Here is a 69,466-nt window from a genome sequence, read left to right on the forward strand (position 1 = left end):
CCTCAGGCTCTGTTCTTGCACTCTTCCATCCTGTCTGTCCTCTGGCCTTGGTGCTCGCTCACTGGCTCAATTTCTCTTTCTTCCTCTTCTCAGCTTTGCCTGGGAATGTTTGCCTGGAGCCTGTCTGTCTGTCCTACATTGCTTGCCACTGGAAGGCAGCATGCGGGTGGCAGAATTTCAAGCTAAGGGCAAAGAGCTGTCCTCAGCTTCAAAGGCTACCATTGCAGCCTGCATGGCGATGCATTGTGGAACAGCTCGAAGGTGCTGCTGTCACCAGCAGCTTCCTCTTCTGCTGCCACTAGGCTTCCCCAAAATTCTTTGCCGTGCCGCCTCCCAGCCAAAGGTGGCGTGCTTCCTACCCAAGGCCAGTGGAACTTTTGGGAGCTCAGATGCCTTTGCTTGAAAATCTAGAATAAACTTCCAAGAGTGTTGAAGCAGCAAGCTCTTCATGGTGACAGCAGCGTGATGTTTTGCCCTGGCTCACAATTCCCTGAGAAAGCCGCCAATCCCCTTGAGCTCTTTCCTTGCGGGTGGGATGAAATCAGATCCTGCAGGTTAACTTTCCCTCCCTCCTTTTTCTCTCTCAGTGCCTGCAAGGACTGCATTTCCTTCATTCCCGCCAAGTCATCCACAGAGACATCAAAAGTTGCAACGTCCTGGTGGGCACGGACGGATCTGTCAAGTTGGGTGGGTATCCCTGCTGGGCTGCAGCATGTCCAGCATATGCCGTGCGCTTGCATTTTGGTGACGGCCACTGGGGCAGAAGCGCGGCTTGGCCAGCGTGTGAATCGTCAGGGTGTTTTTGAAGCGGCCGATGCCTTATTTGCCTGGCTCCAGGCACGTGAAAGGAGAGCTCAGCTGCTTTTTCAGTTAGATTCAGCATGGCCTGGTCAGGGCAATGGTTTTGGCTGCTTTGCCAGTGGTAGCTGGCTTTGACAGGCTTTGTTTTTGTCCTCAGGTGACTTTGGCCTCTGTGCTCAGCTCAGCCCTGAGCACAGCAAGCGCAGCTCCAGCGTCAGCACTCCCAGCTGGATGGCACCGGAGGTGGTGAGAGGAGAAGCCTACGGCCCCAAAGTGGACATCTGGTCCCTGGGGATCATGGGGCTGGAAATGGTGGAAGGGGAAGCTCCTTACCAGCGGGAAGCCCGTCTCCGGGTAAGGTGCAGCTTAGCAAGAGGGCTCTGTGTGGAGAGAGCTGTGTGTGGCTAGCAAAGGAGCAGGTGGAGTGTCCTCTTGCATCCATGTGCTGTAGGTTTTTGAACTGCTAGAAAGGAACGGGCCCCCAAAACTGCAGAACCCCAGGCACCACTCGGCTCTCCTGCGCGACTTCCTCCTCTGCTGCCTGCAGGCAGATGAGGACAGGCGCTGGTCTGCCCAGGAGCTCCTACAGGTAAGAAAAAGCAAAGGGGCAAAAAGCCCTGGCAGCTGAGGACACCTGCATGAAGGGATGAGGAGGAGGAGGAGTGTGGGCCACATGGCACAGAAAGCTGCCAGGACAGGAAGGCGCAGGGGGACATGCTGCCCTCAGTGCTCTTTGTGTGTCTTGCTGGTAGCCAGGGAATCCTGCTTGAGCCCGCGAGGATGTGACCCTGGAAAGTAAGAGTTCCTTGCTTTGTTCTTTTTCCTCTGGGCAGCATCCCTTCGTGACCTCAGGCGATCCTGCCTCCAGCCTGGCTGCTCTGATCATCTCAGCCAAGCAAGTGCAGGAAGACTGGAGAGGAGACACCTGCGCCTGAGGAGGCCCTGATGCCCCGCCAGCCTCAGAGGAGGGAAAAGGGGATGTGTCATCTTTAGGCAGAGCTTCAGCCATCCCCCGAGGTTGAAGAGGAGCTGTGCCGTAGCTAGGAAACATGATAGTGTAGATATTTGCTCAGTTTAGCTGTTAGGTTAGCTGTTAGGTTAGCTGTTAGGTTAGGTTGGGTTAGGTTAGCATTAGGTTGGATTAGACTATGTTAGGTTAGGTTAAGAAAGGTTAGGTTAGGTTAGGTTAGATATGTTGTTAGGTTCAATTTAAAGCTCTGTTGTTTTTCTTTCTTCAAAAGATGAAAATTGAAAAAAATTAGGAACTATAGGGATCAACTTTTAAGGACTATAGAACGTAGACAGCTTGGATAGTAGAGGATTGTTTAGCTTAGGATAGAGTGTTGTTAATTTAGGGAAGCTTTGAAGTAGAAATGAAAGAATTGTCATAATAAGAATTAAGCAGTGAGAGGAAAAGCTGGGCTGCAGCAGAACTGGAACCTGCAGGCGCTCCAAGCTGTCAGCCTGAGCAGGCCACCTGCAGGACAGAATGATGAAGATGAAGAAGCAGCGAGGGGATACTTTGTTTCAGCCCGAGTGTCAATAAAAGTCGAAAATATCCACAGTGTTGTAAGACTCCCTTCCTTGCCAGGCTGTAGCTAAGTGGACAGTCCCTTTCAGAGGCCCAAAGAACATAGTGAGGTAAGCAGCTTTGCTTACCTGAAGTGTGGCATGCCTGTGGGAAGCTGAGAGACCTACAGGTAATGAACACCAGGTAATGAGCTGCCATTCAGGACAGCACTAGGAGGCAGATGTGCAGTCCTTTCTGGGCCTCTTGTCTTGATCAGATGTCAGGCTGATCAGCAGCAATCACCATTTTGTTGCCACCCTCCTCTCACTATGTCACCTGTGGGATGGAATGGCATTCTCACAGCGGCAGCATCTGGCATTTCCTCCCTGCTTCTCTTTTCCCCGCTTTTCACCCCAGACCCCCAGGGACCCTCTGGGCCAGCCTCATCCCCTACAGGGGTGTGCAACCACCAGGGCCTCCTGCAGAGCCCCATTCCCACTCTGCTGCCTCCTTGGCCTTTTCCCACCTCTGGGCCAGCCTGCTGTTGCCAGGTGTTGGAAACATGCACACAGCATAGCACACCTGTCATTGAGCAATTTGATGCAGGAGCCCCTGCTGAGCACGGCTCCCCACCCCAGCCCTTTTCCCACCCAGCTGTGGCTCCATTTCGCCTCCATCTGCTGGCATACCCACTGTGAGGGACTGCTCAGGGACTGGATGCTCCTTGAATATTGCCCACAGGCCTGATTTCCACGCCTCCCCATTCCTCCTACCCCTAAGGCTGCCTCAGCCGTCTGAACACAATTTTTCTTACTCTAATGGCTTCCTGTGCTTTACTTGATACTGTAAGCAGAAGTACACCGTTTTGATTGTCTTTCTTCTAGAATTAATAAAAATAAGTTTGAAGTACTCCTAGATTTTGCCATTTCAAACTTGAGGCAAGTGCACAAAGTAGAGAAGCTTTCTGTGCAGCTTTTCAGTTAATTTGAGGTCCCCTTACTCTTCACTCACTTTCAGCATATCTGTTGATTTTCCTTTGCTCTCATCTTTTAAGCTTCATCCCTTGTCTATCGATCTGCAAAAATAGCCTGTAAACCCAACGCAAATTTACTATCCTTTGTATTTTTCCTCTTCTGGAAAAGCTGAGGCTCGTGTGATCTTCTCCTGTGATCTAGACTTTGATTCCCATCTTGGCTCTGCCGAAGTGCAGAACAAATGTAATTTATTGCCTGCTAGTATGATCTGCTAGCAAAGGTCACATTTAGAGCTAAGCATGATGCTTCTCTCCCTCCGTTGAATACACCTCTTTGTGTCAAGGCCTGGGGACTTCCAGGAGCACCTGGAAGCTCCTGCCAAGGACAAAAGTCTCACTCTTGCTGGTTTTGACACTGATTTGTTGGTAGGATTTTGATCTATGTCGACAGTGATCTACAGGAACTGGATCCTTGACACCAAGTGCCTTTAAGCAACATCTCTAAGCAGAGTGGGCAATGAAGTCCAGATACTAATGAGTTGTGGTTTGTTTTAACTCTGTCTAACATATGGTACACTATCCCAAAACATGTTATTTTTGAGTGCTTCAGGCATTGAAAACTTAGGTTTATTCTTGTCAACACTTTTCTTTCCTCTCTTCAGAAATCTGCATGTCCAGCTACTAATTTCTTTCTCAGCTTGTTGAAAAGTTACCAGTCAGACAAGACTTGTTTCTTGACCCAGAGATGGGGCAAGCGTCACCGTTAGGCCGGACGTGGCATACACACGTGATCAGGGTCCAAGAAGAAAAAGGTTTGTTTGTTTTATTCTGCATGTTCTCCAGCTTATACACTCTTAACAAAGCGTGATCTCAAGTCACTAACTACATCACAATAACTTCTTCTATCCATTGGTGCAAAGCAATTAACGTCAATACAACTGGCAAAAGTTTTACAGAAATTTATAAGGCACGTATGCACATCTACTTCGGCACCTAGTCTAGCATACGCAACTTTTCCTGAATCTCTTCTAATGGGTTTCCATGCTGACGGCCTTGTCTTCTTCCTTGCTATGGATACACTCAAAAACCATCAACTGCTATTTCTTCCATGAGCTCAGCTTTGCTTGCAGGCCAGCTGTCAAGCCCCTCCATAGGTCAGCATGCACCCGCGTGCTCAAGGAGCAACTGCAGCCTACAATAGTCCTGGAAATTTATTATCTTTGCTTCGTTTGCCATCTAAATGTCACTGAAGAAGTTAGGCTTTTCCAAACCAGCTAGGATGCCACCTAGAAGAAGCAGACTTGCTTTCAGTCAAAGCTTTTGGGACCAAGAGTCATGTTTGCTTGCATTGCTTGGATGCTGCTTGGATTGGCGCATTTTCTGAGTTCCCCTGGCATGCCTTGAGCACTGCCTTTGTGAGTGAGGAGAATTTCCCAGGCTTTTCTTTTGCATCAGCTGTACACAAGGTTGTCTTGCTGGGCACAAGAAAGCCACAGAGCTGCTGCCATTGTGAGGTCAAGCCAGAGGTGCCACGTCACAGTGCTGTCAGCACAGCGTTGTCCCGGTGCGCGCCAGGCCTGGTCGTCCAGAGCAGCTCTTCCGCTGGCTCCCTGCAGGAGGATCCTTGTGCTCAAGGAGCTCTCAGCAGACGGCCTGCACCCCGAGAGGAGTCTTGGCTTTCCCTTGGCTGGCACTCAGCGTGCAAACGCGCACAGCACTGCCAAAATGATTGGGCAAGTCTGTGCCGCCGTTTGCACCATCTTTTCTGTTGTCTATTCTGGCTACTACCTGACCCAGCTGACTCGTAAGTAAAGGTTTCTCCTGGGGCTGGCATTGCCCGACTTTTGCTTGGCTCTGCTCTTTATGCCGCAGCAGTGGCCCAGTTTCTTTGGGAACAAAATGGCCGTGAAGGTGCCACCGCTTTGGTCAATGTCCTGCCAGCAGCATCAGCTACAAAGGGGGCATCTGTACTGGGTAGCGCGTGCAGACTATTTGCCATGCAACCTGCAGCGGTTGCCTTCCCTCCCCGGGAGAGTGCGCGGCAGCGGAGTCTGTCATTTCCTCAGCTTGCTGCTTCAAGCAAGACAAGCTGCAAATTGCAGACTCTGAGGGCAGATCCTCACAAGTATTTCTACCAACTCAGTGGTTCTCTCCAGGAGTGAAGGAAAGCACCTTTTGCTCCATATTCTACCCCTTAGAGGCCTTGGCTGCATGACTTGAGCCTTTGATGCTGTGCCAAGACTGCGATTGCCTTGGCCATGCAGCACAAACTCCAGTGCAGGGAGGGTTTGCTGCTGAGCCCAGCAGCTGTTCCTGGGCTGCTTCAGCAGGGAGCTGCCACAGGGAAGGGACCCTTTGTGGAAGCTTTGCTGGGCTATCATCTTCAGCCAAGGGATGGGAATTAGGGCATGCAATTTAAAAGAATGTATATGGAAAATGCAGGAAAGGGAAGAGGGAAATGTAGCTTGAGCTGTTAGGCACAAGAGAAGCTCAAAGTTTTGAAGAGCAGCGGGCATTTCCAGCACCGTCTTCCTATTTCTCTCTTGGCAAAAGAGGCCCAAATGTAGCCAGAGGCTCCTCTAGCGTCCTTCTTGTTCTCTTGCTTGCTGTGGGAAAGAGCTGTTGCTCCTGGAGGCATGTTGGGAAAGGGAAATGCTCTGTGTTGGGACTGCCTTGTGCTGTGGGAGTGGCCAGCACAGGCACTTTTCTAAGGGCCTCTGGTTCCTTTTGCCTTGCTGGCTGCAGGTCACCTGACACGCGGATGGAGACAAGCCTGTCCTTTGGTGAGTGGCAAAGGAAGCTGAGACGTTGCTGGCGTGTGAGAATTGTGCAGCAATTCTGCCAGCTTGGCCTGTTGCAGCCGAGTGTGGAGTGCCGGCGTGGGAGGCTGAAGGAAAGGCCAGCTGCCCGGTGGCATCAGCAGTAGCAAAGGGAGCACTGGCTGTTTGCTGATTTTCCAGTGAAAAGCCTTTCAAGAGATGAAAGGCAAAAGGGACAGCTCCAAGGCATCTTGCTGCTTCTAGGCAGCAGGGAAGCTCAAATGCACAGCAAGATGGAGTAGCAGCTCGTTCAGCCAGCTTCCTTGGGTTTGCGTGACTCAGAGGCCCACTTGTATCAAAGTCTATGATTTGCCCTTCTTCTGGGTGCTTTCCCAGCTCAATAGAAAGCAGCTCCTAAGGCACTGGCTTTTGCCCATCTCTCTCACTTCTGTCTGCCTGCAGGGCACAACAGCAGGGTCAGCAGCTCCTCTGGCTGCCTCTGTCATTGAGGAAGAGGATGAAGAGGAGCAAAGGAAGATGAAGCCTTCAGCCGCTGTCCCTTCACAGCCTGAACTTGCAGAGCTAGTAAGTGACAGCTGAGCTTGGCACTGCCTTTGGCGCACGGCCAGGCTACCCGTTTTGGAGCAGCCCTTGTTGCTCGTGGCTGAAGATGCTGGCAGCCGTGTGCCTGCTGTGACGTAGTGCGGCTTCAGGCAAGCTGGGGAGCCCTGGCCAATGGGTTCTGAAGTTTGACATTGAAGCTGGGATGCTGAGAGGGCGCCAGAGTGTCTCTTGGGATCAGACAGGAGGCAGCATTGAGTGACTCTCAGTGCAGGAGTCAGCCCCTTGTGCCCGTTGTCAGTGCAGGCTGCCTGTGGTCAGCGGACAGCGCGGCCCAAATACGCAGTTGACAGCCTTGCAGGGTACCTGGCAGACACTGGCCCCTGGAAGGGACCTGCTGTCTCCGTGGACTAATTAGCTTCAGGCTGTGCTTCACTTCCAGCCGGTCAGAGCAGAGTTTGGAGAGGAGAATCCTCGGCAGCCCTGCATTGTAAAAGGGCGGGTGGGTCTGGGCAGGGCTGGAAGGCGGCTCCCAAGGGCCGCTCTCTAAAGGCTGCCATAGAGAAGGGAAATCCGTGAAACAGATCAGAGAAGGGACACGCTGCGGGCTTCTGAGCAGACTGTTGCCTGCCAACTCCGGGCTGATTTCATTCCGGCCCAGGAAAAGACAGGAGGAGGAAAGCAGCAAGGCTCTGGGGCCCTGCTCTGATCTCTTTGTGGATTTGGCAGCCCCATCGATACCTTGTTGCCAGTGTCTTGCAGAAAAGCTGAACACGTGGAGCATGGAGGTGGTCGGGAGGGGCTGGATCCAAGTAGCCTTTGGGCTTCTCCCGAAGGTGCCTTTGAGAAGGGGACATGGGAACTGCTCCAGCTGGAGAGGCCTGGCCGTGGCTGGCAGCACCTTCCCAAGGCCTTGCTTTTGCTGTGCGCTTAGGGGGGGGGCATGAGTGCCAGCCACCCTTCTGACGGGCAATCCTTTCTTGTCCCAGCGCAAGACAGGCTCTGCCATTCAACCTGGTGCCGCCGGACCAGCATGGCCTGCAGCAGCCAGCTCAAGCCCCGCTGCTGGCACTTCCTGCAGCAGCGCAGCCCAGCAGCCCGAGATGAGGGAGGAGCAGGGCCTGAAGACACTGAGTACGTCCGTCTGGTGCATTTCTTGTCTGCCAGAGCAGGGTCTTGTGCGAGTGTCTGGGTGTAGGCTGCGCCAGATGCTGGCCCTCAGTCTCAGAGGCACTTAGGCCTCTCTGCAGAAGGTGTTGTACTGCTCTGAGGAAGCGCGGCAGCGCTCAGGGAGTCCCTGCTGCCTGTGAGGGCGGCTGGGCCTGGCTTGGCCCTGCCTGGGCTGCCTTCTGGGCCAAAGGCAAAAGCAGAGATTGTTTCTGCTTGAGCAGAAGGCTGGCACGTAGCAAGTGACTATTGCCCAGGGAGCTGTCTGGCCCCAGGTGTTTTCTGGCTCTGGTTCTTACTCCTCCTCCGGCGCAGACACTTTGTGCCCCTGGCAGTGGACCTGCCAGTGATGGTGGGTGTGACTGCGGAGGCAGCAAAGGCCCTTGCTTACCTCTTAGGGCCCCCTTCTTAAGGGCTCATCATTTTGGCTTATCGCGTGAGATGCTGCTCTTGAAAGAAATCAAGGCCTTCTTGGAAAGGCCACCTGATGAAAGGTGGAGAAGATGGCCCTCCCACTTGCTGGTCTCAGCAGCTGGAAGCCGCGGGACCGCAAAGGGCCCAGAGCTGCGGGCAGTGGGGCTGCCTTTGGGACGCTCTGGGCAGCGGCGTCTCTGTGTGCGAGTGAGCGCCCTGCACTGCTTTTGTCTTTCAGGGAGCATCGTGAGTCCGGGCCGGCCAACGGGCAAATACACGGCATTTGAGGAACTCGGGCGAGGGTAAGCGTGACGTCAGCTCATTTTACAAAAGTGTGGGCCAGGTCTTTGGCTGGTGCAATATCAAGCGTGAAGTCAGGCAAGCTCCAATCATGGTCAGGCTCCGGCTTGACCTCGTGTCGCCTGCCTGGACTGCTCGGTCAGAGCAATGCAAAGGCCTCATCAAAGACAAGTTGATGCTGGCAGTGTCTTGCTTGCAGCAGTGAGGAGCAGGAGCTGGGAGAAGCCCTGGCCCTGCAGCTTTGTGGCCTGAAAGAGCACCTTGCCATCCAAGAAAGGTCAGATTGTCAAGGACAGTCTTCTGACTCAAATTGTTCTCCCTTTTTTGACACACACATGCATGCACACCCGCACAAGGAGAGAGTTCCCCTTAGGTTCTGAAATGACCTGGCAGGGTGCGCGCCTTGGAGATTTCCAGCGGCCCTTGGTCTTCATGCTGCACCTTAGTGTTCCCTTGGACAGCCTGCCCCGCATGGCAGAGGGCTCACGGGCTAACATGCTGTTGGCCGAAGAGATGCTGCAGCCAGGCATTTTTTCTAAGGAAGGCGTCCAGGCAGCCTGGGGAGATCTGCTGCCTGGGCTTGCTTTCACTGCCAGAGGGATAAAGGTCTCTTTCTGCTGCTTTTGTCTTTCTAGAGGGTTTGGAGCTGTTTATAAAGCCCTTGACACCAGCAGCGGACAACAGGTAAAGTGCCAAGAGCCCCACGCCATTTTGCAGCTCTGGAGCGCTTTGCCCGCTGCTGTGAGCTGTGCTTGGAGGTTTGGGTGGCAGCTCCATGTCTGCAGCAGGGGCTGTTCCTCTGAAATACAGTCTAGGCTCAGGGGGCAGAATGCATTTGGGATGGCTTTTGGTGCTTCTGCTAAGCTCTGCTGTCTAGTGACAAGGCACTTTGGCCCAGCGTGCTGCCTCATTGCACCAGCGCTCGCTCCATGCTCCTTGTGATCTCGAGCGGGGTGCGTCTTCTCAAGGTACCGGTGGCCAATGTCATTGCAGGTGGCAATCAAGATCATGTCACTCGAGGAGGAGATGTCCGAGGAGCTGGCTGCCAATGAAATCCTGGCCAGGAGAGACAACAGAGTCCCAATATCGTTACCTACTTAGACAGGTTGGCATATTCTGGTGTCAATGTAGCTTTAGCTGGTGCAAGCGCAAAGAGACGATGCCCTTTGGTCGCTGGCAGAGAACAGAGCTGGGGATGATTTCTCTGCGTGTCTCCAGAGCGTGGGAGGAGGTGGAGCTGGTGTTCAACAGTCTCTTGTGGCACCCGTAGCTTGGAGAGCAGCTGCAAAAACCTGTCTCAGGCCCTGGGGTGACTGAGGCTATGCCCATTCTGTTGCTCCATGCCGTGGTTTTCTTCTTTCAGCTACCTGGTGGATGCGGAGCTCTGGCTGGCCATGGAGTTCATGGACGGCGGCACCTTGTTTGATGTGCTGAGGGCAGTGTACCTGGAGGAAGGACAGATAGGTGCTGTCTGTCGGGAGGTGAGGGATCCCGCTTGTGCTTGCCCAAGACTGCCCGGATGCTGCTTGTCAGCTGGAGCTTAAGGAGAGCCGAGATTTCTTGCTCTCACCTTTCTTTTGCTGCTGCTGCTGCTGCTGCTGCTGCTGCTGTCACGCCACACAGGAGAAGAAAGAGCATGGGAAGTGTACTGCCTGCCGGTGCCCTCGCACTCCTCAGGCTCTGTTCTTGCACTCTTCCATCCTGTCTGTCCTCTGGCCTTGGTGCTCGCTCACTGGCTCAATTTCTCTTTCTTCCTCTTCTCAGCTTTGCCTGGGAATGTTTGCCTGGAGCCTGTCTGTCTGTCCTACATTGCTTGCCACTGGAAGGCAGCATGCGGGTGGCAGAATTTCAAGCTAAGGGCAAAGAGCTGTCCTCAGCTTCAAAGGCTACCATTGCAGCCTGCATGGCGATGCATTGTGGAACAGCTCGAAGGTGCTGCTGTCACCAGCAGCTTCCTCTTCTGCTGCCACTAGGCTTCCCCAAAATTCTTTGCCGTGCCGCCTCCCAGCCAAAGGTGGCGTGCTTCCTACCCAAGGCCGGTGGAACTTTTGGGAGCTCAGATGCCTTTGCTTGGAAATCTAGAAAAAACTTCCAAGAGTGTTGAAGCAGCAAGCTCTTCATGGTGACAGCAGCGTGATGTTTTGCCCTCGCTCACAATTCCCTGAGAAAGCCGCCAATCCCCTTGAGCTCTTTCCTTGCAGGTGGGATGAAATCAGATCCTGCAGGTTAACTTTCCCTCCCTCCTTTTTCTCTCTTAGTGCCTGCAAGGACTGCATTTCCTTCATTCCCGCCAAGTCATCCACAGAGACATCAAAAGTTGCAACGTCCTGGTGGGCACGGACGGATCTGTCAAGTTGGGTGGGTATCCCTGCTGGGCTGCAGCATGTCCAGCATATGCCGTGCGCTTGCATTTTGGTGACGGCCACTGGGGCAGAAGCGCGGCTTGGCCAGCGTGTGAATCTTCAGGGTGTTTTTGAAGCGGCCGATGCCTTATTTGCCTGGCTCCAGGCACGTGAAAGGAGAGCTCAGCTGCTTTTTCAGTTAGATTCAGCATGGCCTGGTCAGGGCAATGGTTTTGGCTGCTTTGCCAGTGGTAGCTGGCTTTGACAGGCTTTGTTTTTGTCCTCAGGTGACTTTGGCCTCTGTGCTCAGCTCAGCCCTGAGCACAGCAAGCGCAGCTCCAGCGTCGGCACTCCCAGCTGGATGGCACCGGAGGTGGTGAGAGGAGAAGCCTACGGCCCCAAAGTGGACATCTGGTCCCTGGGGATCATGGGGCTGGAAATGGTGGAAGGGGAAGCTCCTTACCAGCGGGAAGCCCGTCTCCGGGTAAGGTGCAGCTTAGCAAGAGGGCTCTGTGTGGAGAGAGCTGTGTGTGGCTAGCAAAGGAGCAGGTGGAGTGTCCTCTTGCATCCATGTGCTGTAGGTTTTTGAACTGCTAGAAAGGAACGGGCCCCCAAAACTGCAGAACCCCAGGCACCACTCGGCTCTCCTGCGCGACTTCCTCTGCTGCTGCCTGCAGGCAGATGAGGACAGGCGCTGGTCTGCCCAGGAGCTCCTACAGGTAAGAAAAAGCAAAGGGGCAAAAAGCCCTGGCAGCTGAGGACACCTGCATGAAGGGATGAGGAGGAGGAGGAGTGTGGGCCACATGGCACAGAAAGCTGCCAGGACAGGAAGGCGCAGGGGGACATGCTGCCCTCAGTGCTCTTTGTGTGTCTTGCTGGTAGCCAGGGAATCCTGCTTGAGCCCGCGAGGATGTGACCCTGGAAAGTAAGAGTTCCTTGCTTTGTTCTTTTTCCTCTGGGCAGCATCCCTTCGTGACCTCAGGCGATCCTGCCTCCAGCCTGGCTGCTCTGATCATCTCAGCCAAGCAAGTGCAGGAAGACTGGAGAGGAGACACCTGCGCCTGAGGAGGCCCTGATGCCCCGCCAGCCTCAGAGGAGGGAAAAGGGGATGTGTCATCTTTAGGCAGAGCTTCAGCCATCCCCCGAGGTTGAAGAGGAGCTGTGCCGTAGCTAGGAAACATGATAGTGTAGATATTTGCTCAGTTTAGCTGTTAGGTTAGCTGTTAGGTTAGCTGTTAGGTTAGCTGTTAGGTGAGGTTGGGTTAGGTTAGCGTTAGGTTGGATTAGACTATGTTAGGTTAGGTTAAGAAAGGTTAGGTTAGGTTAGATATGTTGTTAGGTTCAATTTAAAGCTCTGTTGTTTTTCTTTCTGCAAAAGATGAAAATTGAAAAAAATTAGGAAATATAGGGATCAACTTTTAAGGACTATAGAACGTAGACAGCTTGGATAGTAGAGGATTGTTTAGCTTAGGATAGAGTGTTGTTAATTTAGGGAAGCTTTGAAGTAGAAATGAAAGAATTGTCATAATAAGAATTAAGCAGTGAGAGGAAAAGCTGGGCTGCAGCAGAACTGGAACCTGCAGGCGCTCCAAGCTGTCAGCCTGAGCAGGCCACCTGCAGGACAGAATGATGAAGATGAAGAAGCAGCGAGGGGATACTTTGTTTCAGCCCGAGTGTCAATAAAAGTCGAAAATATCCACAGTGTTGTAAGACTCCCTTCCTTGCCAGGCTGTAGCTAAGTGGACAGTCCCTTTCAGAGGCCCAAAGAACATAGTGAGGTAAGCAGCTTTGCTTACCTGAAGTGTGGCATGCCTGTGGGAAGCTGAGAGACCTACAGGTAATGAACACCAGGTAATGAGCTGCCATTCAGGACAGCACTAGGAGGCAGATGTGCAGTCCTTTCTGGGCCTCTTGTCTTGATCAGATGTCAGGCTGATCAGCAGCAATCACCATTTTGTTGCCACCCTCCTCTCACTATGTCACCTGTGGGATGGAATGGCATTCTCACAGCGGCAGCATCTGGCATTTCCTCCCTGCTTCTCTTTTCCCCGCTTTTCACCCCAGACCCCCAGGGACCCTCTGGGCCAGCCTCATCCCCTACAGGGGTGTGCAACCACCAGGGCCTCCTGCAGAGCCCCATTCCCACTCTGCTGCCTCCTTGGCCTTTTCCCACCTCTGGGCCAGCCTGCTGTTGCCAGGTGTTGGAAACATGCACACAGCATAGCACACCTGTCATTGAGCAATTTGATGCAGGAGCCCCTGCTGAGCACGGCTCCCCACCCCGGCTCTTTTCCCACCCAGCTGTGGCTCCATTTCGCCTCCATCTGCTGGCATACCCACTGTGAGGGACTGCTCAGGGACTGGATGCTCCTTGAATGTTGCCCACAGGCCTGATTTCCACGCCTCCCCATTCCTCCTACCCCTAAGGCTGCCTCAGCCGTCTGAACACAAGTTTTCTTACTCTAATGGCTTCCTGTGCTTTACTTGATACTGTAAGCAGAAGTACACCGTTTTGATTGTCTTTCTTCTAGAATTAATAAAAATAAGTTTGAAGTACTCCTAGATTTTGCCATTTCAAACTTGAGGCAAGTGCACAAAGTAGAGAAGCTTTCTGTGCAGCTTTTCAGTTAATTTGAGGTCCCCTTACTCTTCACTCACTTTCAGCATATCTGTTGATTTTCCTTTGCTCTCATCTTTTAAGCTTCATCCCTTGTCTATCGATCTGCAAAAATAGCCTGTAAACCCAACGCAAATTTACTATCCTTTGTATTTTTCCTCTTCTGGAAAAGCTGAGGCTCGTGTGATCTTCTCCTGTGATCTAGACTTTGATTCCCATCTTGGCTCTGCCGAAGTGCAGAACAAATGTAATTTATTGCCTGCTAGTATGATCTGCTAGCAAAGGTCACATTTAGAGCTAAGCATGATGCTTCTCTCCCTCCGTTGAATACACCTCTTTGTGTCAAGGCCTGGGGACTTTCAGGAGCACCTGGAAGCTCCTGCCAAGGACAAAAGTCTCACTCTTGCTGGTTTTGACACTGATTTGTTGGTAGGATTTTGATCTATGTCGACAGTGATCTACAGGAACTGGATCCTTGACACCAAGTGCCTTCAAGCAACATCTCTAAGCAGAGTGGGCAATGAAGTCCAGATACTAATGAGTTGTGGTTTGTTTTAACTCTGTCTAACATATGGTACACTATCCCAAAACATGTTATTTTTGAGTGCTTCAGGCATTGAAAACTTAGGTTTATTCTTGTCAACACTTTTCTTTCCTCTCTTCAGAAATCTGCATGTCCAGCTACTAATTTCTTTCTCAGCTTGTTGAAAAGTTACCAGTCAGACAAGACTTGTTTCTTGACCCAGAGATGGGGCAAGCGTCACCGTTAGGCCGGACGTGGCATACACACGTGATCAAGGGTCCAAGAAGAAAAAGGTTTGTTTGTTTTATTCTGCATGTTCTCCAGCTTATACACTCTTAACAAAGCGTGATCTCAAGTCACTAACTACATCACAATAACTTCTTCTATCCATTGGTGCAAAGCAATTAACGTCAATACAACTGGCAAAAGTTTTACAGAAATTTATAAGGCACGTATGCACATCTACTTCGGCACCTAGTCTAGCATACGCAACTTTTCCTGAATCTCTTCTAATGGGTTTCCATGCTGACGGCCTTGTCTTCTTCCTTGCTATGGATACACTCAAAAACCATCAACTGCTATTTCTTCCATGAGCTCAGCTTTGCTTGCAGGCCAGCTGTCAAGCCCCTCCATAGGTCAGCATGCACCCGCGTGCTCAAGGAGCAACTGCAGCCTACAATAGTCCTGGAAATTTATTATCTTTGCTTCGTTTGCCATCTAAATGTCACTGAAGAAGTTAGGCTTTTCCAAACCAGCTAGGATGCCACCTAGAAGAAGCAGACTTGCTTTCAGTCAAAGCTTTTGGGACCAAGAGTCATGTTTGCTTGCATTGCTTGGATGCTGCTTGGATTGGCACATTTTCTGAGTTCCCCTGGCATGCCTTGAGCACTGCCTTTGTGAGTGAGGAGAATTTCCCAGGCTTTTCTTTTGCATCAGCTGTACACAAGGTTGTCTTGCTGGGCACAAGAAAGCCACAGAGCAGCTGCCATTGTGAGGTCAAGCCAGAGGTGCCACGTCACAGTGCTGTCAGCACAGCGTTGTCCCGGTGCGCGCCAGGCCTGGTCGTCCAGAGCAGCTCTTCCGCTGGCTCCCTGCAGGAGGATCCTTGTGCTCAAGGAGCTCTCAGCAGACGGCCTGCACCCCGAGAGGAGTCTTGGCTTTCCCTTGGCTGGCACTCAGCGTGCAAACGCGCACAGCACTGCCAAAATGATTGGGCAAGTCTGTGCCGCCGTTTGCACCATCTTTTCTGTTGTCTATTCTGGCTACTACCTGACCCAGCTGACTCGTAAGTAAAGGTTTCTCCTGGGGCTGGCATTGCCCGACTTTTGCTTGGCTCTGCTCTTTATGCCGCAGCAGTGGCCCAGTTTCTTTGGGAACAAAATGGCCGTGAAGGTGCCACCGCTTTGGTCAATGTCCTGCCAGCAGCATCAGCTACAAAGGGGGCATCTGTACTGGGTAGCGCGTGCAGACTATTTGCCATGCAACCTGCAGCGGTTGCCTTCCCTCCCCGGGAGAGTGCGCGGCAGCGGAGTCTGTCATTTCCTCAGCTTGCTGCTTCAAGCAAGACAAGCTGCAAATTGCAGACTCTGAGGGCAGATCCTCACAAGTATTTCTACCAACTCAGTGGTTCTCTCCAGGAGTGAAGGAAAGCACCTTTTGCTCCATATTCTACCCCTTAGAGGCCTTGGCTGCATGACTTGAGCCTTTGATGCTGTGCCAAGACTGCGATTGCCTTGGCCATGCAGCACAAACTCCAGTGCAGGGAGGGTTTGCTGCTGAGCCCAGCAGCTGTTCCTGGGCTGCTTCAGCAGGGAGCTGCCACAGGGAAGGGACCCTTTGTGGAAGCTTTGCTGGGCTATCATCTTCAGCCAAGGGATGGGAATTAGGGCATGCAATTTAAAAGAATGTATATGGAAAATGCAGGAAAGGGAAGAGGGAAATGTAGCTTGAGCTGTTAGGCACAAGAGAAGCTCAAAGTTTTGAAGAGCAGCAGGCATTTCCAGCACCGTCTTCCTATTTCTCTCTTGGCAAAAGAGGCCCAAATGTAGCCAGAGGCTCCTCTAGCGTCCTTCTTGTTCTCTTGCTTGCTGTGGGAAAGAGCTGTTGCTCCTGGAGGCATGTTGGGAAAGGGAAATGCTCTGTGTTGGGACTGCCTTGTGCTGTGGGAGTGGCCAGCACAGGCACTTTTCTAAGGGCCTCTGGTTCCTTTTGCCTTGCTGGCTGCAGGTCACCTGACACGCGGATGGAGACAAGCCTGTCCTTTGGTGAGTGGCAAAGGAAGCTGAGACGTTGCTGGCGTGTGAGAATTGTGCAGCAATTCTGCCAGCTTGGCCTGTTGCAGCCGAGTGTGGAGTGCCGGCGTGGGAGGCTGAAGGAAAGGCCAGCTGCCCGGTGGCATCAGCAGTAGCAAAGGGAGCACTGGCTGTTTGCTGATTTTCCAGTGAAAAGCCTTTCAAGAGATGAAAGGCAAAAGGGACAGCTCCAAGGCATCTTGCTGCTTCTAGGCAGCAGGGAAGCTCAAATGCACAGCAAGATGGAGTAGCAGCTCGTTCAGCCAGCTTCCTCGGCTTTGCGTGACTCAGAGGCCCACTTGTATCAAAGTCTATGATTTGCCCTTCTTCTGGGTGCTTTCCCAGCTCAATAGAAAGCAGCTCCTAAGGCACTGGCTTTTGCCCATCTCTCTCACTTCTGTCTGCCTGCAGGGCACAACAGCAGGGTCAGCAGCTCCTCTGGCTGCCTCTGTCATTGAGGAAGAGGATGAAGAGGAGCAAAGGAAGATGAAGCCTTCAGCCGCTGTCCCTTCACAGCCTGAACTTGCAGAGCCAGTAAGTGACAGCTGAGCTTGGCACTGCCTTTGGCGCACGGCCAGGCTACCCGTTTTGGAGCAGCCCTTGTTGCTCGTGGCTGAAGATGCTGGCAGCCGTGTGCCTGCTGTGACGTAGTGCGGCTTCAGGCAAGCTGGGGAGCCCTGGCCAATGGGTTCTGAAGTTTGACATTGAAGCTGGGATGCTGAGAGGGCGCCAGAGTGTCTCTTGGGATCAGACAGGAGGCAGCATTGAGTGACTCTCAGTGCAGGAGTCAGCCCCTTGTGCCCGTTGTCAGTGCAGGCTGCCTGTGGTCAGCGGACAGCGCGGCCCAAATACGCAGTTGACAGCCTTGCAGGGTACCTGGCAGACACTGGCCCCTGGAAGGGACCTGCTGTCTCCGTGGACTAATTAGCTTCAGGCTGTGCTTCACTTCCAGCCGGTCAGAGCAGAGTTTGGAGAGGAGAATCCTCGGCAGCCCTGCATTGTAAAAGGGCGGGTGGGTCTGGGCAGGGCTGGAAGGCGGCTCCCAAGGGCCGCTCTCTAAAGGCTGCCATAGAGAAGGGAAATCCGTGAAACAGATCAGAGAAGGGACACGCTGCGGGCTTCTGAGCAGACTGTTGCCTGCCAACTCCGGGCTGATTTCATTCCGGCCCAGGAAAAGACAGGAGGAGGAAAGCAGCGAGGCTCTGGGGCCCTGCTCTGATCTCTTTGTGGATTTGGCAGCCCCATCGATACCTTGTTGCAGAAAAGCTGAACACGTGGAGCATGGAGGTGGTCGGGAGGGGCTGGATCCAAGTAGCCTTTGGGCTTCTCCCGAAGGTGCCTTTGAGAAGGGGACATGGGAACTGCTCCAGCTGGAGAGGCCTGGCCGTGGCTGGCAGCACCTTCCCAAGGCCTTGCTTTTGCTGTGCGCTTAGGGGGGGGCATGAGTGCCAGCCACCCTTCTGACGGGCAATCCTTTCTTGTCCCAGCGCAAGACAGGCTCTGCCATTCAACCTGGTGCCGCCGGACCAGCATGGCCTGCAGCAGCCAGCTCAAGCCCCGCTGCTGGCACTTCCTGCAGCAGCGCAGCCCAGCAGCCCGAGATGAGGGAGGAGCAGGGCCTGAAGACACTGAGTACGTCCGTCTGGTGCATTTCTTGTCTGCCAGAGCAGGGTCTTGTGCGAGTGTCTGGGTGTAGGCTGCGCCAGATGCTGGCCCTCAGTCTCAGAGGCACTTAGGCCTCTCTGCAGAAGGTGTTGTACTGCTCTGAGGAAGCGCGGCAGCGCTCAGGGAGTCCCTGCTGCCTGTGAGGGCGGCTGGGCCTGGCTTGGCCCTGCCTGGGCTGCCTTCTGGGCCAAAGACAAAAGCAGAGATTGTTTCTGCTTGAGCAGAAGGCTGGCACGTAGCAAGTGACTATTGCCCAGGGAGCTGTCTGGCCCCAGGTGTTTTCTGGCTCTGGTTCTTACTCCTCCTCCGGCGCAGACACTTTGTGCCCCTGGCAGTGGACCTGCCAGTGATGGTGGGTGTGACTGCGGAGGCAGCAAAGGCCCTTGCTTACCTCTTAGGGCCCCCTTCTTAAGGGCTCATCATTTTGGCTTATCGCGTGAGATGCTGCTCTTGAAAGAAATCAAGGCCTTCTTGGAAAGGCCACCTGATGAAAGGTGGAGAAGATGGCCCTCCCACTTGCTGGTCTCAGCAGCTGGAAGCCGCGGGACCGCACAGGGCCCAGAGCTGCGGGCAGTGGGGCTGCCTTTGGGACGCTCTGGGCAGCGGCGTCTCTGTGTGCGAGTGAGCGCCCTGCACTACTTTTGTCTTTCAGGGAGCATCGTGAGTCCGGGCCGGCCAACGGGCAAATACACGGCATTTGAGGAACTCGGGCGAGGGTAAGCGTGACGTCAGCTCATTTTACAAAAGTGTGGGCCAGGTCTTTGGCTGGTGCAATATCAAGCGTGAAGTCAGGCAAGCTCCAATCATGGTCAGGCTCCGGCTTGACCTCGTGTCGCCTGCCTGGACTGCTCGGTCAGAGCAATGCAAAGGCCTCATCAAAGACAAGTTGATGCTGGCAGTGTCTTGCTTGCAGCAGTGAGGAGCAGGAGCTGGGAGAAGCCCTGGCCCTGCAGCTTTGTGGCCTGAAAGAGCACCTTGCCATCCAAGAAAGGTCAGATTGTCAAGGACAGTCTTCTGACTCAAATTGTTCTCCCTTTTTTGACACACACATGCATGCACACCCGCACAAGGAGAGAGTTCCCCTTAGGTTCTGAAATGACCTGGCAGGGTGTGCGCCTTGGAGATTTCCAGCGGCCCTTGGTCTTCATGCTGCACCTTAGTGTTCCCTTGGACAGCCTGCCCCGCATGGCAGAGGGCTCACGGGCTAACATGCTGTTGGCCGAAGAGATGCTGCAGCCAGGCATTTTTTCTAAGGAAGGCGTCCAGGCAGCCTGGGGAGATCTGCTGCCTGGGCTTGCTTTCACTGCCAGAGGGATAAAGGTCTCTTTCTGCTGCTTTTGTCTTTCTAGAGGGTTTGGAGCTGTTTATAAAGCCCTTGACACCAGCAGCGGACAACAGGTAAAGTGCCAAGAGCCCCACGCCATTTTGCAGCTCTGGAGCGCTTTGCCCGCTGCTGTGAGCTGTGCTTGGAGGTTTGGGTGGCAGCTCCATGTCTGCAGCAGGGGCTGTTCCTCTGAAATACAGTCTAGGCTCAGGGGGCAGAATGCATTTGGGATGGCTTTTGGTGCTTCTGCTAAGCTCTGCTGTCTAGTGACAAGGCACTTTGGCCCAGCGTGCTGCCTCATTGCACCAGCACTCGCTCCGTGCTCCTTGTGATCTCGAGCGGGGTGCGTCTTCTCAAGGTACCGGTGGCCAATGTCATTGCAGGTGGCAATCAAGATCATGTCACTCGAGGAGGAGATGTCCGAGGAGCTGGCTGCCAATGAAATCCTGGCCATGAGGGACAACAGGAGTCCCAATATCGTTACCTACTTAGACAGGTTGGCATATTCTGGTGTCAATGTAGCTTTAGCTGGTGCAAGCGCAAAGAGACGATGCCCTTTGGTCGCTGGCAGAGAACAGAGCTGGGGATGATTTCTCTGCGTGTCTCCAGAGCGTGGGAGGAGGTGGAGCTGGTGTTCAACAGTCTCTTGTGGCACCCGTAGCTTGGAGAGCAGCTGCAAAAACCTGTCTCAGGCCCTGGGGTGACTGAGGCTATGCCCATTCTGTTGCTCCATGCCGTGGTTTTCTTCTTTCAGCTACCTGGTGGATGCGGAGCTCTGGCTGGCCATGGAGTTCATGGACGGCGGCACCTTGTTTGATGTGCTGAGGGCAGTGTACCTGGAGGAAGGACAGATAGGCGCTGTCTGTCGGGAGGTGAGGGATCCCGCTTGTGCTTGCCCAAGACTGCCCGGATGCTGCTTGTCAGCTGGAGCTTAAGGAGAGCCGAGATTTCTTGCTCTCACCTTTCCTTTGCTGCTGCTGCTGCTGCTGCTGCTGCTGCTGTCACGCCACACAGGAGAAGAAAGAGCATGGGAAGTGTACTGCCTGCCGGTGCCCTCGCACTCCTCAGGCTCTGTTCTTGCACTCTTCCATCCTGTCTGTCCTCTGGCCTTGGTGCTCGCTCACTGGCTCAATTTCTCTTTCTTCCTCTTCTCAGCTTTGCCTGGGAATGTTTGCCTGGAGCCTGTCTGTCTGTCCTACATTGCTTGCCACTGGAAGGCAGCATGCGGGTGGCAGAATTTCAAGCTAAGGGCAAAGAGCTGTCCTCAGCTTCAAAGGCTACCATTGCAGCCTGCATGGCGATGCATTGTGGAACAGCTCGAAGGTGCTGCTGTCACCAGCAGCTTCCTCTTCTGCTGCCACTAGGCTTCCCCAAAATTCTTTGCCGTGCCGCCTCCCAGCCAAAGGTGGCGTGCTTCCTACCCAAGGCCAGTGGAACTTTTGGGAGCTCAGATGCCTTTGCTTGAAAATCTAGAATAAACTTCCAAGAGTGTTGAAGCAGCAAGCTCTTCATGGTGACAGCAGCGTGATGTTTTGCCCTCGCTCACAATTCCCTGAGAAAGCCGCCAATCCCCTTGAGCTCTTTCCTTGCAGGTGGGATGAAATCAGATCCTGCAGGTTAACTTTCCCTCCCTCCTTTTTCTCTCTCAGTGCCTGCAAGGACTGCATTTCCTTCATTCCCGCCAAGTCATCCACAGAGACATCAAAAGTTGCAACGTCCTGGTGGGCACGGACGGATCTGTCAAGTTGGGTGGGTATCCCTGCTGGGCTGCAGCATGTCCAGCATATGCCGTGCGCTTGCATTTTGGTGACGGCCACTGGGGCAGAAGCGCGGCTTGGCCAGCGTGTGAATCTTCAGGGTGTTTTTGAAGCGGCCGATGCCTTATTTGCCTGGCTCCAGGCACGTGAAAGGAGAGCTCAGCTGCTTTTTCAGTTAGATTCAGCATGGCCTGGTCAGGGCAATGGTTTTGGCTGCTTTGCCAGTGGTAGCTGGCTTTGACAGGCTTTGTTTTTGTCCTCAGGTGACTTTGGCCTCTGTGCTCAGCTCAGCCCTGAGCACAGCAAGCGCAGCTCCAGCGTCGGCACTCCCAGCTGGATGGCACCAGAGGTGGTGAGAGGAGAAGCCTACGGCCCCAAAGTGGACATCTGGTCCCTGGGGATCATGGGGCTGGAAATGGTGGAAGGGGAAGCTCCTTACCAGCGGGAAGCCCGTCTCCGGGTAAGGTGCAGCTTAGCAAGAGGGCTCTGTGTGGAGAGAGCTGTGTGTGGCTAGCAAAGGAGCAGGTGGAGTGTCCTCTTGCATCCATGTGCTGTAGGTTTTTGAACTGCTAGAAAGGAACGGGCCCCCAAAACTGCAGAACCCCAGGCACCACTCGGCTCTCCTGCGCGACTTCCTCCGCTGCTGCCTGCAGGCAGATGAGGACAGGCGCTGGTCTGCCCAGGAGCTCCTACAGGTAAGAAAAAGCAAAGGGGCAAAAAGCCCTGGCAGCTGAGGACACCTGCATGAAGGGATGAGGAGGAGGAGGAGTGTGGGCCACATGGCACAGAAAGCTGCCAGGACAGGAAGGCGCAGGGGGACATGCTGCCCTCAGTGCTCTTTGTGTGTCTTGCTGGTAGCCAGGGAATCCTGCTTGAGCCCGCGAGGATGTGACCCTGGAAAGTAAGAGTTCCTTGCTTTGTTCTTTTTCCTCTGGGCAGCATCCCTTCGTGACCTCAGGCGATCCTGCCTCCAGCCTGGCTGCTCTGATCATCTCAGCCAAGCAAGTGCAGGAAGACTGGAGAGGAGACACCTGCGCCTGAGGAGGCCCTGATGCCCCGCCAGCCTCAGAGGAGGGAAAAGGGGATGTGTCATCTTTAGGCAGAGCTTCAGCCATCCCCCGAGGTTGAAGAGGAGCTGTGCCGTAGCTAGGAAACATGATAGTGTAGATATTTGCTCAGTTTAGCTGTTAGGTTAGCTGTTAGGTTAGCTGTTAGGTTAGGTTGGGTTAGGATAGGATTAGGTTGGATTAGATTAGGTTAGGTTAGGTTAGGTTAGGTTAGGTTAGGTTAGATATGTTGTTAGGTTCAATTTAAAGCTCTGTTGTTTTTCTTTCTGCAAAAGATGAAAATTGAAAAAAATTAGGAACTATAGGGATCAACTTTTAAGGACTATAGAACGTAGACAGCTTGGATAGTAGAGGATTGTTTAGCTTAGGATAGAGTGTTGTTAATTTAGGGAAGCTTTGAAGTAGAAATGAAAGAATTGTCATAATAAGAATTAAGCAGTGAGAGGAAAAGCTGGGCTGCAGCAGAACTGGAGCCTGCAGGCGCTCCTAGCTGTCAGCCTGAGCAGGCCACCTGCAGGACAGAATGATGAAGATGAAGAAGCAGCGAGGGGATACTTTGTTTCAGCCCGAGTGTCAATAAAAGTCGAAAATATCCACAGTGTTGTAAGACTCCCTTCCTTGCCAGGCTGTAGCTAAGTGGACAGTCCCTTTCAGAGGCCCAAAGAACATAGTGAGGTAAGCAGCTTTGCTTACCTGAAGTGTGGCATGCCTGTGGGAAGCTGAGAGACCTACAGGTAATGAACACCAGGTAATGAGCTGCCATTCAGGACAGCACTAGGAGGCAGATGTGCAGTCCTTTCTGGGCCTCTTGTCTTGATCAGATGTCAGGCTGATCAGCAGCAATCACCATTTTGTTGCCACCCTCCTCTCACTATGTCACCTGTGGGATGGAATGGCATTCTCACAGCGGCAGCATCTGGCATTTCCTCCCTGCTTCTCTTTTCCCCGCTTTTCACCCCAGACCCCCAGGGACCCTCTGGGCCAGCCTCATCCCCTACAGGGGTGTGCAACCACCAGGGCCTCCTGCAGAGCCCCATTCCCACTCTGCTGCCTCCTTGGCCTTTTCCCACCTCTGGGCCAGCCTGCTGTTGCCAGGTGTTGGAAACATGCACACAGCATAGCACACCTGTCATTGAGCAATTTGATGCAGGAGCCCCTGCTGAGCACGGCTCCCCACCCCAGCCCTTTTCCCACCCAGCTGTGGCTCCATTTCGCCTCCATCTGCTGGCATACCCACTGTGAGGGACTGCTCAGGGACTGGATGCTCCTTGAATGTTGCCCACAGGCCTGATTTCCACGCCTCCCCATTCCTCCTACCCCTAAGGCTGCCTCAGCCGTCTGAACACAAGTTTTCTTACTCTAATGGCTTCCTGTGCTTTACTTGATACTGTAAGCAGAAGTACACCGTTTTGATTGTCTTTCTTCTAGAATTAATAAAAATAAGTTTGAAGTACTCCTAGATTTTGCCATTTCAAACTTGAGGCAAGTGCACAAAGTAGAGAAGCTTTCTGTGCAGCTTTTCAGTTAATTTGAGGTCCCCTTACTCTTCACTCACTTTCAGCATATCTGTTGATTTTCCTTTGCTCTCATCTTTTAAGCTTCATCCCTTGTCTATCAATCTGCAAAAATAGCCTGTAAACCCAACGCAAATTTACTATCCTTTGTATTTTTCCTCTTCTGGAAAAGCTGAGGCTCGTGTGATCTTCTCCTGTGATCTAGACTTTGATTCCCATCTTGGCTCTGCCGAAGTGCAGAACAAATGTAATTTATTGCCTGCTAGTATGATCTGCTAGCAAAGGTCACATTTAGAGCTAAGCATGATGCTTCTCTCCCTCCGTTGAATACACCTCTTTGTGTCAAGGCCTGGGGACTTCCAGGAGCACCTGGAAGCTCCTGCCAAGGACAAAAGTCTCACTCTTGCTGGTTTTGACACTGATTTGTTGGTAGGATTTTGATCTATGTCGACAGTGATCTACAGGAACTGGATCCTTGACACCAAGTGCCTTCAAGCAACATCTCTAAGCAGAGTGGGCAATGAAGTCCAGATACTAATGAGTTGTGGTTTGTTTTAACTCTGTCTAACATATGGTACACTATCCCAAAACATGTTATTTTTGAGTGCTTCAGGCATTGAAAACTTAGGTTTATTCTTGTCAACACTTTTCTTTCCTCTCTTCAGAAATCTGCATGTCCAGCTACTAATTTCTTTCTCAGCTTGTTGAAAAGTTACCAGTCAGACAAGACTTGTTTCTTGACCCAGAGATGGGGCAAGCGTCACCGTTAGGCCGGACGTGGCATACACACGTGATCAGGGCCCAAGAAGAAAAAGGTTTGTTTGTTTTATTCTGCATGTTCTCCAGCTTATACACTCTTAACAAAGCGTGATCTCAAGTCACTAACTACATCACAATAACTTCTTCTATCCATTGGTGCAAAGCAATTAACGTCAATACAACTGGCAAAAGTTTTACAGAAATTTATAAGGCACGTATGCACATCTACTTCGGCACCTAGTCTAACATACGCAACTTTTCCTGAATCTCTTCTAATGGGTTTCCATGCTGACGGCCTTGTCTTCTTCTTTGCTATGGATACACTCAAAAACCATCAACTGCTATTTCTTCCATGAGCTCAGCTTTGCTTGCAGGCCAGCTGTCAAGCCCCTCCATAGGTCAGCATGCACCCGCGTGCTCAAGGAGCAACTGCAGCCTACAATAGTCCTGGAAATTTATTATCTTTGCTTCGTTTGCCATCTAAATGTCACTGAAGAAGTTAGGCTTTTCCAAACCAGCTAGGATGCCACCTAGAAGAAGCAGACTTGCTTTCAGTCAAAGCTTTTGGGACCAAGAGTCATGTTTGCTTGCATTGCTTGGATGCCGCTTGGATTGGCGCATTTTCTGAGTTCCCCTGGCATGCCTTGAGCACTGCCTTTGTGAGTGAGGAGAATTTCCCAGGCTTTTCTTTTGCATCAGCTGTACACAAGGTTGTCTTGCTGGGCACAAGAAAGCCACAGAGCTGCTGCCATTGTGAGGTCAAGCCAGAGGTGCCACGTCACAGTGCTGTCAGCACAGCGTTGTCCCGGTGCGCGCCAGGCCTGGTCGTCCAGAGCAGCTCTTCCGCTGGCTCCCTGCAGGAGGATCCTTGTGCTCAAGGAGCTCTCAGCAGACGGCCTGCACCCCGAGAGGAGTCTTGGCTTTCCCTTGGCTGGCACTCAGCGTGCAAACGCGCACAGCACTGCCAAAATGATTGGGCAAGTCTGTGCCGCCGTTTGCACCATCTTTTCTGTTGTCTATTCTGGCTACTACCTGACCCAGCTGACTCGTAAGTAAAGGTTTCTCCTGGGGCTGGCATTGCCCGACTTTTGCTTGGCTCTGCTCTTTATGCCGCAGCAGTGGCCCAGTTTCTTTGGGAACAAAATGGCCGTGAAGGTGCCACCGCTTTGGTCAATGTCCTGCCAGCAGCATCAGCTACAAAGGGGGCATCTGTACTGGGTAGCGCGTGCAGACTATTTGCCATGCAACCTGCAGCGGTTGCCTTCCCTCCCCGGGAGAGTGCGCGGCAGCGGAGTCTGTCATTTCCTCAGCTTGCTGCTTCAAGCAAGACAAGCTGCAAATTGCAGACTCTGAGGGCAGATCCTCAGAAGTATTTCTACCAACTCAGTGGTTCTCTCCAGGAGTGAAGGAAAGCACCTTTTGCTCCATATTCTACCCCTTAGAGGCCTTGGCTGCATGACTTGAGCCTTTGATGCTGTGCCAAGACTGCGATTGCCTTGGCCATGCAGCACAAACTCCAGTGCAGGGAGGGTTTGCTGCTGAGCCCAGCAGCTGTTCCTGGGCTGCTTCAGCAGGGAGCTGCCACAGGGAAGGGACCCTTTGTGGAAGCTTTGCTGGGCTATCATCTTCAGCCAAGGGATGGGAATTAGGGCATGCAATTTAAAAGAATGTATATGGAAAATGCAGGAAAGGGAAGAGGGAAATGTAGCTTGAGCTGTTAGGCACAAGAGAAGCTCAAAGTTTTGAAGAGCAGCGGGCATTTCCAGCACCGTCTTCCTATTTCTCTCTTGGCAAAAGAGGCCCAAATGTAGCCAGAGGCTCCTCTAGCGTCCTTCTTGTTCTCTTGCTTGCTGTGGGAAAGAGCTGTTGCTCCTGGAGGCATGTTGGGAAAGGGAAATGCTCTGTGTTGGGACTGCCTTGTGCTGTGGGAGTGGCCAGCACAGGCACTTTTCTAAGGGCCTCTGCTTCCTTTTGCCTTGCTGGCTGCAGGTCACCTGACACGCGGATGGAGACAAGCCTGTCCTTTGGTGAGTGGCAAAGGAAGCTGAGACGTTGCTGGCGTGTGAGAATTGTGCAGCAATTCTGCCAGCTTGGCCTGTTGCAGCCGAGTGTGGAGTGCCGGCGTGGGAGGCTGAAGGAAAGGCCAGCTGCCCGGTGGCATCAGCAGTAGCAAAGGGAGCACTGGCTGTTTGCTGATTTTCCAGTGAAAAGCCTTTCAAGAGATGAAAGGCAAAAGGGACAGCTCCAAGGCATCTTGCTGCTTCTAGGCAGCAGGGAAGCTCAAATGCACAGCAAGATGGAGTAGCAGCTCGTTCAGCCAGCTTCCTTGGGTTTGCGTGACTCAGAGGCCCACTTGTATCAAAGTCTATGATTTGCCCTTCTTCTGGGTGCTTTCCCAGCTCAATAGAAAGCAGCTCCTAAGGCACTGGCTTTTGCCCATCTCTCTCACTTCTGTCTGCCTGCAGGGCACAACAGCAGGGTCAGCAGCTCCTCTGGCTGCCTCTGTCATTGAGGAAGAGGATGAAGAGGAGCAAAGGAAGATGAAGCCTTCAGCCGCTGTCCCTTCACAGCCTGAACTTGCAGAGCTAGTAAGTGACAGCTGAGCTTGGCACTGCCTTTGGCGCACGGCCAGGCTACCCGTTTTGGAGCAGCCCTTGTTGCTCGTGGCTGAAGATGCTGGCAGCCGTGTGCCTGCTGTGACGTAGTGCGGCTTCAGGCAAGCTGGGGAGCCCTGGCCAATGGGTTCTGAAGTTTGACATTGAAGCTGGGATGCTGAGAGGGCGCCAGAGTGTCTCTTGGGATCAGACAGGAGGCAGCATTGAGTGACTCTCAGTGCAGGAGTCAGCCCCTTGTGCCCGTTGTCAGTGCAGGCTGCCTGTGGTCAGCAGACAGCGCGGCCCAAATACGCAGTTGACAGCCTTGCAGGGTACCTGGCAGACACTGGCCCCTGGAAGGGACCTGCTGTCTCCGTGGACTAATTAGCTTCAGGCTGTGCTTCACTTCCAGCCGGTCAGAGCAGAGTTTGGAGAGGAGAATCCTCGGCAGCCCTGCATTGTAAAAGGGCGGGTGGGTCTGGGCAGGGCTGGAAGGCGGCTCCCAAGGGCCGCTCTCTAAAGGCTGCCATAGAGAAGGGAAATCCGTGAAACAGATCAGAGAAGGGACACGCTGCGGGCTTCTGAGCAGACTGTTGCCTGCCAACTCCGGGCTGATTTCATTCCGGCCCAGGAAAAGACAGGAGGAGGAAAGCAGCGAGGCTCTGGGGCCCTGCTCTGATCTCTTTGTGGATTTGGCAGCCCCATCGATACCTTGTTGCCAGTGTCTTGCAGAAAAGCTGAACACGTGGAGCATGGAGGTGGTCGGGAGGGGCTGGATCCAAGTAGCCTTTGGGCTTCTCCCGAAGGTGCCTTTGAGAAGGGGACATGGGAACTGCTCCAGCTGGAGAGGCCTGGCCGTGGCTGGCAGCACCTTCCCAAGGCCTTGCTTTTGCTGTGCGCTTAGGGGGGGGCATGAGTGCCAGCCACCCTTCTGACGGGCAATCCTTTCTTGTCCCAGCGCAAGACAGGCTCTGCCATTCAACCTGGTGCCGCCGGACCAGCATGGCCTGCAGCAGCCAGCTCAAGCCCCGCTGCTGGCACTTCCTGCAGCAGCGCAGCCCAGCAGCCCGAGATGAGGGAGGAGCAGGGCCTGAAGACACTGAGTACGTCCGTCTGGTGCATTTCTTGTCTGCCAGAGCAGGGTCTTGTGCGAGTGTCTGGGTGTAGGCTGCGCCAGATGCTGGCCCTCAGTCTCAGAGGCACTTAGGCCTCTCTGCAGAAGGTGTTGTACTGCTCTGAGGAAGCGCGGCAGCGCTCAGGGAGTCCCTGCTGCCTGTGAGGGCGGCTGGGCCTGGCTTGGCCCTGCCTGGGCTGCCTTCTGGGCCAAAGACAAAAGCAGAGATTGTTTCTGCTTGAGCAGAAGGCTGGCACGTAGCAAGTGACTATTGCCCAGGGAGCTGTCTGGCCCCAGGTGTTTTCTGGCTCTGGTTCTTACTCCTCCTCCGGCGCAGACACTTTGTGCCCCTGGCAGTGGACCTGCCAGTGATGGTGGGTGTGACTGCGGAGGCAGCAAAGGCCCTTGCTTACGTCTTAGGGCCCCCTTCTTAAAGGCTCATCATTTTGGCTTATCGCGTGAGATGCTGCTCTTGAAAGAAATCAAGGCCTTCTTGGAAAGGCCACCTGATGAAAGGTGGAGAAGATGGCCCTCCCACTTGCTGGTCTCAGCAGCTGGAAGCCGCGGGACCGCAAAGGGCCCAGAGCTGCGGGCAGTGGGGCTGCCTTTGGGACGCTCTGGGCAGCGGCGTCTCTGCGTGCGAGTGAGCGCCCTGCACTGCTTTTGTCTTTCAGGGAGCATCGTGAGTCCGGGCCGGCCAACGGACAAATACACGGCATTTGAGGAACTCGGGCGAGGGTAAGCGTGACGTCAGCTCATTTTACAAAAGTGTGGGCCAGGTCTTTGGCTGGTGCAATATCAAGCGTGAAGTCAGGCAAGCTCCAATCATGGTCAGGCTCCGGCTTGACCTCGTGTCGCCTGCCTGGACTGCTCGGTCAGAGCAATGCAAAGGTCTCATCAAAGACAAGTTGATGCTGGCAGTGTCTTGCTTGCAGCAGTGAGGAGCAGGAGCTGGGAGAAGCCCTGGCCCTGCAGCTTTGTGGCCTGAAAGAGCACCTTGCCATCCAAGAAAGGTCAGATTGTCAAGGACAGTCTTCTGACTCAAATTGTTCTCCCTTTTTTGACACACACATGCATGCACACCCGCACAAGGGGAGAGTTCCCCTTAGGTTCTGAAATGACCTGGCAGGGTGTGCGCCTTGGAGATTTCCAGCGGCCCTTGGTCTTCATGCTGCACCTTAGTGTTCCCTTGGACAGCCTGCCCCGCATGGCAGAGGGCTCACGGGCTAACATGCTGTTGGCCGAAGAGATGCTGCAGCCAGGCATTTTTTCTAAGGAAGGCGTCCAGGCAGCCTGGGGAGATCTGCTGCCTGGGCTTGCTTTCACTGCCAGAGGGATAAAGGTCTCTTTCTGCTGCTTTTGTCTTTCTAGAGGGTTTGGAGCTGTTTATAAAGCCCTTGACACCAGCAGCGGACAACAGGTAAAGTGCCAAGAGCCCCACGCCATTTTGCAGCTCTGGAGCGCTTTGCCCGCTGCTGTGAGCTGTGCTTGGAGGTTTGGGTGGCAGCTCCATGTCTGCAGCAGGGGCTGTTCCTCTGAAATACAGTCTAGGCTCAGGGGGCAGAATGCATTTGGGATGGCTTTTGGTGCTTCTGCTAAGCTCTGCTGTCTAGTGACAAGGCACTTTGGCCCAGCGTGCTGCCTCATTGCACCAGCACTCGCTCCGTGCTCCTTGTGATCTCGAGCGGGGTGCGTCTTCTCAAGGTACCGGTGGCCAATGTCATTGCAGGTGGCAATCAAGATCATGTCACTCGAGGAGGAGATGTCCGAGGAGCTGGCTGCCAATGAAATCCTGGCCATGAGGGACAACAGGAGTCCCAATATCGTTACCTACTTAGACAGGTTGGCATATTCTGGTGTCAATGTAGCTTTAGCTGGTGCAAGCGCAAAGAGACGATGCCCTTTGGTCGCTGGCAGAGAACAGAGCTGGGGATGATTTCTCTGCGTGTCTCCAGAGCGTGGGAGGAGGTGGAGCTGGTGTTCAACAGTCTCTTGTGGCACCCGTAGCTTGGAGAGCAGCTGCAAAAACCTGTCTCAGGCCCTGGGGTGACTGAGGCTATGCCCATTCTGTTGCTCCATGCCGTGGTTTTCTTCTTTCAGCTACCTGGTGGATGCGGAGCTCTGGCTGGCCATGGAGTTCATGGACGGCGGCACCTTGTTTGATGTGCTGAGGGCAGTGTACCTGGAGGAAGGACAGATAGGCGCTGTCTGTCGGGAGGTGAGGGATCCCGCTTGTGCTTGCCCAAGACTGCCCGGATGCTGCTTGTCAGCTGGAGCTTAAGGAGAGCCGAGATTTCTTGCTCTCACCTTTCTTTTGCTGCTGCTGCTGCTGCTGCTGCTGCTGCTGTCACGCCACACAGGAGAAGAAAGAGCATGGGAAGTGTACTGCCTGCCGGTGCCCTCGCACTCCTCAGGCTCTGTTCTTGCACTCTTCCATCCTGTCTGTCCTCTGGCCTTGGTGCTCGCTCACTGGCTCAATTTCTCTTTCTTCCTCTTCTCAGCTTTGCCTGGGAATGTTTGCCTGGAGCCTGTCTGTCTGTCCTACATTGCTTGCCACTGGAAGGCAGCATGCGGGTGGCAGAATTTCAAGCTAAGGGCAAAGAGCTGTCCTCAGCTTCAAAGGCTACCATTGCAGCCTGCATGGCGATGCATTGTGGAACAGCTCGAAGGTGCTGCTGTCACCAGCAGCTTCCTCTTCTGCTGCCACTAGGCTTCCCCAAAATTCTTTGCCGTGCCGCCTCCCAGCCAAAGGTGGCGTGCTTCCTACCCAAGGCCAGTGGAACTTTTGGGAGCTCAGATGCCTTTGCTTGAAAATCTAGAATAAACTTCCAAGAGTGTTGAAGCAGCAAGCTCTTCATGGTGACAGCAGCGTGATGTTTTGCCCTCGCTCACAATTCCCTGAGAAAGCCGCCAATCCCCTTGAGCTCTTTCCTTGCAGGTGGGATGAAATCAGATCCTGCAGGTTAACTTTCCCTCCCTCCTTTTTCTCTCTCAGTGCCTGCAAGGACTGCATTTCCTTCATTCCCGCCAAGTCATCCACAGAGACATCAAAAGTTGCAACGTCCTGGTGGGCACGGACGGATCTGTCAAGTTGGGTGGGTATCCCTGCTGGGCTGCAGCATGTCCAGCATATGCCGTGCGCTTGCATTTTGGTGACGGCCACTGGGGCAGAAGCGCGGCTTGGCCAGCGTGTGAATCTTCAGGGTGTTTTTGAAGCGGCCGATGCCTTATTTGCCTGGCTCCAGGCACGTGAAAGGAGAGCTCAGCTGCTTTTTCAGTTAGATTCAGCATGGCCTGGTCAGGGCAATGGTTTTGGCTGCTTTGCCAGTGGTAGCTGGCTTTGACAGGCTTTGTTTTTGTCCTCAGGTGACTTTGGCCTCTGTGCTCAGCTCAGCCCTGAGCACAGCAAGCGCAGCTCCAGCGTCGGCACTCCCAGCTGGATGGCACCAGAGGTGGTGAGAGGAGAAGCCTACGGCCCCAAAGTGGACATCTGGTCCCTGGGGATCATGGGGCTGGAAATGGTGGAAGGGGAAGCTCCTTACCAGCGGGAAGCCCGTCTCCGGGTAAGGTGCAGCTTAGCAAGAGGGCTCTGTGTGGAGAGAGCTGTGTGTGGCTAGCAAAGGAGCAGGTGGAGTGTCCTCTTGCATCCATGTGCTGTAGGTTTTTGAACTGCTAGAAAGGAACGGGCCCCCAAAACTGCAGAACCCCAGGCACCACTCGGCTCTCCTGCGCGACTTCCTCCGCTGCTGCCTGCAGGCAGATGAGGACAGGCGCTGGTCTGCCCAGGAGCTCCTACAGGTAAGAAAAAGCAAAGGGGCAAAAAGCCCTGGCAGCTGAGGACACCTGCATGAAGGGATGAGGAGGAGGAGGAGTGTGGGCCACATGGCACAGAAAGCTGCCAGGACAGGAAGGCGCAGGGGGACATGCTGCCCTCAGTGCTCTTTGTGTGTCTTGCTGGTAGCCAGGGAATCCTGCTTGAGCCCGCGAGGATGTGACCCTGGAAAGTAAGAGTTCCTTGCTTTGTTCTTTTTCCTCTGGGCAGCATCCCTTCGTGACCTCAGGCGATCCTGCCTCCAGCCTGGCTGCTCTGATCATCTCAGCCAAGCAAGTGCAGGAAGACTGGAGAGGAGACACCTGCGCCTGAGGAGGCCCTGATGCCCCGCCAGCCTCAGAGGAGGGAAAAGGGGATGTGTCATCTTTAGGCAGAGCTTCAGCCATCCCCCGAGGTTGAAGAGGAGCTGTGCCGTAGCTAGGAAACATGATAGTGTAGATATTTGCTCAGTTTAGCTGTTAGGTTAGCTGTTAGGTTAGCTGTTAGGTTAGGTTGGGTTAGGATAGGATTAGGTTGGATTAGATTAGGTTAGGTTAGGTTAGGTTAGGTTAGGTTAGGTTAGATATGTTGTTAGGTTCAATTTAAAGCTCTGTTGTTTTTCTTTCTGCAAAAGATGAAAATTGAAAAAAATTAGGAACTATAGGGATCAACTTTTAAGGACTATAGAACGTAGACAGCTTGGATAGTAGAGGATTGTTTAGCTTAGGATAGAGTGTTGTTAATTTAGGGAAGCTTTGAAGTAGAAATGAAAGAATTGTCATAATAAGAATTAAGCAGTGAGAGGAAAAGCTGGGCTGCAGCAGAACTGGAGCCTGCAGGCGCTCCTAGCTGTCAGCCTGAGCAGGCCACCTGCAGGACAGAATGATGAAGATGAAGAAGCAGCGAGGGGATACTTTGTTTCAGCCCGAGTGTCAATAAAAGTCGAAAATATCCACAGTGTTGTAAGACTCCCTTCCTTGCCAGGCTGTAGCTAAGTGGACAGTCCCTTTCAGAGGCCCAAAGAACATAGTGAGGTAAGCAGCTTTGCTTACCTGAAGTGTGGCATGCCTGTGGGAAGCTGAGAGACCTACAGGTAATGAACACCAGGTAATGAGCTGCCATTCAGGACAGCACTAGGAGGCAGATGTGCAGTCCTTTCTGGGCCTCTTGTCTTGATCAGATGTCAGGCTGATCAGCAGCAATCACCATTTTGTTGCCACCCTCCTCTCACTATGTCACCTGTGGGATGGAATGGCATTCTCACAGCGGCAGCATCTGGCATTTCCTCCCTGCTTCTCTTTTCCCCGCTTTTCACCCCAGACCCCCAGGGACCCTCTGGGCCAGCCTCATCCCCTACAGGGGTGTGCAACCACCAGGGCCTCCTGCAGAGCCCCATTCCCACTCTGCTGCCTCCTTGGCCTTTTCCCACCTCTGGGCCAGCCTGCTGTTGCCAGGTGTTGGAAACATGCACACAGCATAGCACACCTGTCATTGAGCAATTTGATGCAGGAGCCCCTGCTGAGCACGGCTCCCCACCCCAGCCCTTTTCCCACCCAGCTGTGGCTCCATTTCGCCTCCATCTGCTGGCATACCCACTGTGAGGGACTGCTCAGGGACTGGATGCTCCTTGAATGTTGCCCACAGGCCTGATTTCCACGCCTCCCCATTCCTCCTACCCCTAAGGCTGCCTCAGCCGTCTGAACACAAGTTTTCTTACTCTAATGGCTTCCTGTGCTTTACTTGATACTGTAAGCAGAAGTACACCGTTTTGATTGTCTTTCTTCTAGAATTAATAAAAATAAGTTTGAAGTACTCCTAGATTTTGCCATTTCAAACTTGAGGCAAGTGCACAAAGTAGAGAAGCTTTCTGTGCAGCTTTTCAGTTAATTTGAGGTCCCCTTACTCTTCACTCACTTTCAGCATATCTGTTGATTTTCCTTTGCTCTCATCTTTTAAGCTTCATCCCTTGTCTATCAATCTGCAAAAATAGCCTGTAAACCCAACGCAAATTTACTATCCTTTGTATTTTTCCTCTTCTGGAAAAGCTGAGGCTCGTGTGATCTTCTCCTGTGATCTAGACTTTGATTCCCATCTTGGCTCTGCCGAAGTGCAGAACAAATGTAATTTATTGCCTGCTAGTATGATCTGCTAGCAAAGGTCACATTTAGAGCTAAGCATGATGCTTCTCTCCCTCCGTTGAATACACCTCTTTGTGTCAAGGCCTGGGGACTTCCAGGAGCACCTGGAAGCTCCTGCCAAGGACAAAAGTCTCACTCTTGCTGGTTTTGACACTGATTTGTTGGTAGGATTTTGATCTATGTCGACAGTGATCTACAGGAACTGGATCCTTGACACCAAGTGCCTTCAAGCAACATCTCTAAGCAGAGTGGGCAATGAAGTCCAGATACTAATGAGTTGTGGTTTGTTTTAACTCTGTCTAACATATGGTACACTATCCCAAAACATGTTATTTTTGAGTGCTTCAGGCATTGAAAACTTAGGTTTATTCTTGTCAACACTTTTCTTTCCTCTCTTCAGAAATCTGCATGTCCAGCTACTAATTTCTTTCTCAGCTTGTTGAAAAGTTACCAGTCAGACAAGACTTGTTTCTTGACCCAGAGATGGGGCAAGCGTCACCGTTAGGCCGGACGTGGCATACACACGTGATCAGGGCCCAAGAAGAAAAAGGTTTGTTTGTTTTATTCTGCATGTTCTCCAGCTTATACACTCTTAACAAAGCGTGATCTCAAGTCACTAACTACATCACAATAACTTCTTCTATCCATTGGTGCAAAGCAATTAACGTCAATACAACTGGCAAAAGTTTTACAGAAATTTATAAGGCACGTATGCACATCTACTTCGGCACCTAGTCTAGCATACGCAACTTTTCCTGAATCTCTTCTAATGGGTTTCCATGCTGACGGCCTTGTCTTCTTCTTTGCTATGGATACACTCAAAAACCATCAACTGCTATTTCTTCCATGAGCTCAGCTTTGCTTGCAGGCCAGCTGTCAAGCCCCTCCATAGGTCAGCATGCACCCGCGTGCTCAAGGAGCAACTGCAGCCTACAATAGTCCTGGAAATTTATTATCTTTGCTTCGTTTGCCATCTAAATGTCACTGAAGAAGTTAGGCTTTTCCAAACCAGCTAGGATGCCACCTAGAAGAAGCAGACTTGCTTTCAGTCAAAGCTTTTGGGACCAAGAGTCATGTTTGCTTGCATTGCTTGGATGCCGCTTGGATTGGCGCATTTTCTGAGTTCCCCTGGCATGCCTTGAGCACTGCCTTTGTGAGTGAGGAGAATTTCCCAGGCTTTTCTTTTGCATCAGCTGTACACAAGGTTGTCTTGCTGGGCACAAGAAAGCCACAGAGCAGCTGCCATTGTGAGGTCAAGCCAGAGGTGCCACGTCACAGTGCTGTCAGCACAGCGTTGTCCCGGTGCGCGCCAGGCCTGGTCGTCCAGAGCAGCTCTTCCGCTGGCTCCCTGCAGGAGGATCCTTGTGCTCAAGGAGCTCTCAGCAGACGGCCTGCACCCCGAGAGGAGTCTTGGCTTTCCCTTGGCTGGCACTCAGCGTGCAAACGCGCACAGCACTGCCAAAATGATTGGGCAAGTCTGTGCCGCCGTTTGCACCATCTTTTCTGTTGTCTATTCTGGCTACTACCTGACCCAGCTGACTCGTAAGTAAAGGTTTCTCCTGGGGCTGGCATTGCCCGACTTTTGCTTGGCTCTGCTCTTTATGCCGCAGCAGTGGCCCAGTTTCTTTGGGAACAAAATGGCCGTGAAGGTGCCACCGCTTTGGTCAATGTCCTGCCAGCAGCATCAGCTACAAAGGGGGCATCTGTACTGGGTAGCGCGTGCAGACTATTTGCCATGCAACCTGCAGCGGTTGCCTTCCCTCCCCGGGAGAGTGCGCGGCAGCGGAGTCTGTCATTTCCTCAGCTTGCTGCTTCAAGCAAGACAAGCTGCAAATTGCAGACTCTGAGGGCAGATCCTCAGAAGTATTTCTACCAACTCAGTGGTTCTCTCCAGGAGTGAAGGAAAGCACCTTTTGCTCCATATTCTACCCCTTAGAGGCCTTGGCTGCATGACTTGAGCCTTTGATGCTGTGCCAAGACTGCGATTGCCTTGGCCATGCAGCACAAACTCCAGTGCAGGGAGGGTTTGCTGCTGAGCCCAGCAGCTGTTCCTGGGCTGCTTCAGCAGGGAGCTGCCACAGGGAAGGGACCCTTTGTGGAAGCTTTGCTGGGCTATCATCTTCAGCCAAGGGATGGGAATTAGGGCATGCAATTTAAAAGAATGTATATGGAAAATGCAGGAAAGGGAAGAGGGAAATGTAGCTTGAGCTGTTAGGCACAAGAGAAGCTCAAAGTTTTGAAGAGCAGCGGGCATTTCCAGCACCGTCTTCCTATTTCTCTCTTGGCAAAAGAGGCCCAAATGTAGCCAGAGGCTCCTCTAGCGTCCTTCTTGTTCTCTTGCTTGCTGTGGGAAAGAGCTGTTGCTCCTGGAGGCATGTTGGGAAAGGGAAATGCTCTGTGTTGGGACTGCCTTGTGCTGTGGGAGTGGCCAGCACAGGCACTTTTCTAAGGGCCTCTGCTTCCTTTTGCCTTGCTGGCTGCAGGTCACCTGACACGCGGATGGAGACAAGCCTGTCCTTTGGTGAGTGGCAAAGGAAGCTGAGACGTTGCTGGCGTGTGAGAATTGTGCAGCAATTCTGCCAGCTTGGCCTGTTGCAGCCGAGTGTGGAGTGCCGGCGTGGGAGGCTGAAGGAAAGGCCAGCTGCCCGGTGGCATCAGCAGTAGCAAAGGGAGCACTGGCTGTTTGCTGATTTTCCAGTGAAAAGCCTTTCAAGAGATGAAAGGCAAAAGGGACAGCTCCAAGGCATCTTGCTGCTTCTAGGCAGCAGGGAAGCTCAAATGCACAGCAAGATGGAGTAGCAGCTCGTTCAGCCAGCTTCCTTGGGTTTGCGTGACTCAGAGGCCCACTTGTATCAAAGTCTATGATTTGCCCTTCTTCTGGGTGCTTTCCCAGCTCAATAGAAAGCAGCTCCTAAGGCACTGGCTTTTGCCCATCTCTCTCACTTCTGTCTGCCTGCAGGGCACAACAGCAGGGTCAGCAGCTCCTCTGGCTGCCTCTGTCATTGAGGAAGAGGATGAAGAGGAGCAAAGGAAGATGAAGCCTTCAGCCGCTGTCCCTTCACAGCCTGAACTTGCAGAGCTAGTAAGTGACAGCTGAGCTTGGCACTGCCTTTGGCGCACGGCCAGGCTACCCGTTTTGGAGCAGCCCTTGTTGCTCGTGGCTGAAGATGCTGGCAGCCGTGTGCCTGCTGTGACGTAGTGCGGCTTCAGGCAAGCTGGGGAGCCCTGGCCAATGGGTTCTGAAGTTTGACATTGAAGCTGGGATGCTGAGAGGGCGCCAGAGTGTCTCTTGGGATCAGACAGGAGGCAGCATTGAGTGACTCTCAGTGCAGGAGTCAGCCCCTTGTGCCCGTTGTCAGTGCAGGCTGCCTGTGGTCAGCAGACAGCGCGGCCCAAATACGCAGTTGACAGCCTTGCAGGGTACCTGGCAGACACTGGCCCCTGGAAGGGACCTGCTGTCTCCGTGGACTAATTAGCTTCAGGCTGTGCTTCACTTCCAGCCGGTCAGAGCAGAGTTTGGAGAGGAGAATCCTCGGCAGCCCTGCATTGTAAAAGGGCGGGTGGGTCTGGGCAGGGCTGGAAGGCGGCTCCCAAGGGCCGCTCTCTAAAGGCTGCCATAGAGAAGGGAAATCCGTGAAACAGATCAGAGAAGGGACACGCTGCGGGCTTCTGAGCAGACTGTTGCCTGCCAACTCCGGGCTGATTTCATTCCGGCCCAGGAAAAGACAGGAGGAGGAAAGCAGCGAGGCTCTGGGGCCCTGCTCTGATCTCTTTGTGGATTTGGCAGCCCCATCGATACCTTGTTGCCAGTGTCTTGCAGAAAAGCTGAACACGTGGAGCATGGAGGTGGTCGGGAGGGGCTGGATCCAAGTAGCCTTTGGGCTTCTCCCGAAGGTGCCTTTGAGAAGGGGACATGGGAACTACTCCAGCTGGAGAGGCCTGGCCGTGGCTGGCAGCACCTTCCCAAGGCCTTGCTTTTGCTGTGCGCTTAGGGGGGGGCATGAGTGCCAGCCACCCTTCTGACGGGCAATCCTTTCTTGTCCCAGCGCAAGACAGGCTCTGCCATTCAACCTGGTGCCGCCGGACCAGCATGGCCTGCAGCAGCCAGCTCAAGCCCCGCTGCTGGCACTTCCTGCAGCAGCGCAGCCCAGCAGCCCGAGATGAGGGAGGAGCAGGGCCTGAAGACACTGAGTACGTCCGTCTGGTGCATTTCTTGTCTGCCAGAGCAGGGTCTTGTGCGAGTGTCTGGGTGTAGGCTGCGCCAGATGCTGGCCCTCAGTCTCAGAGGCACTTAGGCCTCTCTGCAGAAGGTGTTGTACTGCTCTGAGGAAGCGCGGCAGCGCTCAGGGAGTCCCTGCTGCCTGTGAGGGCGGCTGGGCCTGGCTTGGCCCTGCCTGGGCTGCCTTCTGGGCCAAAGACAAAAGCAGAGATTGTTTCTGCTTGAGCAGAAGGCTGGCACGTAGCAAGTGACTATTGCCCAGGGAGCTGTCTGGCCCCAGGTGTTTTCTGGCTCTGGTTCTTACTCCTCCTCCGGCGCAGACACTTTGTGCCCCTGGCAGTGGACCTGCCAGTGATGGTGGGTGTGACTGCGGAGGCAGCAAAGGCCCTTGCTTACGTCTTAGGGCCCCCTTCTTAAAGGCTCATCATTTTGGCTTATCGCGTGAGATGCTGCTCTTGAAAGAAATCAAGGCCTTCTTGGAAAGGCCACCTGATGAAAGGTGGAGAAGATGGCCCTCCCACTTGCTGGTCTCAGCAGCTGGAAGCCGCGGGACCGCAAAGGGCCCAGAGCTGCGGGCAGTGGGGCTGCCTTTGGGACGCTCTGGGCAGCGGCGTCTCTGCGTGCGAGTGAGCGCCCTGCACTGCTTTTGTCTTTCAGGGAGCATCGTGAGTCCGGGCCGGCCAACGGGCAAATACACGGCATTTGAGGAACTCGGGCGAGGGTAAGCGTGACGTCAGCTCATTTTACAAAAGTGTGGGCCAGGTCTTTGGCTGGTGCAATATCAAGCGTGAAGTCAGGCAAGCTCCAATCATGGTCAGGCTCCGGCTTGACCTCGTGTCGCCTGCCTGGACTGCTCGGTCAGAGCAATGCAAAGGTCTCATCAAAGACAAGTTGATGCTGGCAGTGTCTTGCTTGCAGCAGTGAGGAGCAGGAGCTGGGAGAAGCCCTGGCCCTGCAGCTTTGTGGCCTGAAAGAGCACCTTGCCATCCAAGAAAGGTCAGATTGTCAAGGACAGTCTTCTGACTCAAATTGTTCTCCCTTTTTTGACACACACATGCATGCACACCCGCACAAGGGGAGAGTTCCCCTTAGGTTCTGAAATGACCTGGCAGGGTGTGCGCCTTGGAGATTTCCAGCGGCCCTTGGTCTTCATGCTGCACCTTAGTGTTCCCTTGGACAGCCTGCCCCGCATGGCAGAGGGCTCACGGGCTAACATGCTGTTGGCCGAAGAGATGCTGCAGCCAGGCATTTTTTCTAAGGAAGGCGTCCAGGCAGCCTGGGGAGATCTGCTGCCTGGGCTTGCTTTCACTGCCAGAGGGATAAAGGTCTCTTTCTGCTGCTTTTGTCTTTCTAGAGGGTTTGGAGCTGTTTATAAAGCCCTTGACACCAGCAGCGGACAACAGGTAAAGTGCCAAGAGCCCCACGCCATTTTGCAGCTCTGGAGCGCTTTGCCCGCTGCTGTGAGCTGTGCTTGGAGGTTTGGGTGGCAGCTCCATGTCTGCAGCAGGGGCTGTTCCTCTGAAATACAGTCTAGGCTCAGGGGGCAGAATGCATTTGGGATGGCTTTTGGTGCTTCTGCTAAGCTCTGCTGTCTAGTGACAAGGCACTTTGGCCCAGCGTGCTGCCTCATTGCACCAGCACTCGCTCCGTGCTCCTTGTGATCTCGAGCGGGGTGCGTCTTCTCAAGGTACCGGTGGCCAATGTCATTGCAGGTGGCAATCAAGATCATGTCACTCGAGGAGGAGATGTCCGAGGAGCTGGCTGCCAATGAAATCCTGGCCATGAGGGACAACAGGAGTCCCAATATCGTTACCTACTTAGACAGGTTGGCATATTCTGGTGTCAATGTAGCTTTAGCTGGTGCAAGCGCAAAGAGACGATGCCCTTTGGTCGCTGGCAGAGAACAGAGCTGGGGATGATTTCTCTGCGTGTCTCCAGAGCGTGGGAGGAGGTGGAGCTGGTGTTCAACAGTCTCTTGTGGCACCCGTAGCTTGGAGAGCAGCTGCAAAAACCTGTCTCAGGCCCTGGGGTGACTGAGGCTATGCCCATTCTGTTGCTCCATGCCGTGGTTTTCTTCTTTCAGCTACCTGGTGGATGCGGAGCTCTGGCTGGCCATGGAGTTCATGGACGGCGGCACCTTGTTTGATGTGCTGAGGGCAGTGTACCTGGAGGAAGGACAGATAGGCGCTGTCTGTCGGGAGGTGAGGGATCCCGCTTGTGCTTGCCCAAGACTGCCCGGATGCTGCTTGTCAGCTGGAGCTTAAGGAGAGCCGAGATTTCTTGCTCTCACCTTTCTTTTGCTGCTGCTGCTGCTGCTGCTGCTGCTGCTGTCACGCCACACAGGAGAAGAAAGAGCATGGGAAGTGTACTGCCTGCCGGTGCCCTCGCACTCCTCAGGCTCTGTTCTTGCACTCTTCCATCCTGTCTGTCCTCTGGCCTTGGTGCTCGCTCACTGGCTCAATTTCTCTTTCTTCCTCTTCTCAGCTTTGCCTGGGAATGTTTGCCTGGAGCCTGTCTGTCTGTCCTACATTGCTTGCCACTGGAAGGCAGCATGCGGGTGGCAGAATTTCAAGCTAAGGGCAAAGAGCTGTCCTCAGCTTCAAAGGCTACCATTGCAGCCTGCATGGCGATGCATTGTGGAACAGCTCGAAGGTGCTGCTGTCACCAGCAGCTTCCTCTTCTGCTGCCACTAGGCTTCCCCAAAATTCTTTGCCGTGCCGCCTCCCAGCCAAAGGTGGCGTGCTTCCTACCCAAGGCCAGTGGAACTTTTGGGAGCTCAGATGCCTTTGCTTGAAAATCTAGAATAAACTTCCAAGAGTGTTGAAGCAGCAAGCTCTTCATGGTGACAGCAGCGTGATGTTTTGCCCTCGCTCACAATTCCCTGAGAAAGCCGCCAATCCCCTTGAGCTCTTTCCTTGCAGGTGGGATGAAATCAGATCCTGCAGGTTAACTTTCCCTCCCTCCTTTTTCTCTCTCAGTGCCTGCAAGGACTGCATTTCCTTCATTCCCGCCAAGTCATCCACAGAGACATCAAAAGTTGCAACGTCCTGGTGGGCACGGACGGATCTGTCAAGTTGGGTGGGTATCCCTGCTGGGCTGCAGCATGTCCAGCATATGCCGTGCGCTTGCATTTTGGTGACGGCCACTGGGGCAGAAGCGCGGCTTGGCCAGCGTGTGAATCTTCAGGGTGTTTTTGAAGCGGCCGATGCCTTATTTGCCTGGCTCCAGGCACGTGAAAGGAGAGCTCAGCTGCTTTTTCAGTTAGATTCAGCATGGCCTGGTCAGGGCAATGGTTTTGGCTGCTTTGCCAGTGGTAGCTGGCTTTGACAGGCTTTGTTTTTGTCCTCAGGTGACTTTGGCCTCTGTGCTCAGCTCAGCCCTGAGCACAGCAAGCGCAGCTCCAGCGTCGGCACTCCCAGCTGGATGGCACCAGAGGTGGTGAGAGGAGAAGCCTACGGCCCCAAAGTGGACATCTGGTCCCTGGGGATCATGGGGCTGGAAATGGTGGAAGGGGAAGCTCCTTACCAGCGGGAAGCCCGTCTCCGGGTAAGGTGCAGCTTAGCAAGAGGGCTCTGTGTGGAGAGAGCTGTGTGTGGCTAGCAAAGGAGCAGGTGGAGTGTCCTCTTGCATCCATGTGCTGTAGGTTTTTGAACTGCTAGAAAGGAACGGGCCCCCAAAACTGCAGAACCCCAGGCACCACTCGGCTCTCCTGCGCGACTTCCTCCGCTGCTGCCTGCAGGCAGATGAGGACAGGCGCTGGTCTGCCCAGGAGCTCCTACAGGTAAGAAAAAGCAAAGGGGCAAAAAGCCCTGGCAGCTGAGGACACCTGCATGAAGGGATGAGGAGGAGGAGGAGTGTGGGCCACATGGCACAGAAAGCTGCCAGGACAGGAAGGCGCAGGGGGACATGCTGCCCTCAGTGCTCTTTGTGTGTCTTGCTGGTAGCCAGGGAATCCTGCTTGAGCCCGCGAGGATGTGACCCTGGAAAGTAAGAGTTCCTTGCTTTGTTCTTTTTCCTCTGGGCAGCATCCCTTCGTGACCTCAGGCGATCCTGCCTCCAGCCTGGCTGCTCTGATCATCTCAGCCAAGCAAGTGCAGGAAGACTGGAGAGGAGACACCTGCGCCTGAGGAGGCCCTGATGCCCCGCCAGCCTCAGAGGAGGGAAAAGGGGATGTGTCATCTTTAGGCAGAGCTTCAGCCATCCCCCGAGGTTGAAGAGGAGCTGTGCCGTAGCTAGGAAACATGATAGTGTAGATATTTGCTCAGTTTAGCTGTTAGGTTAGCTGTTAGGTTAGCTGTTAGGTTAGGTTGGGTTAGGATAGGATTAGGTTGGATTAGATTAGGTTAGGTTAGGTTAGGTTAGGTTAGGTTAGGTTAGATATGTTGTTAGGTTCAATTTAAAGCTCTGTTGTTTTTCTTTCTGCAAAAGATGAAAATTGAAAAAAATTAGGAACTATAGGGATCAACTTTTAAGGACTATAGAACGTAGACAGCTTGGATAGTAGAGGATTGTTTAGCTTAGGATAGAGTGTTGTTAATTTAGGGAAGCTTTGAAGTAGAAATGAAAGAATTGTCATAATAAGAATTAAGCAGTGAGAGGAAAAGCTGGGCTGCAGCAGAACTGGAGCCTGCAGGCGCTCCTAGCTGTCAGCCTGAGCAGGCCACCTGCAGGACAGAATGATGAAGATGAAGAAGCAGCGAGGGGATACTTTGTTTCAGCCCGAGTGTCAATAAAAGTCGAAAATATCCACAGTGTTGTAAGACTCCCTTCCTTGCCAGGCTGTAGCTAAGTGGACAGTCCCTTTCAGAGGCCCAAAGAACATAGTGAGGTAAGCAGCTTTGCTTACCTGAAGTGTGGCATGCCTGTGGGAAGCTGAGAGACCTACAGGTAATGAACACCAGGTAATGAGCTGCCATTCAGGACAGCACTAGGAGGCAGATGTGCAGTCCTTTCTGGGCCTCTTGTCTTGATCAGATGTCAGGCTGATCAGCAGCAATCACCATTTTGTTGCCACCCTCCTCTCACTATGTCACCTGTGGGATGGAATGGCATTCTCACAGCGGCAGCATCTGGCATTTCCTCCCTGCTTCTCTTTTCCCCGCTTTTCACCCCAGACCCCCAGGGACCCTCTGGGCCAGCCTCATCCCCTACAGGGGTGTGCAACCACCAGGGCCTCCTGCAGAGCCCCATTCCCACTCTGCTGCCTCCTTGGCCTTTTCCCACCTCTGGGCCAGCCTGCTGTTGCCAGGTGTTGGAAACATGCACACAGCATAGCACACCTGTCATTGAGCAATTTGATGCAGGAGCCCCTGCTGAGCACGGCTCCCCACCCCAGCCCTTTTCCCACCCAGCTGTGGCTCCATTTCGCCTCCATCTGCTGGCATACCCACTGTGAGGGACTGCTCAGGGACTGGATGCTCCTTGAATGTTGCCCACAGGCCTGATTTCCACGCCTCCCCATTCCTCCTACCCCTAAGGCTGCCTCAGCCGTCTGAACACAAGTTTTCTTACTCTAATGGCTTCCTGTGCTTTACTTGATACTGTAAGCAGAAGTACACCGTTTTGATTGTCTTTCTTCTAGAATTAATAAAAATAAGTTTGAAGTACTCCTAGATTTTGCCATTTCAAACTTGAGGCAAGTGCACAAAGTAGAGAAGCTTTCTGTGCAGCTTTTCAGTTAATTTGAGGTCCCCTTACTCTTCACTCACTTTCAGCATATCTGTTGATTTTCCTTTGCTCTCATCTTTTAAGCTTCATCCCTTGTCTATCGATCTGCAAAAATAGCCTGTAAACCCAACGCAAATTTACTATCCTTTGTATTTTTCCTCTTCTGGAAAAGCTGAGGCTCGTGTGATCTTCTCCTGTGATCTAGACTTTGATTCCCATCTTGGCTCTGCCGAAGTGCAGAACAAATGTAATTTATTGCCTGCTAGTATGATCTGCTAGCAAAGGTCACATTTAGAGCTAAGCATGATGCTTCTCTCCCTCCGTTGAATACACCTCTTTGTGTCAAGGCCTGGGGACTTCCAGGAGCACCTGGAAGCTCCTGCCAAGGACAAAAGTCTCACTCTTGCTGGTTTTGACACTGATTTGTTGGTAGGATTTTGATCTATGTCGACAGTGATCTACAGGAACTGGATCCTTGACACCAAGTGCCTTCAAGCAACATCTCTAAGCAGAGTGGGCAATGAAGTCCAGATACTAATGAGTTGTGGTTTGTTTTAACTCTGTCTAACATATGGTACACTATCCCAAAACATGTTATTTTTGAGTGCTTCAGGCATTGAAAACTTAGGTTTATTCTTGTCAACACTTTTCTTTCCTCTCTTCAGAAATCTGCATGTCCAGCTACTAATTTCTTTCTCAGCTTGTTGAAAAGTTACCAGTCAGACAAGACTTGTTTCTTGACCCAGAGATGGGGCAAGCGTCACCGTTAGGCCGGACGTGGCATACACACGTGATCAGGGCCCAAGAAGAAAAAGGTTTGTTTGTTTTATTCTGCATGTTCTCCAGCTTATACACTCTTAACAAAGCGTGATCTCAAGTCACTAACTACATCACAATAACTTCTTCTATCCATTGGTGCAAAGCAATTAACGTCAATACAACTGGCAAAAGTTTTACAGAAATTTATAAGGCACGTATGCACATCTACTTCGGCACCTAGTCTAGCATACGCAACTTTTCCTGAATCTCTTCTAATGGGTTTCCATGCTGACGGCCTTGTCTTCTTCTTTGCTATGGATACACTCAAAAACCATCAACTGCTATTTCTTCCATGAGCTCAGCTTTGCTTGCAGGCCAGCTGTCAAGCCCCTCCATAGGTCAGCATGCACCCGCGTGCTCAAGGAGCAACTGCAGCCTACAATAGTCCTGGAAATTTATTATCTTTGCTTCGTTTGCCATCTAAATGTCACTGAAGAAGTTAGGCTTTTCCAAACCAGCTAGGATGCCACCTAGAAGAAGCAGACTTGCTTTCAGTCAAAGCTTTTGGGACCAAGAGTCATGTTTGCTTGCATTGCTTGGATGCCGCTTGGATTGGCGCATTTTCTGAGTTCCCCTGGCATGCCTTGAGCACTGCCTTTGTGAGTGAGGAGAATTTCCCAGGCTTTTCTTTTGCATCAGCTGTACACAAGGTTGTCTTGCTGGGCACAAGAAAGCCACAGAGCAGCTGCCATTGTGAGGTCAAGCCAGAGGTGCCACGTCACAGTGCTGTCAGCACAGCGTTGTCCCGGTGCGCGCCAGGCCTGGTCGTCCAGAGCAGCTCTTCCGCTGGCTCCCTGCAGGAGGATCCTTGTGCTCAAGGAGCTCTCAGCAGACGGCCTGCACCCCGAGAGGAGTCTTGGCTTTCCCTTGGCTGGCACTCAGCGTGCAAACGCGCACAGCACTGCCAAAATGATTGGGCAAGTCTGTGCCGCCGTTTGCACCATCTTTTCTGTTGTCTATTCTGGCTACTACCTGACCCAGCTGACTCGTAAGTAAAGGTTTCTCCTGGGGCTGGCATTGCCCGACTTTTGCTTGGCTCTGCTCTTTATGCCGCAGCAGTGGCCCAGTTTCTTTGGGAACAAAATGGCCGTGAAGGTGCCACCGCTTTGGTCAATGTCCTGCCAGCAGCATCAGCTACAAAGGGGGCATCTGTACTGGGTAGCGCGTGCAGACTATTTGCCATGCAACCTGCAGCGGTTGCCTTCCCTCCCCGGGAGAGTGCGCGGCAGCGGAGTCTGTCATTTCCTCAGCTTGCTGCTTCAAGCAAGACAAGCTGCAAATTGCAGACTCTGAGGGCAGATCCTCACAAGTATTTCTACCAACTCAGTGGTTCTCTCCAGGAGTGAAGGAAAGCACCTTTTGCTCCATATTCTACCCCTTAGAGGCCTTGGCTGCATGACTTGAGCCTTTGATGCTGTGCCAAGACTGCGATTGCCTTGGCCATGCAGCACAAACTCCAGTGCAGGGAGGGTTTGCTGCTGAGCCCAGCAGCTGTTCCTGGGCTGCTTCAGCAGGGAGCTGCCACAGGGAAGGGACCCTTTGTGGAAGCTTTGCTGGGCTATCATCTTCAGCCAAGGGATGGGAATTAGGGCATGCAATTTAAAAGAATGTATATGGAAAATGCAGGAAAGGGAAGAGGGAAATGTAGCTTGAGCTGTTAGGCACAAGAGAAGCTCAAAGTTTTGAAGAGCAGCGGGCATTTCCAGCACCGTCTTCCTATTTCTCTCTTGGCAAAAGAGGCCCAAATGTAGCCAGAGGCTCCTCTAGCGTCCTTCTTGTTCTCTTGCTTGCTGTGGGAAAGAGCTGTTGCTCCTGGAGGCATGTTGGGAAAGGGAAATGCTCTGTGTTGGGACTGCCTTGTGCTGTGGGAGTGGCCAGCACAGGCACTTTTCTAAGGGCCTCTGCTTCCTTTTGCCTTGCTGGCTGCAGGTCACCTGACACGCGGATGGAGACAAGCCTGTCCTTTGGTGAGTGGCAAAGGAAGCTGAGACGTTGCTGGCGTGTGAGAATTGTGCAGCAATTCTGCCAGCTTGGCCTGTTGCAGCCGAGTGTGGAGTGCCGGCGTGGGAGGCTGAAGGAAAGGCCAGCTGCCCGGTGGCATCAGCAGTAGCAAAGGGAGCACTGGCTGTTTGCTGATTTTCCAGTGAAAAGCCTTTCAAGAGATGAAAGGCAAAAGGGACAGCTCCAAGGCATCTTGCTGCTTCTAGGCAGCAGGGAAGCTCAAATGCACAGCAAGATGGAGTAGCAGCTCGTTCAGCCAGCTTCCTTGGGTTTGCGTGACTCAGAGGCCCACTTGTATCAAAGTCTATGATTTGCCCTTCTTCTGGGTGCTTTCCCAGCTCAATAGAAAGCAGCTCCTAAGGCACTGGCTTTTGCCCATCTCTCTCACTTCTGTCTGCCTGCAGGGCACAACAGCAGGGTCAGCAGCTCCTCTGGCTGCCTCTGTCATTGAGGAAGAGGATGAAGAGGAGCAAAGGAAGATGAAGCCTTCAGCCGCTGTCCCTTCACAGCCTGAACTTGCAGAGCTAGTAAGTGACAGCTGAGCTTGGCACTGCCTTTGGCGCACGGCCAGGCTACCCGTTTTGGAGCAGCCCTTGTTGCTCGTGGCTGAAGATGCTGGCAGCCGTGTGCCTGCTGTGACGTAGTGCGGCTTCAGGCAAGCTGGGGAGCCCTGGCCAATGGGTTCTGAAGTTTGACATTGAAGCTGGGATGCTGAGAGGGCGCCAGAGTGTCTCTTGGGATCAGACAGGAGGCAGCATTGAGTGACTCTCAGTGCAGGAGTCAGCCCCTTGTGCCCGTTGTCAGTGCAGGCTGCCTGTGGTCAGCAGACAGCGCGGCCCAAATACGCAGTTGACAGCCTTGCAGGGTACCTGGCAGACACTGGCCCCTGGAAGGGACCTGCTGTCTCCGTGGACTAATTAGCTTCAGGCTGTGCTTCACTTCCAGCCGGTCAGAGCAGAGTTTGGAGAGGAGAATCCTCGGCAGCCCTGCATTGTAAAAGGGCGGGTGGGTCTGGGCAGGGCTGGAAGGCGGCTCCCAAGGGCCGCTCTCTAAAGGCTGCCATAGAGAAGGGAAATCCGTGAAACAGATCAGAGAAGGGACACGCTGCGGGCTTCTGAGCAGACTGTTGCCTGCCAACTCCGGGCTGATTTCATTCCGGCCCAGGAAAAGACAGGAGGAGGAAAGCAGCGAGGCTCTGGGGCCCTGCTCTGATCTCTTTGTGGATTTGGCAGCCCCATCGATACCTTGTTGCCAGTGTCTTGCAGAAAAGCTGAACACGTGGAGCATGGAGGTGGTCGGGAGGGGCTGGATCCAAGTAGCCTTTGGGCTTCTCCCGAAGGTGCCTTTGAGAAGGGGACATGGGAACTGCTCCAGCTGGAGAGGCCTGGCCGTGGCTGGCAGCACCTTCCCAAGGCCTTGCTTTTGCTGTGCGCTTAGGGGGGGGCATGAGTGCCAGCCACCCTTCTGACGGGCAATCCTTTCTTGTCCCAGCGCAAGACAGGCTCTGCCATTCAACCTGGTGCCGCCGGACCAGCATGGCCTGCAGCAGCCAGCTCAAGCCCCGCTGCTGGCACTTCCTGCAGCAGCGCAGCCCAGCAGCCCGAGATGAGGGAGGAGCAGGGCCTGAAGACACTGAGTACGTCCGTCTGGTGCATTTCTTGTCTGCCAGAGCAGGGTCTTGTGCGAGTGTCTGGGTGTAGGCTGCGCCAGATGCTGGCCCTCAGTCTCAGAGGCACTTAGGCCTCTCTGCAGAAGGTGTTGTACTGCTCTGAGGAAGCGCGGCAGCGCTCAGGGAGTCCCTGCTGCCTGTGAGGGCGGCTGGGCCTGGCTTGGCCCTGCCTGGGCTGCCTTCTGGGCCAAAGACAAAAGCAGAGATTGTTTCTGCTTGAGCAGAAGGCTGGCACGTAGCAAGTGACTATTGCCCAGGGAGCTGTCTGGCCCCAGGTGTTTTCTGGCTCTGGTTCTTACTCCTCCTCCGGCGCAGACACTTTGTGCCCCTGGCAGTGGACCTGCCAGTGATGGTGGGTGTGACTGCGGAGGCAGCAAAGGCCCTTGCTTACGTCTTAGGGCCCCCTTCTTAAAGGCTCATCATTTTGGCTTATCGCGTGAGATGCTGCTCTTGAAAGAAATCAAGGCCTTCTTGGAAAGGCCACCTGATGAAAGGTGGAGAAGATGGCCCTCCCACTTGCTGGTCTCAGCAGCTGGAAGCCGCGGGACCGCAAAGGGCCCAGAGCTGCGGGCAGTGGGGCTGCCTTTGGGACGCTCTGGGCAGCGGCGTCTCTGCGTGCGAGTGAGCGCCCTGCACTGCTTTTGTCTTTCAGGGAGCATCGTGAGTCCGGGCCGGCCAACGGACAAATACACGGCATTTGAGGAACTCGGGCGAGGGTAAGCGTGACGTCAGCTCATTTTACAAAAGTGTGGGCCAGGTCTTTGGCTGGTGCAATATCAAGCGTGAAGTCAGGCAAGCTCCAATCATGGTCAGGCTCCGGCTTGACCTCGTGTCGCCTGCCTGGACTGCTCGGTCAGAGCATTGCAAAGGCCTCATCAAAGACAAGTTGATGCTGGCAGTGTCTTGCTTGCAGCAGTGAGGAGCAGGAGCTGGGAGAAGCCCTGGCCCTGCAGCTTTGTGGCCTGAAAGAGCACCTTGCCATCCAAGAAAGGTCAGATTGTCAAGGACAGTCTTCTGACTCAAATTGTTCTCCCTTTTTTGACACACACATGCATGCACACCCGCACAAGGGGAGAGTTCCCCTTAGGTTCTGAAATGACCTGGCAGGGTGTGCGCCTTGGAGATTTCCAGCGGCCCTTGGTCTTCATGCTGCACCTTAGTGTTCCCTTGGACAGCCTGCCCCGCATGGCAGAGGGCTCACGGGCTAACATGCTGTTGGCCGAAGAGATGCTGCAGCCAGGCATTTTTTCTAAGGAAGGCGTCCAGGCAGCCTGGGGAGATCTGCTGCCTGGGCTTGCTTTCACTGCCAGAGGGATAAAGGTCTCTTTCTGCTGCTTTTGTCTTTCTAGAGGGTTTGGAGCTGTTTATAAAGCCCTTGACACCAGCAGCGGACAACAGGTAAAGTGCCAAGAGCCCCACGCCATTTTGCAGCTCTGGAGCGCTTTGCCCGCTGCTGTGAGCTGTGCTTGGAGGTTTGGGTGGCAGCTCCATGTCTGCAGCAGGGGCTGTTCCTCTGAAATACAGTCTAGGCTCAGGGGGCAGAATGCATTTGGGATGGCTTTTGGTGCTTCTGCTAAGCTCTGCTGTCTAGTGACAAGGCACTTTGGCCCAGCGTGCTGCCTCATTGCACCAGCACTCGCTCCGTGCTCCTTGTGATCTCGAGCGGGGTGCGTCTTCTCAAGGTACCGGTGGCCAATGTCATTGCAGGTGGCAATCAAGATCATGTCACTCGAGGAGGAGATGTCCGAGGAGCTGGCTGCCAATGAAATCCTGGCCATGAGGGACAACAGGAGTCCCAATATCGTTACCTACTTAGACAGGTTGGCATATTCTGGTGTCAATGTAGCTTTTAGCTGGTGCAAGCGCAAAGAGACGATGCCCTTTGGTCGCTGGCAGAGAACAGAGCTGGGGATGATTTCTCTGCGTGTCTCCAGAGCGTGGGAGGAGGTGGAGCTGGTGTTCAACAGTCTCTTGTGGCACCCGTAGCTTGGAGAGCAGCTGCAAAAACCTGTCTCAGGCCCTGGGGTGACTGAGGCTATGCCCATTCTGTTGCTCCATGCCGTGGTTTTCTTCTTTCAGCTACCTGGTGGATGCGGAGCTCTGGCTGGCCATGGAGTTCATGGACGGCGGCACCTTGTTTGATGTGCTGAGGGCAGTGTACCTGGAGGAAGGACAGATAGGCGCTGTCTGTCGGGAGGTGAGGGATCCCGCTTGTGCTTGCCCAAGACTGCCCGGATGCTGCTTGTCAGCTGGAGCTTAAGGAGAGCCGAGATTTCTTGCTCTCACCTTTCTTTTGCTGCTGCTGCTGCTGCTGCTGCTGCTGCTGCTGCTGCTGCTGTCACGCCACACAGGAGAAGAAAGAGCATGGGAAGTGTACTGCCTGCCGGTGCCCTCGCACTCCTCAGGCTCTGTTCTTGCACTCTTCCATCCTGTCTGTCCTCTGGCCTTGGTGCTCGCTCACTGGCTCAATTTCTCTTTCTTCCTCTTCTCAGCTTTGCCTGGGAATGTTTGCCTGGAGCCTGTCTGTCTGTCCTACATTGCTTGCCACTGGAAGGCAGCATGCGGGTGGCAGAATTTCAAGCTAAGGGCAAAGAGCTGTCCTCAGCTTCAAAGGCTACCATTGCAGCCTGCATGGCGATGCATTGTGGAACAGCTCGAAGGTGCTGCTGTCACCAGCAGCTTCCTCTTCTGCTGCCACTAGGCTTCCCCAAAATTCTTTGCCGTGCCGCCTCCCAGCCAAAGGTGGCGTGCTTCCTACCCAAGGCCGGTGGAACTTTTGGGAGCCCAGACGCCTTTGCTTGGAAATCTAGAAAAAACTTCCAAGAGTGTTGAAGCAGCAAGCTCTTCATGGTGACAGCAGCGTGATGTTTTGCCCTGGCTCACAATTCCCTGAGAAAGCCGCCAATCCCCTTGAGCTCTTTCCTTGCGGGTGGGATGAAATCAGATCCTGCAGGTTAACTTTCCCTCCCTCCTTTTTCTCTCTCAGTGCCTGCAAGGACTGCATTTCCTTCATTCCCGCCAAGTCATCCACAGAGACATCAAAAGTTGCAACGTCCTGGTGGGCACGGACGGATCTGTCAAGTTGGGTGGGTATCCCTGCTGGGCTGCAGCATGTCCAGCATATGCCGTGCGCTTGCATTTTGGTGACGGCCACTGGGGCAGAAGCGCGGCTTGGCCAGCGTGTGAATCTTCAGGGTGTTTTTGAAGCGGCCGATGCCTTATTTGCCTGGCTCCAGGCACGTGAAAGGAGAGCTCAGCTGCTTTTTCAGTTAGATTCAGCATGGCCTGGTCAGGGCAATGGTTTTGGCTGCTTTGCCAGTGGTAGCTGGCTTTGACAGGCTTTGTTTTTGTCCTCAGGTGACTTTGGCCTCTGTGCTCAGCTCAGCCCTGAGCACAGCAAGCGCAGCTCCAGCGTCGGCACTCCCAGCTGGATGGCACCGGAGGTGGTGAGAGGAGAAGCCTACGGCCCCAAAGTGGACATCTGGTCCCTGGGGATCATGGGGCTGGAAATGGTGGAAGGGGAAGCTCCTTACCAGCGGGAAGCCCGTCTCCGGGTAAGGTGCAGCTTAGCAAGAGGGCTCTGTGTGGAGAGAGCTGTGTGTGGCTAGCAAAGGAGCAGGTGGAGTGTCCTCTTGCATCCATGTGCTGTAGGTTTTTGAACTGCTAGAAAGGAACGGGCCCCCAAAACTGCAGAACCCCAGGCACCACTCGGCTCTCCTGCGCGACTTCCTCCGCTGCTGCCTGCAGGCAGATGAGGACAGGCGCTGGTCTGCCCAGGAGCTCCTACAGGTAAGAAAAAGCAAAGGGGCAAAAAGCCCTGGCAGCTGAGGACACCTGCATGAAGGGATGAGGAGGAGGAGGAGTGTGGGCCACATGGCACAGAAAGCTGCCAGGACAGGAAGGCGCAGGGGGACATGCTGCCCTCAGTGCTCTTTGTGTGTCTTGCTGGTAGCCAGGGAATCCTGCTTGAGCCCGCGAGGATGTGACCCTGGAAAGTAAGAGTTCCTTGCTTTGTTCTTTTTCCTCTGGGCAGCATCCCTTCGTGACCTCAGGCGATCCTGCCTCCAGCCTGGCTGCTCTGATCATCTCAGCCAAGCAAGTGCAGGAAGACTGGAGAGGAGACACCTGCGCCTGAGGAGGCCCTGATGCCCCGCCAGCCTCAGAGGAGGGAAAAGGGGATGTGTCATCTTTAGGCAGAGCTTCAGCCATCCCCCGAGGTTGAAGAGGAGCTGTGCCGTAGCTAGGAAACATGATAGTGTAGATATTTGCTCAGTTTAGCTGTTAGGTTAGCTGTTAGGTTAGGTTGGGTTAGGTTAGCATTAGGTTGGATTAGACTATGTTAGGTTAGGTTAAGATAGGTTAGGTTAGGTTAGATATGTTGTTAGGTTCAATTTAAAGCTCTGTTGTTTTTCTTTCTGCAAAAGATGAAAATTGAAAAAAATTAGGAACTATAGGGATCAACTTTTAAGGACTATAGAACGTAGACAGCTTGGATAGTAGAGGATTGTTTAGCTTAGGATAGAGTGTTGTTAATTTAGGGAAGCTTTGAAGTAGAAATGAAAGAATTGTCATAATAAGAATTAAGCAGTGAGAGGAAAAGCTGGGCTGCAGCAGAACTGGAACCTGCAGGCGCTCCAAGCTGTCAGCCTGAGCAGGCCACCTGCAGGACAGAATGATGAAGATGAAGAAGCAGCGAGGGGATACTTTGTTTCAGCCCGAGTGTCAATAAAAGTCGAAAATATCCACAGTGTTGTAAGACTCCCTTCCTTGCCAGGCTGTAGCTAAGTGGACAGTCCCTTTCAGAGGCCCAAAGAACATAGTGAGGTAAGCAGCTTTGCTTACCTGAAGTGTGGCATGCCTGTGGGAAGCTGAGAGACCTACAGGTAATGAACACCAGGTAATGAGCTGCCATTCAGGACAGCACTAGGAGGCAGATGTGCAGTCCTTTCTGGGCCTCTTGTCTTGATCAGATGTCAGGCTGATCAGCAGCAATCACCATTTTGTTGCCACCCTCCTCTCACTATGTCACCTGTGGGATGGAATGGCATTCTCACAGCGGCAGCATCTGGCATTTCCTCCCTGCTTCTCTTTTCCCCGCTTTTCACCCCAGACCCCCAGGGACCCTCTGGGCCAGCCTCATCCCCTACAGGGGTGTGCAACCACCAGGGCCTCCTGCAGAGCCCCATTCCCACTCTGCTGCCTCCTTGGCCTTTTCCCACCTCTGGGCCAGCCTGCTGTTGCCAGGTGTTGGAAACATGCACACAGCTTAGCACACCTGTCATTGAGCAATTTGATGCAGGAGCCCCTGCTGAGCACGGCTCCCCACCCCAGCCCTTTTCCCACCCAGCTGTGGCTCCATTGCGCCTCCATCTGCTGGCATACCCACTGTGAGGGACTGCTCAGGGACTGGATGCTCCTTGAATATTGCCCACAGGCCTGATTTCCACGCCTCCCCATTCCTCCTACCCCTAAGGCTGCCTCAGCCGTCTGAACACAATTTTTCTTACTCTAATGGCTTCCTGTGCTTTACTTGATACTGTAAGCAGAAGTACACCGTTTTGATTGTCTTTCTTCTAGAATTAATAAAAATAAGTTTGAAGTACTCCTAGATTTTGCCATTTCAAACTTGAGGCAAGTGCACAAAGTAGAGAAGCTTTCTGTGCAGCTTTTCAGTTAATTTGAGGTCCCCTTACTCTTCACTCACTTTCAGCATATCTGTTGATTTTCCTTTGCTCTCATCTTTTAAGCTTCATCCCTTGTCTATCGATCTGCAAAAATAGCCTGTAAACCCAACGCAAATTTACTATCCTTTGTATTTTTCCTCTTCTGGAAAAGCTGAGGCTCGTGTGATCTTCTCCTGTGATCTAGACTTTGATTCCCATCTTGGCTCTGCCGAAGTGCAGAACAAATGTAATTTATTGCCTGCTAGTATGATCTGCTAGCAAAGGTCACATTTAGAGCTAAGCATGATGCTTCTCTCCCTCCGTTGAATACACCTCTTTGTGTCAAGGCCTGGGGACTTCCAGGAGCACCTGGAAGCTCCTGCCAAGGACAAAAGTCTCACTCTTGCTGGTTTTGACACTGATTTGTTGGTAGGATTTTGATCTATGTCGACAGTGATCTACAGGAACTGGATCCTTGACACCAAGTGCCTTTAAGCAACATCTCTAAGCAGAGTGGGCAATGAAGTCCAGATACTAATGAGTTGTGGTTTGTTTTAACTCTGTCTAACATATGGTACACTATCCCAAAACATGTTATTTTTGAGTGTTTCAGGCATTGAAAACTTAGGTTTATTCTTGTCAACACTTTTCTTTCCTCTCTTCAGAAATCTGCATGTCCAGCTACTAATTTCTTTCTCAGCTTGTTGAAAAGTTACCAGTCAGACAAGACTTGTTTCTTGACCCAGAGATGGGGCAAGCGTCACCGTTAGGCCGGACGTGGCATACACACGTGATCAGGGTCCAAGAAGAAAAAGGTTTGTTTGTTTTATTCTGCATGTTCTCCAGCTTATACACTCTTAACAAAGCGTGATCTCAAGTCACTAACTACATCACAATAACTTCTTCTATCCATTGGTGCAAAGCAATTAACGTCAATACAACTGGCAAAAGTTTTACAGAAATTTATAAGGCACGTATGCACATCTACTTCGGCACCTAGTCTAGCATACGCAACTTTTCCTGAATCTCTTCTAATGGGTTTCCATGCTGACGGCCTTGTCTTCTTCCTTGCTATGGATACACTCAAAAACCATCAACTGCTATTTCTTCCATGAGCTCAGCTTTGCTTGCAGGCCAGCTGTCAAGCCCCTCCATAGGTCAGCATGCACCCGCGTGCTCAAGGAGCAACTGCAGCCTACAATAGTCCTGGAAATTTATTATCTTTGCTTCGTTTGCCATCTAAATGTCACTGAAGAAGTTAGGCTTTTCCAAACCAGCTAGGATGCCACCTAGAAGAAGCAGACTTGCTTTCAGTCAAAGCTTTTGGGACCAAGAGTCATGTTTGCTTGCATTGCTTGGATGCCGCTTGGATTGGCGCATTTTCTGAGTTCCCCTGGCATGCCTTGAGCACTGCCTTTGTGAGTGAGGAGAATTTCCCAGGCTTTTCTTTTGCATCAGCTGTACACAAGGTTGTCTTGCTGGGCACAAGAAAGCCACAGAGCAGCTGCCATTGTGAGGTCAAGCCAGAGGTGCCACGTCACAGTGCTGTCAGCACAGCGTTGTCCCGGTGCGCGCCAGGCCTGGTCGTCCAGAGCAGCTCTTCCGCTGGCTCCCTGCAGGAGGATCCTTGTGCTCAAGGAGCTCTCAGCAGACGGCCTGCACCCCGAGAGGAGTCTTGGCTTTCCCTTGGCTGGCACTCAGCGTGCAAACGCGCACAGCACTGCCAAAATGATTGGGCAAGTCTGTGCCGCCGTTTGCACCATCTTTTCTGTTGTCTATTCTGGCTACTACCTGACCCAGCTGACTCGTAAGTAAAGGTTTCTCCTGGGGCTGGCATTGCCCGACTTTTGCTTGGCTCTGCTCTTTATGCCGCAGCAGTGGCCCAGTTTCTTTGGGAACAAAATGGCCGTGAAGGTGCCACCGCTTTGGTCAATGCCCTGCCAGCAGCATCAGCTACAAAGGGGGCATCTGTACTGGGTAGCGCGTGCAGACTATTTGCCATGCAACCTGCAGCGGTTGCCTTCCCTCCCCGGGAGAGTGCGCAGCAGCGGAGTCTGTCATTTCCTCAGCTTGCTGCTTCAAGCAAGACAAGCTGCAAATTGCAGACTCTGAGGGCAGATCCTCACAAGTATTTCTACCAACTCAGTGGTTCTCTCCAGGAGTGAAGGAAAGCACCTTTTGCTCCATATTCTACCCCTTAGAGGCCTTGGCTGCATGACTTGAGCCTTTGATGCTGTGCCAAGACTGCGATTGCCTTGGCCATGCAGCACAAACTCCAGTGCAGGGAGGGTTTGCTGCTGAGCCCAGCAGCTGTTCCTGGGCTGCTTCAGCAGGGAGCTGCCACAGGGAAGGGACCCTTTGTGGAAGCTTTGCTGGGCTATCATCTTCAGCCAAGGGATGGGAATTAGGGCATGCAATTTAAAAGAATGTATATGGAAAATGCAGGAAAGGGAAGAGGGAAATGTAGCTTGAGCTGTTAGGCACAAGAGAAGCTCAAAGTTTTGAAGAGCAGCAGGCATTTCCAGCACCGTCTTCCTATTTCTCTCTTGGCAAAAGAGGCCCAAATGTAGCCAGAGGCTCCTCTAGCGTCCTTCTTGTTCTCTTGCTTGCTGTGGGAAAGAGCTGTTGCTCCTGGAGGCATGTTGGGAAAGGGAAATGCTCTGTGTTGGGACTGCCTTGTGCTGTGGGAGTGGCCAGCACAGGCACTTTTCTAAGGGCCTCTGGTTCCTTTTGCCTTGCTGGCTGCAGGTCACCTGACACGCGGATGGAGACAAGCCTGTCCTTTGGTGAGTGGCAAAGGAAGCTGAGACGTTGCTGGCGTGTGAGAATTGTGCAGCAATTCTGCCAGCTTGGCCTGTTGCAGCCGAGTGTGGAGTGCCGGCGTGGGAGGCTGAAGGAAAGGCCAGCTGCCCGGTGGCATCAGCAGTAGCAAAGGGAGCACTGGCTGTTTGCTGATTTTCCAGTGAAAAGCCTTTCAAGAGATGAAAGGCAAAAGGGACAGCTCCAAGGCATCTTGCTGCTTCTAGGCAGCAGGGAAGCTCAAATGCACAGCAAGATGGAGTAGCAGCTCGTTCAGCCAGCTTCCTTGGGTTTGCGTGACTCAGAGGCCCACTTGTATCAAAGTCTATGATTTGCCCTTCTTCTGGGTCCTTTCCCAGCTCAATAGAAAGCAGCTCCTAAGGCACTGGCTTTTGCCCATCTCTCTCACTTCTGTCTGCCTGCAGGGCACAACAGCAGGGTCAGCAGCTCCTCTGGCTGCCTCTGTCATTGAGGAAGAGGATGAAGAGGAGCAAAGGAAGATGAAGCCTTCAGCCGCTGTCCCTTCACAGCCTGAACTTGCAGAGCTAGTAAGTGACAGCTGAGCTTGGCACTGCCTTTGGCGCACGGCCAGGCTACCCGTTTTGGAGCAGCCCTTGTTGCTCGTGGCTGAAGATGCTGGCAGCCGTGTGCCTGCTGTGACGTAGTGCGGCTTCAGGCAAGCTGGGGAGCCCTGGCCAATGGGTTCTGAAGTTTGACATTGAAGCTGGGATGCTGAGAGGGCGCCAGAGTGTCTCTTGGGATCAGACAGGAGGCAGCATTGAGTGACTCTCAGTGCAGGAGTCAGCCCCTTGTGCCCGTTGTCAGTGCAGGCTGCCTGTGGTCAGCAGACAGCGCGGCCCAAATACGCAGTTGACAGCCTTGCAGGGTACCTGGCAGACACTGGCCCCTGGAAGGGACCTGCTGTCTCCGTGGACTAATTAGCTTCAGGCTGTGCTTCACTTCCAGCCGGTCAGAGCAGAGTTTGGAGAGAAGAATCCTTGGCAGCCCTGCATTGTAAAAGGGCGGGTGGGTCTGGGCAGGGCTGGAAGGCGGCTCCCAAGGGCCGCTCTCTAAAGGCTGCCATAGAGAAGGGAAATCCGTGAAACAGATCAGAGAAGGGACACGCTGCGGGCTTCTGAGCAGACTGTTGCCTGCCAACTCCGGGCTGATTTCATTCCGGCCCAGGAAAAGACAGGAGGAGGAAAGCAGCGAGGCTCTGGGGCCCTGCTCTGATCTCTTTGTGGATTTGGCAGCCCCATCGATACCTTGTTGCCAGTGTCTTGCAGAAAAGCTGAACACGTGGAGCATGGAGGTGGTCGGGAGGGGCTGGATCCAAGTAGCCTTTGGGCTTCTCCCGAAGGTGCCTTTGAGAAGGGGACATGGGAACTGCTCCAGCTGGAGAGGCCTGGCCGTGGCTGGCAGCACCTTCCCAAGGCCTTGCTTTTGCTGTGCGCTTAGGGGGGGGCATGAGTGCCAGCCACCCTTCTGACGGGCAATCCTTTCTTGTCCCAGCGCAAGACAGGCTCTGCCATTCAACCTGGTGCCGCCGGACCAGCATGGCCTGCAGCAGCCAGCTCAAGCCCCGCTGCCGGCACTTCCTGCAGCAGCGCAGCCCAGCAGCCCGAGATGAGGGAGGAGCAGGGCCTGAAGACACTGAGTACGTCCGTCTGGTGCATTTCTTGTCTGCCAGAGCAGGGTCTTGTGCGAGTGTCTGGGTGTAGGCTGCGCCAGATGCTGGCCCTCAGTCTCAGAGGCACTTAGGCCTCTCTGCAGAAGGTGTTGTACTGCTCTGAGGAAGCGCGGCAGCGCTCAGGGCATCCCTGCTGCCTGTGAGGGCGGCTGGGCCTGGCTTGGCCCTGCCTGGGCTGCCTTCTGGGCCAAAGGCAAAAGCAGAGATTGTTTCTGCTTGAGCAGAAGGCTGGCAATAGCAAGTGACTATTGCCCAGGGAGCTGTCTGGCCCCAGGTGTTTTCTGGCTCTGGTTCTTACTCCTCCTCCGGCGCAGACACTTTGTGCCCCTGGCAGTGGACCTGCCAGTGATGGTGGGTGTGACTGCGGAGGCAGCAAAGGCCCTTGCTTACCTCTTAGGGCCCCCTTCTTAAGGGCTCATCATTTTGGCTTATCGCGTGAGATGCTGCTCCTGAAAGAAATCAAGGCCTTCTTGGAAAGGCCACCTGATGAAAGGTGGAGAAGATGGCCCTCCCACTTGCTGGTCTCAGCAGCTGGAAGCCGCGGGACCGCAAAGGGCCCAGAGCTGCGGGCAGTGGGGCTGCCTTTGGGACGCTCTGGGCAGCGGCGTCTCTGTGTGCGAGTGAGCGCCCTGCACTGCTTTTGTCTTTCAGGGAGCATCGTGAGTCCGGGCCGGCCAACGGGCAAATACACGGCATTTGAGGAACTCGGGCGAGGGTAAGCGTGACGTCAGCTCATTTTACAAAAGTGTGGGCCAGGTCTTTGGCTGGTGCAATATCAAGCGTGAAGTCAGGCAAGCTCCAATCATGGTCAGGCTCCGGCTTGACCTCGTGTCGCCTGCCTGGACTGCTCGGTCAGAGCAATGCAAAGGCCTCATCAAAGACAAGTTGATGCTGGCAGTGTCTTGCTTGCAGCAGTGAGGAGCAGGAGCTGGGAGAAGCCCTGGCCCTGCAGCTTTGTGGCCTGAAAGAGCACCTTGCCATCCAAGAAAGGTCAGATTGTCAAGGACAGTCTTCTGACTCAAATTGTTCTCCCTTTTTTGACACACACATGCATGCACACCCGCACAAGGAGAGAGTTCCCCTTAGGTTCTGAAATGACCTGGCAGGGTGTGCGCCTTGGAGATTTCCAGCGGCCCTTGGTCTTCATGCTGCACCTTAGTGTTCCCTTGGACAGCCTGCCCCGCATGGCAGAGGGCTCACGGGCTAACATGCTGTTGGCCGAAGAGATGCTGCAGCCAGGCATTTTTTCTAAGGAAGGCGTCCAGGCAGCCTGGGGAGATCTGCTGCCTGGGCTTGCTTTCACTGCCAGAGGGATAAAGGTCTCTTTCTGCTGCTTTTGTCTTTCTAGAGGGTTTGGAGCTGTTTATAAAGCCCTTGACACCAGCAGCGGACAACAGGTAAAGTGCCAAGAGCCCCACGCCATTTTGCAGCTCTGGAGCGCTTTGCCCGCCGCTGTGAGCTGTGCTTGTAGGTTTGGGTGGCAGCTCCATGTCTGCAGCAGGGGCTGTTCCTCTGAAATACAGTCTAGGCTCAGGGGGCAGAATGCATTTGGGATGGCTTTTGGTGCTTCTGCTAAGCTCTGCTGTCTAGTGACAAGGCACTTTGGCCCAGCGTGCTGCCTCATTGCACCAGCACTCGCTCCGTGCTCCTTGTGATCTCGAGCGGGGTGCGTCTTCTCAAGGTACCGGTGGCCAATGTCATTGCAGGTGGCAATCAAGATCATGTCACTCGAGGAGGAGATGTCCGAGGAGCTGGCTGCCAATGAAATCCTGGCCATGAGAGACAACAGGAGTCCCAATATCGTTACCTACTTAGACAGGTTGGCATATTCTGGTGTCAATGTAGCTTTAGCTGGTGCAAGCGCAAAGAGACGATGCCCTTTGGTCGCTGGCAGAGAACAGAGCTGGGGATGATTTCTCTGCGTGTCTCCAGAGCGTGGGAGGAGGTGGAGCTGGTGTTCAACAGTCTCTTGTGGCACCCGTAGCTTGGAGAGCAGCTGCAAAAACCTGTCTCAGGCCCTGGGGTGACTGAGGCTATGCCCATTCTGTTGCTCCATGCCGTGGTTTTCTTCTTTCAGCTACCTGGTGGATGCGGAGCTCTGGCTGGCCATGGAGTTCATGGACGGCGGCACCTTGTTTGATGTGCTGAGGGCAGTGTACCTGGAGGAAGGACAGATAGGCGCTGTCTGTCGGGAGGTGAGGGATCCCGCTTGTGCTTGCCCAAGACTGCCCGGATGCTGCTTGTCAGCTGGAGCTTAAGGAGAGCCGAGATTTCTTGCTCTCACCTTTCTTTTGCTGCTGCTGCTGCTGCTGCTGCTGCTGCTGTCACGCCACACAGGAGAAGAAAGAGCATGGGAAGTGTACTGCCTGCCGGTGCCCTCGCACTCCTCAGGCTCTGTTCTTGCACTCTTCCATCCTGTCTGTCCTCTGGCCTTGGTGCTCGCTCACTGGCTCAATTTCTCTTTCTTCCTCTTCTCAGCTTTGCCTGGGAATGTTTGCCTGGAGCCTGTCTGTCTGTCCTACATTGCTTGCCACTGGAAGGCAGCATGCGGGTGGCAGAATTTCAAGCTAAGGGCAAAGAGCTGTCCTCAGCTTCAAAGGCTACCATTGCAGCCTGCATGGCGATGCATTGTGGAACAGCTCGAAGGTGCTGCTGTCACCAGCAGCTTCCTCTTCTGCTGCCACTAGGCTTCCCCAAAATTCTTTGCCGTGCCGCCTCCCAGCCAAAGGTGGCGTGCTTCCTACCCAAGGCCGGTGGAACTTTTGGGAGCCCAGACGCCTTTGCTTGGAAATCTAGAAAAAACTTCCAAGAGTGTTTAAGCAGCAAGCTCTTCATGGTGACAGCAGCGTGATGTTTCGCCCTGGCTCACAATTCCCTGAGAAAGCCGCCAATCCCCTTGAGCTCTTTCCTTGCGGGTGGGATGAAATCAGATCCTGCAGGTTAACTTTCCCTCCCTCCTTTTTCTCTCTCAGTGCCTGCAAGGACTGAATTTCCTTCATTCCCGCCAAGTCATCCACAGAGACATCAAAAGTTGCAACGTCCTGGTGGGCACGGACGGATCTGTCAAGTTGGGTGGGTATCCCTGCTGGGCTGCAGCATGTCCAGCATATGCCGTGCGCTTGCATTTTGGTGACGGCCACTGGGGCAGAAGCGCGGCTTGGCCAGCGTGTGAATCGTCAGGGTGTTTTTGAAGCGGCCGATGCCTTATTTGCCTGGCTCCAGGCACATGGAAGGAGAGCTCAGCTGCTTTTTCAGTTAGATTCAGCATGGCCTGGTCAGGGCAATGGTTTTGGCTGCTTTGCCAGTGGTAGCTGGCTTTGACAGGCTTTGTTTTTGTCCTCAGGTGACTTTGGCCTCTGTGCTCAGCTCAGCCCTGAGCACAGCAAGCGCAGCTCCAGCGTCGGCACTCCCAGCTGGATGGCACCGGAGGTGGTGAGAGGAGAAGCCTACGGCCCCAAAGTGGACATCTGGTCCCTGGGGATCATGGGGCTGGAAATGGTGGAAGGGGAAGCTCCTTACCAGCGGGAAGCCCGTCTCCGGGTAAGGTGCAGCTTAGCAAGAGGGCTCTGTGTGGAGAGAGCTGTGTGTGGCTAGCAAAGGAGCAGGTGGAGTGTCCTCTTGCATCCATGTGCTGTAGGTTTTTGAACTGCTAGAAAGGAACGGGCCCCCAAAACTGCAGAACCCCAGGCACCACTCGGCTCTCCTGCGCGACTTCCTCCGCTGCTGCCTGCAGGCAGATGAGGACAGGCGCTGGTCTGCCCAGGAGCTCCTACAGGTAAGAAAAAGCAAAGGGGCAAAAAGCCCTGGCAGCTGAGGACACCTGCATGAAGGGATGAGGAGGAGGAGGAGTGTGGGCCACATGGCACAGAAAGCTGCCAGGACAGGAAGGCGCAGGGGGACATGCTGCCCTCAGCGCTCTTTGTGTGTCTTGCTGGTAGCCAGGGAATCCTGCTTGAGCCCGCGAGGATGTGATCCTGGAAAGTAAGAGTTCCTTGCTTTGTTCTTTTTCCTCTGGGCAGCATCCCTTCGTGACCTCAGGCGATCCTGCCTCCAGCCTGGCTGCTCTGATCATCTCAGCCAAGCAAGTGCAGGAAGACTGGAGAGGAGACACCTGCGCCTGAGGAGGCCCTGATGCCCCGCCAGCCAAGAGGAGGGAAAAGGGGATGTGTCATCTTTAGGCAGAGCTTCAGCCATCCCCCGAGGTTGAAGAGGAGCTGTGCCGTAGCTAGGAAACATGATAGTGTAGATATTTGCTCAGTTTAGCTGTTAGGTTAGCTGTTAGGTTAGCTGTTAGGTTAGGTTGGGTTAGGTTAGCATTAGGTTGGATTAGATTAGGTTAGGTTAGGTTAGGATAGGTTAGGTTAGGTTAGATATGTTGTTAGGTTCAATTTAAAGCTCTGTTGTTTTTCTTTCTGCAAAAGATGAAAATTGAAAAAAATTAGGAAATATAGGGATCAACTTTTAAGGACTATAGAACGTAGACAGCTTGGATAGTAGAGGATTGTTTAGCTTAGGATAGAGTGTTGTTAATTTAGGGAAGCTTTGAAGTAGAAATGAAAGAATTGTCATAATAAGAATTAAGCAGTGAGAGGAAAAGCTGGGCTGCAGCAGAACTGGAACCTGCAGGCGCTCCAAGCTGTCAGCCTGAGCAGGCCACCTGCAGGACAGAATGATGAAGATGAAGAAGCAGCGAGGGGATACTTTGTTTCAGCCCGAGTGTCAATAAAAGTTGAAAATATCCACAGTGTTGTAAGACTCCCTTCCTTGCCAGGCTGTAGCTAAGTGGACAGTCCCTTTCAGAGGCCCAAAGAACATAGTGAGGTAAGCAGCTTTGCTTACCTGAAGTGTGGCATGCCTGTGGGAAGCTGAGAGACCTACAGGTAATGAACACCAGGTAATGAGCTGCCATTCAGGACAGCACTAGGAGGCAGATGTGCAGTCCTTTCTGGGCCTCTTGTCTTGATCAGATGTCAGGCTGATCAGCAGCAATCACCATTTTGTTGCCACCCTCCTCTCACTATGTCACCTGTGGGATGGAATGGCATTCTCACAGCGGCAGCATCTGGCATTTCCTCCCTGCTTCTCTTTTCCCCGCTTTTCACCCCAGACCCCCAGGGACCCTCTGGGCCAGCCTCATCCCCTACAGGGGTGTGCAACCACCAGGGCCTCCTGCAGAGCCCCATTCCCACTCTGCTGCCTCCTTGGCCTTTTCCCACCTCTGGGCCAGCCTGCTGTTGCCAGGTGTTGGAAACATGCACACAGCATAGCACACCTGTCATTGAGCAATTTGATGCAGGAGCCCCTGCTGAGCACGGCTCCCCACCCCGGCTCTTTTCCCACCCAGCTGTGGCTCCATTTCGCCTCCATCTGCTGGCATACCCACTGTGAGGGACTGCTCAGGGACTGGATGCTCCTTGAATGTTGCCCACAGGCCTGATTTCCACGCCTCCCCATTCCTCCTACCCCTAAGGCTGCCTCAGCCGTCTGAACACAAGTTTTCTTACTCTAATGGCTTCCTGTGCTTTACTTGATACTGTAAGCAGAAGTACACTGTTTTGATTGTCTTTCTTCTAGAATTAATAAAAATAAGTTTGAAGTACTCCTAGATTTTGCCATTTCAAACTTGAGGCAAGTGCACAAAGTAGAGAAGCTTTCTGTGCAGCTTTTCAGTTAATTTGAGGTCCCCTTACTCTTCACTCACTTTCAGCATATCTGTTGATTTTCCTTTGCTCTCATCTTTTAAGCTTCATCCCTTGTCTATCGATCTGCAAAAATAGCCTGTAAACCCAACGCAAATTTACTATCCTTTGTATTTTTCCTCTTCTGGAAAAGCTGAGGCTCGTGTGATCTTCTCCTGTGATCTAGACTTTGATTCCCATCTTGGCTCTGCCGAAGTGCAGAACAAATGTAATTTATTGCCTGCTAGTAGGATCTGCTAGCAAAGGTCACATTTAGAGCTAAGCATGATGCTTCTCTCCCTCCGTTGAATACACCTCTTTGTGTCAAGGCCTGGGGACTTCCAGGAGCACCTGGAAGCTCCTGCCAAGGACAAAAGTCTCACTCTTGCTGGTTTTGACACTGATTTGTTGGTAGGATTTTGATCTATGTCGACAGTGATCTACAGGAACTGGATCCTTGACACCAAGTGCCTTTAAGCAACATCTCTAAGCAGAGTGGGCAATGAAGTCCAGATACTAATGAGTTGTGGTTTGTTTTAACTCTGTCTAACATATGGTACACTATCCCAAAACATGTTATTTTTGAGTGCTTCAGGCATTGAAAACTTAGGTTTATTCTTGTCAACACTTTTCTTTCCTCTCTTCAGAAATCTGCATCTCCAGCTACTAATTTCTTTCTCAGCTGGTTGAAAAGTTACCAGTCAGACAAGACTTGTTTCTTGACCCAGAGATGGGGCAAGCGTCACCGTTAGGCCGGACGTGGCATACACACGTGATCAGGGCCCAAGAAGAAAAAGGTTTGTTTGTTTTATTCTGCATGTTCTCCAGCTTATACACTCTTAACAAAGCGTGATCTCAAGTCACTAACTACATCACAATAACTTCTTCTATCCATTGGTGCAAAGCAATTAACGTCAATACAACTGGCAAAAGTTTTACAGAAATTTATAAGGCACGTATGCACATCTACTTCGGCACCTAGTCTAGCATACGCAACTTTTCCTGAATCTCTTCTAATGGGTTTCCATGCTGACGGCCTTGTCTTCTTCCTCGCTATGGATACACTCAAAAACCATCAACTGCTATTTCTTCCATGAGCTCAGCTTTGCTTGCAGGCCAGCTGTCAAGCCCCTCCATAGGTCAGCATGCACCCGCGTGCTCAAGGAGCAACTGCAGCCTACAATAGTCCTGGAAATTTATTATCTTTGCTTCGTTTGCCATCTAAATGTCACTGAAGAAGTTAGGCTTTTCCAAACCAGCTAGGATGCCACCTAGAAGAAGCAGACTTGCTTTCAGTCAAAGCTTTTGGGACCAAGAGTCATGTTTGCTTGCATTGCTTGGATGCCGCTTGGATTGGCGCATTTTCTGAGTTCCCCTGGCATGCCTTGAGCACTGCCTTTGTGAGTGAGGAGAATTTCCCAGGCTTTTCTTTTGCATCAGCTGTACACAAGGTTGTCTTGCTGGGCACAAGAAAGCCACAGAGCAGCTGCCATTGTGAGGTCAAGCCAGAGGTGCCACGTCACAGTGCTGTCAGCACAGCGTTGTCCCGGTGCGCGCCAGGCCTGGTCGTCCAGAGCAGCTCTTCCGCTGGCTCCCTGCAGGAGGATCCTTGTGCTCAAGGAGCTCTCAGCAGACGGCCTGCACCCCGAGAGGAGTCTTGGCTTTCCCTTGGCTGGCACTCAGCGTGCAAACGCGCACAGCACTGCCAAAATGATTGGGCAAGTCTGTGCCGCCGTTTGCACCATCTTTTCTGTTGTCTATTCTGGCTACTACCTGACCCAGCTGACTCGTAAGTAAAGGTTTCTCCTGGGGCTGGCATTGCCCGACTTTTGCTTGGCTCTGCTCTTTATGCCGCAGCAGTGGCCCAGTTTCTTTGGGAACAAAATGGCCGTGAAGGTGCCACCGCTTTGGTCAATGTCCTGCCAGCAGCATCAGCTACAAAGGGGGCATCTGTACTGGGTAGCGTGTGCAGACTATTTGCCATGCAACCTGCAGCGGTTGCCTTCCCTCCCCGGGAGAGTGCGCGGCAGCGGAGTCTGTCATTTCCTCAGCTTGCTGCTTCAAGCAAGACAAGCTGCAAATTGCAGACTCTGAGGGCAGATCCTCACAAGTATTTCTACCAACTCAGTGGTTCTCTCCAGGAGTGAAGGAAAGCACCTTTTGCTCCATATTCTACCCCTTAGAGGCCTTGGCTGCATGACTTGAGCCTTTGATGCTGTGCCAAGACTGCGATTGCCTTGGCCATGCAGCACAAACTCCAGTGCAGGGAGGGTTTGCTGCTGAGCCCAGCAGCTGTTCCTGGGCTGCTTCAGCAGGGAGCTGCCACAGGGAAGGGACCCTTTGTGGAAGCTTTGCTGGGCTATCATCTTCAGCCAAGGGATGGGAATTAGGGCATGCAATTTAAAAGAATGTATATGGAAAATGCAGGAAAGGGAAGAGGGAAATGTAGCTTGAGCTGTTAGGCACAAGAGAAGCTCAAAGTTTTGAAGAGCAGCAGGCATTTCCAGCACCGTCTTCCTATTTCTCTCTTGGCAAAAGAGGCCCAAATGTAGCCAGAGGCTCCTCTAGCGTCCTTCTTGTTCTCTTGCTTGCTGTGGGAAAGAGCTGTTGCTCCTGGAGGCATGTTGGGAAAGGGAAATGCTCTGTGTTGGGACTGCCTTGTGCTGTGGGAGTGGCCAGCACAGGCACTTTTCTAAGGGCCTCTGCTTCCTTTTGCCTTGCTGGCTGCAGGTCACCTGACACGCGGATGGAGACAAGCCTGTCCTTTGGTGAGTGGCAAAGGAAGCTGAGACGTTGCTGGCGTGTGAGAATTGTGCAGCAATTCTGCCAGCTTGGCCTGTTGCAGCCGAGTGTGGAGTGCCGGCGTGGGAGGCTGAAGGAAAGGCCAGCTGCCCGGTGGCATCAGCAGTAGCAAAGGGAGCACTGGCTGTTTGCTGATTTTCCAGTGAAAAGCCTTTCAAGAGATGAAAGGCAAAAGGGACAGCTCCAAGGCATCTTGCTGCTTCTAGGCAGCAGGGAAGCTCAAATGCACAGCAAGATGGAGTAGCAGCTCGTTCAGCCAGCTTCCTTGGGTTTGCGTGACTCAGAGGCCCACTTGTATCAAAGTCTATGATTTGCCCTTCTTCTGGGTCCTTTCCCAGCTCAATAGAAAGCAGCTCCTAAGGCACTGGCTTTTGCCCATCTCTCTCACTTCTGTCTGCCTGCAGGGCACAACAGCAGGGTCAGCAGCTCCTCTGGCTGCCTCTGTCATTGAGGAAGAGGATGAAGAGGAGCAAAGGAAGATGAAGCCTTCAGCCGCTGTCCCTTCACAGCCTGAACTTGCAGAGCCAGTAAGTGACAGCTGAGCTTGGCACTGCCTTTGGCGCACGGCCAGGCTACCCGTTTTGGAGCAGCCCTTGTTGCTCGTGGCTGAAGATGCTGGCAGCCGTGTGCCTGCTGTGACGTAGTGCGGCTTCAGGCAAGCTGGGGAGCCCTGGCCAATGGGTTCTGAAGTTTGACATTGAAGCTGGGATGCTGAGAGGGCGCCAGAGTGTCTCTTGGGATCAGACAGGAGGCAGCATTGAGTGACTCTCAGTGCAGGAGTCAGCCCCTTGTGCCCGTTGTCAGTGCAGGCTGCCTGTGGTCAGCGGACAGCGCGGCCCAAATACGCAGTTGACAGCCTTGCAGGGTACCTGGCAGACACTGGCCCCTGGAAGGGACCTGCTGTCTCCGTGGACTAATTAGCTTCAGGCTGTGCTTCACTTCCAGCCGGTCAGAGCAGAGTTTGGAGAGGAGAATCCTCGGCAGCCCTGCATTGTAAAAGGGCGGGTGGGTCTGGGCAGGGCTGGAAGGCGGCTCCCAAGGGCCGCTCTCTAAAGGCTGCCATAGAGAAGGGAAATCCGTGAAACAGATCAGAGAAGGGACACGCTGCGGGCTTCTGAGCAGACTGTTGCCTGCCAACTCCGGGCTGATTTCATTCCGGCCCAGGAAAAGACAGGAGGAGGAAAGCAGCGAGGCTCTGGGGCCCTGCTCTGATCTCTTTGTGGATTTGGCAGCCCCATCGATACCTTGTTGCCAGTGTCTTGCAGAAAAGCTGAACACGTGGAGCATGGAGGTGGTCGGGAGGGGCTGGATCCAAGTAGCCTTTGGGCTTCTCCCGAAGGTGCCTTTGAGAAGGGGACATGGGAACTGCTCCAGCTGGAGAGGCCTGGCCGTGGCTGGCAGCACCTTCCCAAGGCCTTGCTTTTGCTGTGCGCTTAGGGGGGGGCATGAGTGCCAGCCACCCTTCTGACGGGCAATCCTTTCTTGTCCCAGCGCAAGACAGGCTCTGCCATTCAACCTGGTGCCGCCGGACCAGCATGGCCTGCAGCAGCCAGCTCAAGCCCCGCTGCTGGCACTTCCTGCAGCAGCGCAGCCCAGCAGCCCGAGATGAGGGAGGAGCAGGGCCTGAAGACACTGAGTACGTCCGTCTGGTGCATTTCTTGTCTGCCAGAGCAGGGTCTTGTGCGAGTGTCTGGGTGTAGGCTGCGCCAGATGCTGGCCCTCAGTCTCAGAGGCACTTAGGCCTCTCTGCAGAAGGTGTTGTACTGCTCTGAGGAAGCGCGGCAGCGCTCAGGGAGTCCCTGCTGCCTGTGAGGGCGGCTGGGCCTGGCTTGGCCCTGCCTGGGCTTCCTTCTGGGCCAAAGGCAAAAGCAGAGATTGTTTCTGCTTGAGCAGAAGGCTGGCACGTAGCAAGTGACTATTGCCCAGGGAGCTGTCTGGCCCCAGGTGTTTTCTGGCTCTGGTTCTTACTCCTCCTCCGGCGCAGACACTTTGTGCCCCTGGCAGTGGACCTGCCAGTGATGGTGGGTGTGACTGCGGAGGCAGCAAAGGCCCTTGCTTACCTCTTAGGGCCCCCTTCTTAAGGGCTCATCATTTTGGCTTATCGCGTGAGATGCTGCTCTTGAAAGAAATCAAGGCCTTCTTGGAAAGGCCACCTGATGAAAGGTGGAGAAGATGGCCCTCCCACTTGCTGGTCTCAGCAGCTGGAAGCCGCGGGACCGCAAAGGGCCCAGAGCTGCGGGCAGTGGGGCTGCCTTTGGGACGCTCTGGGCAGCGGCGTCTCTGTGTGCGAGTGAGCGCCCTGCACTGCTTTTGTCTTTCAGGGAGCATCGTGAGTCCGGGCCGGCCAACGGGCAAATACACGGCATTTGAGGAACTCGGGCGAGGGTAAGCGTGACGTCAGCTCATTTTACAAAAGTGTGGGCCAGGTCTTTGGCTGGTGCAATATCAAGCGTGAAGT

Source organism: Ammospiza nelsoni, chromosome Z (genome assembly GCF_027579445.1).
Source record: "Ammospiza nelsoni isolate bAmmNel1 chromosome Z, bAmmNel1.pri, whole genome shotgun sequence".
Taxonomy (NCBI): Eukaryota; Metazoa; Chordata; class Aves; order Passeriformes; family Passerellidae; genus Ammospiza; species Ammospiza nelsoni.